The sequence below is a fragment of the Grampus griseus genome (genome assembly GCF_964374135.1).
Source record: "Grampus griseus genome assembly, chromosome: 2".
Classification (NCBI taxonomy): Eukaryota; Metazoa; Chordata; class Mammalia; order Artiodactyla; family Delphinidae; genus Grampus; species Grampus griseus.
In genome coordinates this window covers 76,261,386-76,333,303 of record NC_139018.1, presented here as the reverse complement: position 1 = coordinate 76,333,303, position 71,918 = coordinate 76,261,386, and the positions used below count along the sequence as shown (strand labels likewise).

At 43.4% G+C, this 71,918-nt stretch overlaps 2 protein-coding genes and 1 long non-coding RNA gene across 3 annotated transcripts; 1 reads left to right on the top strand and 2 right to left on the bottom strand.

Annotated features, from left to right (window-relative positions):
* The first annotated feature begins 7,388 nt into the window (after nt 1-7,388).
* Nucleotides 7,389-8,744, top strand: RNASE6 (ribonuclease A family member 6). The gene is made up of 2 exons (XM_082648748.1): nt 7,389-7,598; nt 7,984-8,744. Exon 2 carries the CDS (start codon nt 7,989-7,991, stop codon nt 8,448-8,450), a length of 462 nt encoding a protein of 153 aa, XP_082504874.1. The 5' UTR covers nt 7,389-7,598; nt 7,984-7,988; the 3' UTR covers nt 8,451-8,744.
* Nucleotides 8,745-20,315: 11,571 nt separating this feature from the next.
* On the bottom strand, nt 20,316-21,916 carry RNASE1 (ribonuclease A family member 1, pancreatic). The gene is made up of 2 exons (XM_082647610.1): nt 21,795-21,916; nt 20,316-21,066 (listed from the first exon to the last, which is right to left on the bottom strand). The coding sequence occupies exon 2, from the start codon at nt 21,034-21,036 to the stop codon at nt 20,581-20,583; it is 456 nt and encodes a 151-aa protein (XP_082503736.1). The 5' UTR covers nt 21,037-21,066; nt 21,795-21,916; the 3' UTR covers nt 20,316-20,580.
* A 5,787-nt stretch (nt 21,917-27,703) lies between these two features.
* LOC309818729 lies at nt 27,704-52,546 on the bottom strand. The gene is made up of 4 exons (XR_014296371.1): nt 52,420-52,546; nt 35,088-35,211; nt 28,976-29,097; nt 27,704-28,401 (listed from the first exon to the last, which is right to left on the bottom strand). It is a non-coding gene; the product is annotated as an uncharacterized lncRNA (long non-coding RNA).
* Between the last annotated feature and the right edge of the window lie 19,372 nt (nt 52,547-71,918).

The following is a 71,918-nucleotide window of genomic DNA, read 5'->3' as shown; positions in this document are numbered from 1 at the left end:
CCCAACGCAGCCAAAAATTAAAAAAAAAAAAAAAGAGTGGGGCTTAAGACTTGCATTTTGTTGGAGGAAAGAGGAAGTAGATTGGAGAAGGAAATGTTGAAACACAAGTAAGTAAGGTCCACAGAAATTCTGTTTGCTAAATGAGAGATAGAGATACAGAGTAAGAGAAATGTTCGCTTCGTATAATTTTGCCTGGGGCAGGTATGCGAAGGAGAGATACTGAACATTAAAGGACCCTGTGTTCTTCAGCCTCCTGCATCACTGAATGACTCAAGCCTTGAAACAATTAGAACAAAGACCAGGGTATAAACATTTTAAATTAGATGACACTTTAAATTAAGCTGCACACTATAAGGGAGCAGAATTTTCCACCCTAAAATATGTCTCTTTGGTATAAGGATTATTTTAGCCTGGTTATTTTTTAAGAATCAGCAGATATGAGAGGAGCTCTGAAAACCAAATAGAAGTCACTCTTTTGTAAGAGACATTTACAGGTAAAAGAGAAATCTCCATTTGTAAGGGTGTCTTCCTGCTGTACCAGGAAGCGGTGGGGGGGTGGGGGACGGGACTCATTCTCTAGAAACTCTTAGTGGTGGACAAGACAATGATAAGTCTGCAAAACAACATTATCTTCGGGCTTCCCTGGTGGTGCAGTAGTTGAGGGTTCGCCTGCCGATGCAGGGGATGTGGGTTCGTGCCCCGGTCCGAGAAGATCCCACATGCCGCGAAGCAGCTGGGACCGTGAGCCATGCTTGCTGGGCCTGGGCGTCCGGAGCCTGCGCTGCACAACGGGAGAGGCCCGCGTACCGCAACAACATTATCCTTGTTTCCTGTGTTTTCCTGGTCATCTCCCATAGATTTCCCTCCCCAACATCTCCTTTTGTCTTTAGCCGAAGGTGATATTTAAGGTGATGGCCCCAGCCATTTTGGCAAGTTACTCAGTTTACCTGGGTCTCCGCCATGTATTACACGTGTTATTAAACTTTTGTTTGTTTTCTCCTGTCAGTGTGTCTTATATCATTGAATTATGAGATGAGCCAAATATCCTAGAAGGGAAAAAAGGAAAAAAATTCCTCCCCAACAACACCTTCCTGGAACTCGGGCCTCAACGAGTAGCCAGTGAATCTAGATTGGTCATCGTGCTCCAAGCGTAGCTCCTCAGCTTTGCCATTTTTTCAGTGTACTTGGGAATGAGCAGATACCTGGGAGATGATGACCTATACCAACCAAATTCACAAGAGATTAGTGTTAAACAGCAGTTCTGTAAGCAGATAGGGTAGGGGGTCCCTGGAGAAAGAGAACCAGGAAGGGTTTTCTTGACATAAGAGAAGCCATTTTAGCCTAAGCCATTTTGCGGTCTAAGCCTGGCCACAGGATCTTAAGGGAAGTAAGGGAATGCAGGAACAAAGGAAAAGCAGTCAAGAAACAATAGTTCAGCAATGAAACAGAATCTTAGTTCCTCCTCAAGGAACATACATTACAATCTGATAAAGTCTTTGCGTTCTGTAGGAACTAAGGCCCCCACCCAGGTGGAGGACAGAATGATGCTGTTGACGTTCCTGACTTCAGTCAGCTAAAGCTTGGACTCTGTCAACCTTTCCCCAGTTCTATGCTGAATTCTCCTCTGCTCAAGCCCCTTCATGAATATGCATATACCCTTAGCTTAAAACTTCCCCCGTTTTGCTGTTCCAGGGAGACTGTTTTGGGAAAGATTCCCAGTGTTCTCCTTACCTGCTGCAAGTAATCATAAATCCTTCCTTCTCCTGCTCTTTGGCTTGGTTGTATCTTTTGGCTCGACATCCACCAAGAGACAAACTCAGTTTTTGGGTAATAGTTCTTCATCAACGATCATTTGACATGTGGGGAAATACTGATTGTTTTTCTCACTTGATAAATGCTGCTTCAGAATGTACTGGCATATTCTGGTCTCCTAGAGTCATATTTTAGGGTTGTCTCTTCAGCTCTCCTACAGTAAGTTTTCACGAATACCTCATTTTAAAAAACTCTTTAAAATTTGCTTTTAGGGACTTCCCTGGTGGCGCAGTGGTTAAGAATCTGCCTGCCAATTCAGGGGACACAGGTTCAAGCCCTGCTCTGGGAAGATCCCACACGCCGTGGAGCAACTAAGTCCATATGCCACAACTACTGAGCCTGCCCTCTAGAGCCCGCGAGCCACAACTACTGAGCCCACGTGCCACAACTACTGAAGCCCGCGCACCTAGAGCCCGTGTTCTGCAACAAGAGAAGCCACCGCAATGAGAAGCCCGTGCACCACAACAAAGAGTAGCCCCGCTTGCTGCAACTAGAGAAAGCTGCACGCAGCAATGAAGACCCAATGCAACCAAAAATAAATAAATTAAAATTAAAATTTAAAAAATTGCTTTTATTAAAAGGTTATAAGATGATGGTTCAAAACAGTATAGGAGGAAAATGAATTTAAGCACAATTCGTTATAAAAAATTAATAAACAGAAACCTTAATCAACTAGAGTTGGAAGACCAGAAGGAGGAGCTCTCACACCCTGTGACCATAGCTGAAGCAAACTGGAAGAAGAAAGAGTTGTCTTCTTTCCTGGCAAGGACTCAGCCAATGAAAAGCTATGCACTCTTTGTTTACTACAGCCCTCCCAATTTTCTTCTCCTCTCTGTTAAAGCAGTCTCTTTCCCTTGCTGTGCAGGGACTTGCACATGGCTTGCCATGGTTGCAGACGCCAAATTACAATTCTCTGCTGATCCTGAATAAACCTGTCTTTGCTGGAGAAATAGCTGGCAGTCTATTTGTTTCAGGTCTACATAGGATAATAGCCTTGTGTTGTTGCTTAGACGTTCTCACATCCACTTCCCCTGTTTGGAAAGAGGCATATTCATTTCCCTTAAGGAACTATCTTTCCCCTTTTTGTGTGCACATTGGTGGGGCTGTCCTTTAAGTTTCCCAATCTCCTCTACTGAGCCAAACAATAGTAATGAGACCCAAGGTAGGCTAACTGAACTGTCTCTTATAGGAGACCAGAATGTACCTTTTCAACATAGGATTATTTTGAGAAACAGTAGATAAAGGAGAAACTTTGAAAACAGAGTATAAATTACCCTTATGTAAGGGAAATTTACAATTACCAAGGAAATCTCTATTTGTAAGCATGTTTCCCTCTCTGTACAGGAAGAAAAAGATGACTCTAAATCACAAGAAACTCATCAATGGAGAAGCCACAGACTTAAATCTGCATAACAAACCCTATCCTTGTTTACTGTACTTTTCCTGGTCACCTTCCCATAATTTGCCTCCTCCACACTCTTCCTTCTTTGTTTTAGCTGAAGATGGAAAGTAAACCCAAGTTCTAGCCACCTCCTTGAGTTACTCATCCTTGAGCTTCTCCCATGTATATGTGGTATATTCATGCTAATAAACTTCTGTTTGTTTTTCTCTTGTTAATCTGTCTTTTGTTATAGAGGCCCTAGCTGAGAACTGAGAAGGAAAAAAGGAAAAGATGATATTTTTTTTCATTCTCTACACTGTCCTCAGAGCCTAAATCTCAAGTAGTGATGCAAGGATTTTTAAAAAATTTGAAGTGGATTCATGCCCATTTGGCACAGCTCTGCAGCTCACCCAAGCTTCTTGGGTTCCAGCTATTTCCAAAGACTGATCCTTCTGCTATATTTTTTCATATTGTAATCTCTCCCAGATTTTTCCAATAAATCCCCACCCTATTCCCACTACTACTGAAACAGGAGGGAAGCAGACAGGGCACAACCTCTAAAAGAATGACATAGCCCTTGAGGATATGACATAAACTGGTTAGAACCAACTAGATCCAAGAGAGTGGAAGATTTGACTTCCAGTGGACCTTGAGCCTCATTATACACTCACTGTAATACATTAGCATCTAAATGACACACCTACAGGTGCCATGACTGTTCCAAGGCTAACCATAAAATGTCAAAAAGTGGGTGGTGGTCCAGTTCCTAGAAATCTCCACCTCTTCCCCAAAATGGTTGGCATAATCCTCCCACTCATTAGCCTGTGAAATTTCCCAGCCCATAAAAACTAACCACCCCATATCTGGGGGCCTCTTGCCCTCTTCTGAGATGGCCCACACTCTGTCTGTGGAGTGTGTTTCTCCCAAGGCTGTTCTCGCCTTTTGAGACAGACCACGTTGTGTCTCTGGAATGTGTATCTCTCTAAATAGATCCACTTCTTACCCATCTCTTTTTTTTCTCACTGAATTCTTTCTGCCTTGAGTCATAAAGAACCTGAGCTTCATTAAGTCCTGAGACCAAGTGTGTGATCTCAACTAAAAGACAGTGGGTTCATGGGACTTCCCTCGTGGTCCAGTGGGGAAGACTTCATCTGTGTTCCCAATGCAGGGGGCCCGGGTTCAATCCCTGGTCGAGGACCTAGATCCTCCATGCATGCTGCAACTAAGAGTCTGCATGCCATGACAAAGATCCTACATGCCACAACTAAGACCCAGGGCAGCCAAAATAAATAAATAAAATTTTTTTTTTAAAAAAAGGCAGTGGGTTCAAGTCCCAACCTGGGTTGTGCAGTTTCACTATCACTTAAAAATTGCCCTCTCAAATTAGCTCAAATTTGTGTTGCTTGCAAACAAAATAAACCTAAAGGATAAACTCTATCTGCAACCTTTGTGATCCTCATCATGCCTTCTGCCATGCATACTAGTGCTTATCCTACAGGAAATACTCACTTTCTTTAGCCCAGCGTGTTGTCAAACCCAAGTTGTTGTGCCTGATACACTGTGATGTCAAACAACCTGAAACATCAAAGTTTGGAGCAGAGAAAGGTTTATTGCAGGGCCAAGCAAGGAGAAAGGGATGGCTCATGCTCAAAAGACCTGAAATCTCTGATGGTTTTCAGGGAGGAATTTTTAAAGGCAAAATTTGGGGTGAGGGCTGCAGGGTGTGGGACTTTCTTCTGATTGGTTGGTGGTGAGGCAACAGGGTGGTGCTCCAGAACTTGTGCTCAGCTTGAAGCTACCATCCTCCACCTGGGTGGGAGCCTTAGTTCCTGTACAAGAATTCAAAGATACGTTGTTATGTATATCCCTTGAGGAGGAAGTAGCACTCAGGAGGACCTTATCTCAGAATCAAGCCTAAGACCAGTCTTAAGAACTTGGACATTGGGTGAAAATCAATGTCAGTCAAGAAAAATGGTTCTCTACAAAGAATGGGTAACAGAATCACTGTGGAGTTAATCAAATATAGATATGCAAAGACGTCCATCCCCAAGATTCTGATTCAGTAGGCCTAGGATCTTGGCATTTTAAAACTTTTCACAGGCAATTCTGATGTGAGGCCAGGGTTAGGAGACCCCTGCTTAAGGACGTGGGTAACTCGGTATTGTTTTCCTCTGTAGTGGGTTTGGTGTACAATCAAGTTGTGGAACTGCAGAGAGAAGGAGGACTGTTCTAATACATAGGATGTAGAATAAGATATATGAGCACTAGGCAAAAAGACTTATTTTTTTACTCCTTTTTTATTAATTTTTATTGGAGTATTGTTGCTTTACAATGTTGTGAACAGACATCTTAAAAATTTTTTTTTCTTTAAGTGATGGACTTATTTGTTCAGAGCAATTTTAGATTTACAGAAAAATTGAGTAGAAAGTACAAAGAGCTCCCATATGCCTCTCTTCCCTCCCTCCTCTCCTAACCACACTGTTCACAATTTTCTTATTATTAATATCTTATTTTACTGTGGTACTTTTGTTATATTTGATGAACCAGTATTAATAAAGTCCACAATTTACACTAGGATTCGTTCTTCATGTTGTACACGTTTTGACAAGTGCATAATGTCATTGTATGGGAAGAACGTTTTCCTCAACACTCTTAGGGTCTCTGGCTGGGTCTGAAAATTCAACTGACAAAGACAGATCAATAGGAGAAAAGCATACAAATTTTATTAAATATTTACATGTACATGGGAGCATTCACAAGAGAATGAAAAATCCAAATACGTGAAAAGAGCAGGAAGCTTTTGTACCTTTTAGCCCAAGAAACAAGATATTTGTAAAGAATTGGAGACAAGACAAGACAAAGGGGTTTGGTGTATGGTTAGTAAATGGTGAAGAAGTAACTAGAAAGATAAGGGTTAGTTTCAAGATTCTTTCGCAGATTCCTCTGGTGCCCTCTCTGGGAGGTTGAGGGTCTATCTCCAGTAAAAAGAGAATTTATTTTCTGGCTTTGGACAAAAAGCGGGGAGCTTTTTCTGCACTTCATGATTCTTAATTGCCTTCAGTGCAAAATAATTTTTATGTCAAAGAGCCATTTTTGGGGGGTTACATATTCTGATTTCCTTCAGCATGAACATGGAATATCTCTCCATTTATTTAGATCTTCTTTTGATTTATTTCATCAGAGTTTTATAGTTTTCCTCATATTGATCTTGTACATATTTTATGAGATTTATACCTAAGTATTTCATTTTTATTTGGTGCTAATATAAATGTTAGTTTCTTTTTTTTTTTAATTTCAAATTCCAGTTGTTCATTGCTGGTATATAAGAAAGCAATTTTCGTATATTAACCTTGTATCTTGCAACTTTGCTATAAAAAGAAATACTTTTTATCCTAAAGATTATTGGAGCCATTAAAAGTACTGGGCAAGAGTGTTTCACTGTTATATTTATGCTCAAGAAATACTAATCTGGAAGTATTAATATGTAGAATGGATTGGAAGGAAAAGAGACTAGAGGCAGGGAGTCCATGTAGGAAACTTTTATGTGAGTCCTCTATGAGACAATAAGGTTCTGAATAAGGATATTGCAGCACCAATGGAAAGGCAAGAACAGATTTAAGAGGCAAATACCCTAAATGTGCCCTTCTTCATATGTATGGGTCTCTTCACACAGTTTCCTCTTTGGGCTGCCCTTACCATCTTCTTCACCTAATTTCTAATTAATCTTCAAAACTCAGTGCCGGTGTTGTGCCCTCCAAAAATACCTCCTCTCTACTGTATCCACACAGTTACCTGTAGTTTCCTTGATCACAGCTGTAAGTGCTATTTATATTTGTTAATATATTGTGCATTGGTCCATTTACCTGACTGTCTCTTTCATTAGATCACAAGCTCCCGAATCAGAGTAGCCCAGTATCTGGCCCAATAAACATACACATAAAGGAATAATTCATTCAAGTCTATGTTTGAAGCTCACATACCAAGTACATGGCAGTTATTATATCAGATTTTCATGTGTATTTTCTCCTAAGGAAATGAAACCATAAAACTTCAAAAAACTGAAGCTTCAAGTCAGGGAGGAAGCACCAACTCATATCAGGAAGTGATCAGTTCCTCAAAACTGTGTTTTGAGTCTCACTGTTTCTTTAAGTAAGCTTTCTCTCCCTGCATTTACAGTGTTATTGACACTCATTAAACAGCAAGTTTGAAAGTCTAAGAGTCTCATCCACACTGTCAACAAGTTCATCTTCCAAGCCCCAGTCTTCTCTTTCCTAGGGCTCAGGACCCTTCCCCTGTCACACGCAGGCAGCCTTGCACACCTGGGAGAAGAACAACAGACGAAAGCTCTGAGCCTGGGACTAACTACTGCTGTTGTTCTCAGCGGGAGCCCCAGCGCGGAGACCTGGTAAGAGCAGAAGCCCCCAGGGCTGGGGAGAGTGGCCAGTGAAGATGGCTGGGAGATCCAGGTCAGATAGATGGAGGGTAAATATTTCAGGAGGGAAGAGACAAGGTTTCTGACATGAGGACCATCAAACGCATGAGTGCAGGACAAAGAGAAGAACGAGATCTACCAGTCAGAGAAAAGATCGTCTTACCTCAAATTCCTCCTCACTGGGCTTTAGTTTCTTTAGAATTGTGAGACTCGAGTGAGAAAGAAGATGGTTAAAAACAAACAAACAAAAAAGAGCTATGAAATCTTAAAAGGCAGAATAAAAATCTAAATGGTTATGAGTGATAATTTTGCTCTTATTGTTTTTGCTACTACCATTATTTTCTCTCTCCTTACACAGAAAAGATGGGGCCAGGTCTTCTGGGATGCTTTCCTCTCCTATTGCTGCTGGGACTATGGTGGTCAGTGTGTCCACTTTGTGCTTTGCCTAAGCATCTCACCAAGGCTCGCTGGTTTGAAATTCAGCATATACAGCCAAGGCTTCTCCAGTGCAACAAGGCAATGAGCAGTGTCAATAATTATACTCAGCACTGTAAGCCTCAAAACACCTTTCTGCATAACTCCTTCCAGGACGTGGCTGCTGTCTGTGATTTGCCCCACATCGTCTGTAAGAATGGGCGGCACAACTGCCACCAGAGTCCAAAGCCTGTTAACCTGACTCAGTGCAGTCTCACTGCGGGGAAGTATCCTGACTGCCGCTACCGAGATGGCACCCAATACAAGCTCTTCATTGTTGCCTGTGACCCCCCTCAGAAGAGCGACCCTCCTTATCCTTTGGTTCCTGTACACTTAGACAAGGTTGTTTAAAGTTTCCATCATTTTCCCTCTCACTTGGCACAAATTCTCTTACAATCTCTTCTGATTTTTCTTTTCTTTTGTTGATTTTCCTGGTTCCCATAGAAGGAAAAAGGAGGGTATTGGAAAAATTAGAGTGATGAGGATAGACCAGAGTTGGGACAAAAAATATGTAGGATTCTTTTCTGCTTTGGAGCTCTAGGTTTTGAAGGAAGATAGTAGGGAAGAGGGCAAAGGAGGGTCCAGGTCTCCATATTTTCAGCCTTAGAACTTCGGCCAACTTTTGTTGTATTGTGTTCACAGAAATAAAACCATGTTCTGCTGCATTCTAATGAGTGTGTGTATAAGTGTGTTTGGAAGCGTGTTCCCTTTCACATCATTGCCAGCCTGGAGCTATCTAGGCCTGCATTTACCAGCATTCCAAGGAGAACGATTTTGGCCCTAGGCAACCTTTGAAGTTATTTGGCAACCTGGGGCCTCTGCCACTCCCTCACCCCTGTGTCTCTGGGACTTTGGAGCAAGAAAGTTCTCCATCCCTTCAAACTCTGCTCATGGCTTTACATATTTCCCTTGAAACCATTGTCTATGGTTGTTTGGAGGTGGCACTGATACTCAATGTTGATGGTATTTTCACAGATTCTAACGCTGGTAACTGAGGCATCCTAGATCTTAACTATTTGCCTCTATAATTAATCAGATAATGTTTTAAATATAAATAGTAGTAGGGATAATAATCCACTGTAGCCTTAGAGTCAATTCTCCTTTTGTCTATTGGAATGGACAAAGAGAAAGCATAGATCAAGGGGGGTAAAAAAAAAGCACTGGGACACTAAAAACATTCTTGCCCTACTCAGATAGTGAAATATCACAGAAACATTGGGGCTTTGGAACAGGTATCTGATTTAGAGATGGAAGGACTGGGATTAAGAATTTAGGTCCTATGTGTAGGGGAGGAAAAATAATTTTTCATAAACCCTTCTAGGTTTTTGGCTGAGATACCCCCTGTAATAAAAAGATAGATCAACAGGAAAAAAACAATTTTAGTTACATATGTACATATGGGAGTGCTACAAAGATATGAGACTCAAAAGACACAGGAAGCCCTGAGGAGCTTCAGGGTCCATGTTTATAATGGCATCCTGGGGCCAAGCCTGGTGCCAGGAGGATTAGCTCTGGCTTAGAGATGCCAAAGTTCCCAGGGAAAATGAGCTAAGTAGACAATTCAATACATATCTCTTACTCACAGGGTGTGGAAATAGAATTTGAGTATCAGGTTAGAGGACACTGTACTTTTTTTTTTTTTTTTTTTTGCTGTATGCGGGCCTCTCACTGCTGTGGCCTCTCCCGTTGCGGAGCACAGGCTCCGGATGCGCAGGCTCAGCGGCCATGGCTCACGGGCCCAGCCGCTCCGCGGCATGTGGGATCTTCCCGGACCGGGGCACGAACGCGTGTCCCCTGCATCGGCAGGCGGACTCTCAACCACTGCGCCACCAGGGAAGTCCGACACTGTACTTTTAAAAAACTTTATATTGACTAGAGGATGTGGAGCCAGTAAAATATTATGCCCCTCTTACTGCTTTACTTACTGCCTTAGATGGATACTTTAACTAGTTCCATTGGGGTAAAAAAGTATACAATCGAAAACTGTTTCATTGATAAATTCAATACTGTGAATATTCTTTAAGTCACCTTTTTAATTTATAACGGTTTGTGTTTTTCCTTTTTTTTTTCCTTTTTCTCTCTTTTATTATTCTTATCTTTCTTTTCCGTTTGTGTTTTTCTGTTTGGCTTTTTTGGGTTTTTTGGAAGATGCCATACTATCTAGACAGGGCTAATAGAAGCAGAAAACGTGACGTCCACGTATGAGGCAAGCCTACAGAGGAAAACCCACATATGGGGTGGCAAAAGCAAGGCCAAACAGCCTCACAGGAAGGGGGAAGCGTACGCTCATGAGGAGGGGAATTCTTCTGGAGCTCTTCACACTTTTTTTTTTTAGTTGCAGTGATCGGGGGCTACTCTTCGTTGCAGTGTGCCGGCTTCTCATTTCAGTGGCTTCTCTTGTTGTGGAGAAAGGGCTCTAGGTGGGTGGGCTTCAGTAGTTGTGGCTCACAGGCTATAGAGCCCAGGCTCAGTAGTTGTGGCACACTGGATTAGTTGCTCTGCAGTATGTGGGATCTTCCCGGACCAGGGCTCGAACCCATGTCCCTGCGTTGGCAGCCGGATTCTTAACCACTGCACCACGAGGGAAGTCCCTCTTCACACTTCTTGATGGATTTTATTTTATTTATTTACTTATTTTGACTGCACCACACAGCATGTGGGATCTCAGTTCCCTGATCAAACACTTACCCCCTGCATTGGAAACACAGAGTCTTAACCACTGGGGAAGTAACTTGATGGATTTTATAAAGTCCTTCCCTTGCCCTCTCTCATGGGCTAATTTCATTTTTAACGTGATGAATTACTTTTCAAAAATTAAACAATGTAGTTACTTCCCTGATGGCGCAGTGGCTAGGACTTTGCTCTCCCAATGCAGGCGGCCTGGGTTCGATCCCTGGTCAGGGAACTAGATCCCATGTGCATTCCGCAACTAAGAGTTTGCATGCCACAACTAAGGAGCCAGCTTGCTGAAACTAAGGAGCCCTGGAGCTGTAACTAAGGAGCACTGGAACCACAACTAAGGAGTCCGCCTACTACAACTAAGACCTGGTGCAACCAAATAAATAAATATTTTTTAAAGAATTAAACAACATAGATAAATACAAACCAATATATAGCACACAAAATAAATATTGTTTTTCGTTTACTCACTATCTAAAAAATATATATATACATAAAAACATTGGCGTCCATTTTATTCCTCTCTCCATTCCCATTCCTCTTAACTTTTCTCAGGTGAAATTATAAATTTAAAGTGTTTCCAGTCCTATTTTTATACTTATATTTCATGTATAATATCTTCATAAACAAAACATAGGGTTTCCATGTGCAATTTAAAAAGAAATTTATATAAATGCTATCATATAGTACAAATCATTCTGCAACTTGCTTTTTTTGTTCACTCAACAATGTTTTTAAGACTCATCGATGTTAAAATGTATCTTTGTTGTTCTTTTATTTTTACTGGTGTATTGTTTGTTCCTTTGTATTAATAAACCATCATTTATTTACCAGTCGTCTATTGTTGAATATTTGGGATATTCCCAAATTTCCACCCTAATAAGCAGCATTGCAATGATATCTTTGTACATTTCTCTGTACAAAGAAACTTGTCAACTTACAGAAAGACACTCAGCATAAGAATTGCGAGTTTAAGTTGTATCCATGGTCTTACTGAGGACTAGAACTTTTTATGTTTGGGAAGGTGCAAGAATCAGGGGTCTTTGAAATTATTCTTGAGATACACGTCTAACTATCTAGGAACTTGTTTTTCCAAAGCACAGAGTACCTCATCCTGTTTTTCATTCTCAGTTCCCTGCAGGGTGCCCTGTCAGTGGTGGACTGCAGTGGGTTGCGACTTAATCCTTGTATAACTGGGTAACGAGAGATGTTCTTTGTTCTTCTTTGTTCACAAACTGACTGTAGCAGATTGTATTTTTCAGAGATGTCCATATCAACATATCCCATTCTACATGCTCTTCTTATAGTGTGATATTGACTCTTCTCTATCAGAAGGGTCTATGTTCCCTTTCCTTGAGTATGGGTTAGTCTTAGAAACTCCCTTCTAATGAATAGAATGGGATGAAAGTCACACTGTATGACTTCCAAAGCCAGGTCATAAAAGGTGATACAGCTTCTGCCTGGCTTTCCCTCTCTCTTGTAGGACACCCACACTTGGACCCAATCATCATGCTGTGAGGAAGATGGTGCCACGTGGAGAGGCCTTGTATAGATATTCCAGCCAACAGGCCCAGCTAAGGTATCAGCCAACATCAACCATTCAACATGTGGGTGAATGAGCCTTCGGATGATTCCAGCTCCCAACCTCTGAGTCTTCCAGCTGCAGCCTCAGACATTGGAACAGAAACAAGCTGTCCCCACTGTGTCCTATCTGAACTTTTGACCCACTGGGAGCATAATAAATTATTGTTTTGTGCCACCAAGTTTGGGGGTAATTTGTTAGACAGATAGACTAACTGAAGCATTGATTGTATAATATTGCCAGAAACTATGGTATGTGAGTTTTTGCATCTCAATGTCCTGTCTCTGGCAAAACATGAGAGTATCATGCTCCTGCATTTTTGGCAACCTGATGAGTATGAAATAGGACAACATTGTCATGTAGGCAAAAAAAAAGATGCTATTTGCATCTTTAGATCCTTGGTTCCTAGTACAATGCCTGACACTAGTGGGTTTCTTTTTATTTTATTTTATTTATTTATTTATGGCTGTGTTGGGTCTTCGTTCCTGCGTGCAGGCTTTCTCTTGTGGCGAGCGGGGGCTACTCTTCGCAGCAGTGGGTGGGTTTCTCATTGTGGTGGCTTCTTTTGTTGCAGAGCACGGCTTCTAGGTGTGCGGGCTTCAGTAGTTGTGGCACGCGGACTCAGTACTTGTGGCTTGTGGGCTTAGTTACTCTGTGGCATGTGGGATCTTACCAGACCAGGGCTTGAACACAGTTCCCCTGCATTGGCAGGCAGATTCTTAACCATTGCATCACCAGGGAAGTCCCAGACACTCGTGGGTTTCTTTTTATTTTTTTTTTTAATCTTTTATTTATTTATTTATTTATGGCTGCGTTGGGTCTTTGTTGCTGCATGTGAGCTTTCTCTAGTTGGGGCGAGCCCCTACTCCTCTTCGTTGTGGTGCATGGGCTTCTCATTGCGGTGGCTTCTCTTGTTGCAGAGCATGGGCTCTAGGGCACACGGGCTTCAGTAGTTGTGGCACAAGAGCTCAGTAGTTCTGGCTCTCGGGCTCTAGAGTAAGGCAGTTGATGAAAGTTGACTACAGTCTGTGGATTAGATAACTGTATAGTTTCAATGCAAATTTCCTGATTTTGATAAGTATACTTATTTTAAACCCTTGTAAAAAGAATGTTCTTAGGAAATGCATAGTGAAGTATTTAGGAAAAAGGGCAACATGTCCATAACTTACTCTCACACATTCAGAAAAAAATTTATGTATCTGTACATAAATATGTGACTAATAAAGCAAATAGGAAAAATGTTAATGTTTAGAGAATATAGACAAATGATATACAGGAATTCTTTGTATCATTTTTGAAACTGTTCTGTATATCTGAAATTATTTCAAAATGAAAAGTTTAAAAATACTTTCAGGGGTTTCCTTGGTGGTGCAGTGGTTGGGAGTCCGCCTGCCAATGCAGGGGACGCGGGTTCGGGCCCCGGTCCGGGAGGATCCCACGTGCCACGGAGCAGCTGAGCCCATGCACCACGGCTGCTGAGCCTGCGCTCTAGAGCCCATGAGCCACAACTGCTGAGCCCGCGTGCCTGGAGCCCGTGCTCCGCAGCGGGAGAGGCCACCGCGGTGAGAAATGCGCGCACCGCAACGAAGACCCAAGACAGACAATAAATAAATAAATTTAAAAAAAAATTCAGCACGGTCATTTACTACTTGTGCAAATTACCTATCGTTGCAGACAATCAGTTGCCTCATTTACTAAGAAGATATTTTACCTACTCACGTTCATTTATAGAATCTACCAAACTCTACTGTGTCGGGCACCCTGCGAATCACCAGCCACAGAAAGATGAAAAAGACCGGATCACTGGTAGCTTTCAGCTGAGTGGGAAAAACAACCAAGAAAACTGGAATGTTTAACGAAGAGTGACTAGTGTTCGTTCTCAGGGTGGTTTCAAGACCTGAATGACCTAATATAGATTTAAACATACATATAAAAGGGGCTTAATGAAACTCCTGGTACCTCATCCAAGTAGTTCCATCTCCCCTTTGGATGATTACAAGCTTCAAGGAAAGTACTTTTAGTTCTCTAAAAAAGACATCCTCAGATAGCCCCCTTTCTAGCCAGCTCCCAACTTCCTGTCTTTCCCCCTGGGACGGTGATGGCAGCCCTGGTGTCTCTCTGTGTTCAAATTTCCTCTTCTTATAAGGACACCAGTCAGACTGCATTAGGGCCCACCTAAGGCCTCATTTTAACTTAATCACTTCTTTAAAGGCCTTAGCTTCAAATACATTCTGACTTACATCTTACATTTCTGAGAAGTTAAAGTTTGAACATATAAATTTTGGGAGAACACAATTCAGCTTATAACAGTGATTATAAAGAGAAGTTTCATAAGAGCCCCAAGGCCCTAAGCGATGGTGGGAGGCATCCCTACATTTAGGTCTTTAACTGTAGTTTGGCAACTTTTCCGAGGAGAGGATACAATAAGAATAAGAGCTGTTCCCTGCTCTTATGACAACGGTTATTTGGGGCCTACCAGTGGTTGTGGGGATTTCACAGACAGCAGCTTGTAAGGAAAGGTACTGAGGAAAGAACTGATGTTTTTTTATATCTCCCATTGTCCTCGTTGACTGAAGGAATTGCGAGAGTACATGGAGGCTGGAAAAGCAGTAAGTACTGGGCGTCACACTACTGAGCTTAAGTGAAATAGCAAGGCTTGCCATAGAGGGGGCCCACACCATTCCCAAAAGCCCAAGAGAAGAAGGTGGAATGCTGGGAATGCAGAGCTACATTTCCTGTGAGAAAAAAACCAAAAAGAAAAACAGATTTTCCTCCTACTCCTAAGTGACCTGATTAGTTATAACCTTCCAGGTAGTCAACAGAACCATCTATGCCAACCCTTCTGATCTTGTTTTCTCATCCCTTTCTACCTCTAAGTCTCATCCATACTTACTTCCTGACACCGTATTTGTAATCCCTCTGTCTTACTTCTATACTCCTGTGCCTTCTTCATTGCCTGTTCTGTCCCAACCTCAAGGCTCCCACCTACGCAGGGTCTGACTGAGAACAGATCCTGTTGGTGGTTCCAGGACTTAGAAGCATATCATAGGTCTCTCCACCAATACAGAGCTTCCTCTGCGGAAAAGAGAGGGCAGAGGGAGGAAGGTTTAGGGTTTTGAAGTTAGGGGGCTTTTGTTTTTGTTTGTTGTTGCACGTGGATGTTCAATCACAATTTGTTGAAAAGCTTATCCTTTCTTCCTAGAATTGCTTTGCACTTTTGTCAAAAATCATTTGACAGTATTTGTGTGGGTATGCTCTGGGCTCTCTATGCAGCTCCGTTGATCTATGTGTCTATTCTTCCACCAATGCACACAAAAATATGTACACAGATGTTTAAAGCAGCTACCTTCATAATCACCTGGAATGGAAACAATGCAAACGTCCTTCAACAGGTGAATGGATAAATAAACCATGGAACATCCACGCACTAAAATGCTACTCAACAATAAAAAGGAACGAACCACTGATCCACACAACTTGAATAAATTTCATAGGCATTATAGTGAGTAAAAGAAGCCAGTCTTGGAAGGTTACGTACTGTGCAATCCTATTTGTATGATATTTTGAAAAGACAAAACTATAGTGACAGAGACTAGATCAGTGGTTGGCAGGTGTTGGGGTGAGGGGAGTGTATGACTATAAAGAGATAGCACAAGGGGATTTGGGGGGTGGTGGAACTGTTCTGTGTCCTGGTAGTGTGCAATTCATTTACACAAGTTAAAAATTCATAGACTTGTATACCAAAAAGATCAATTTTCCCATATGATATTTTTTAAAAAAGAAAAAAATAAAAACAGAAAAAGAAGGAAAATGTGGAAGCAAGGCATAAAAGCACACACTCTGGGAGTCAGCAGACCTGGTTTTCATCATTCCATACTTGGCTTCATGCCTCAGTTTCTCTTTTTAAAAAATATTTATTTATTTATTTTATTATTTATTTTGGTTCCACCGGGTCTTAGTTGCAGCATGCAGGCTTTTAGTTGCGGCATGTGGGATCTAGTTCCCTGACCAGGGATCAAACCCCGGTCCCCTGCATTGGAAGCATAGACTCTTACCCACTGGACCACCAGGGAAGTCCCTCTTTGTTTTTAAGGTGAAAGTTTTAGAGCCAGATTACAAAAGACCTTCCCTGCCCTGATGTTCCTTAATTCCACAGATCTACAAACATGATCACATTCATATTAGGCGTGGGCACACACACTCATGGTCCCATGCAAACAGATTTTGTCTCTATGTTACAACAGCCCAAGCTCTCCTTATCCCAGAGCCTTTCCCTTAAATAATTGTCTGGCAGTATTTATGGGAGAGGAAGGGGGAGCTTGAGGGAGGTGGCGAAGAGAAGCTGCCGAACATGTTGGCCTGAAGCAGGGCCAGCTCCCAGCCTCTATGAGGAATGTTTCCAAGAAACTCAGGAAATTCCTGGTCCCACTCCCGCATTCTCTTGTTGTTGCCTTGATCTCGCCGCCACATGACTCTCTCCCGTCTGCGGATCTGAGCCAAGCTAAAAACCTCCATGGGCTCTCAGGTCCCAGGAAGCCTAACAACGCCTAGCAGAGCCTAGCTGCCAGCCTTGACTCTCAGAGGCTGCCTAAAGTTGCCTGAGAGGAAACTCTGCCCTAGAAGCATGTTTGAAGTCCACTGGGATGACCTAGACCTCTGAACATGGCTTTGCACTGAGAAGAGCTCTGAACCAAACCAGATCTCAATGATGTGACTCTTCTAGAGATGCCTACCCACAAAGAGCCAGAAACTGCATGCCAGGGCTCAGCACTCACTGCTAGACATGGATGTTCAGCTAGAAAGTCCTAAGCGCTTCCCTGGTGGTCCAGTGGTTAAGACTCTCCACTTCCACTGGAGGGGGCACGGGTTCAATCCCTGGTCGGGGAACTAACTGACACACACACACACACACACACACACACACACACACACAAAAGATAGGGAGTAGAAGGCCCTAAGCATAAGGGGACTTTGAGATAACCAAACCCAAGCTTGGGTTTTACAGATTAGACAACTGTGGCCCAGAGAGGGCTACAGAGTGCCTTAGGGGCACAGCACAGGGAGATGATAGTAGGGCAAGGACTACATTAGGTGCCCTGGCCCAATTATCCATCCAGCTGCAGACTGAGGGAAGGTGGAAAAGGAAGGAAACTGACCCTGAATACAGGCCCTGCTCAGACTTGTAGCGAGAAGAAACCAGAGGATGACATACAGTAGTGATGAACTTTAAAGTACAGTCACCACACTGGCTAGTAAAACAGGCCTACTGAGACTCTGTCCATCCAGATGAACAACTCCTTCTCTATTGTTAAGTAAGAAGACAATAAGGGAATGGGAAGGGAGATAAGCGTCGGAGGGAGGAAGCTGAGATGAAACCATCCCACCTACACTTGCTGCAAGCCACAAAGAAACCTAAAGTATATGGGAATTTACTGAATGATTTGCAGAGGTGTTTGAGATTAGTCCCCTAGAAAGTGGCTCCTGGGAGACAGTTTTGAGACGCTTCCAGGTATGCCGCGGTTTAGTCTTCAGGAGGTAACACTTTCATTCTGAAACTTCTCTGCAGGACCTCCATCATGCATCATGAATCATGCACATGGAGGGCCGCCCCACATTCGTGATCAATTTCCCAAACCAATATTGAGGCGCCTTCTGCCACGGGCAGGTAGATTCAAAGCCCTTTAGTGCTCCCACTTACTCTGTGAGGGCTGAATCAGTCTCAGGAGGCAAGAGTGGCGATTGGGAGCAGCCTTTCATTTTCCAGTTAGACAGAAAGCACAAAGTGCAAATGAGGCAGCACTTGGAAAGAAAGAACCTGACGCGATGGCCCTTTACTCTGTTCATTGAAGGTATGGGTGACCGATCTGTTTCAGGCTGGAAGACTATTGGCTGCTGGAATTGAAGGGGAATTTACCAGAGAGAGACAGGAGAAAATCAGCATGTCAGAAGAGGCAGAAGACACTCTGATTTTGTCGGTACAGGTAAAATTGCAGGAGTAAGGTGGACGCTAGGATGCATTTACCTGTCCACCGAGAATGCAGAATTCCTGAAGCTTGTTTGGTTTGAAGACTCTTCTGAAAATTAACATTATCCTTCTTAGAAGAATCACTGGATATGGTCATTTCTGTCTTTAAGCAGGTACCCATCTTCACATGTTAGCACCTCAATTTTAATATGAATCTGCCTGGGTCAGTCTCCTAGAAGAGGTTAATACTCCTTTATTTGTGGGATAGCAATAGTCGCCCCACAGAACAGAGACCTCTGATTTGTCTCCCGACGACTGATGTTTCTCTCCTTGACTCTGCCTGATGGCTCTAGGACAAGACTTGATCTTCCCCTGCCCAGAGTCCTCCTATTCAGGGCACTCTCTGCCCCACCTCACCCCCGTTTCCCTGGTTGTGCAGGTCTGCACCCGGACCATCCGCTAGCACCTATCACTTTATTCCCCGGGTGGTCCCATGGCCAGGAAGGTGCATGGAACCAGTAGCCAGAGCTGGTGATTGTGCAGAATAGATGCAGCAAAGCTCCAAGTGAGTGTTCAAAAAAGATCTCCTAAAGTGTTCTCTTAGCACTAGCAGGAGGGAAAATGAGGAGCTTTGGGTTTGGAAACAAGAGTGAGATGAACTTAAGAAAAATTCTATCTAAAGAAAACAGAACTAGAAACTTAAAGTTTCCCTTTATTCCCTCCTCCATCCTCACTGTTTGTAAGGAGTGAGATCCCCACTACCAACAAAATAGCTGGCCACCCCTCTGACCCAAAGGCCTTCTTCCTCTTACAGAGGCCCCAGAGCTAAGCACTCACTTTACCTAAAAAACACACAACCACTTCCAACATTTATAAAGGTAGTACACAAAGACAATGACAGAACTGGTCAAACTGGTTGGCAGTAGGACCTTTCTCTAGTTCTATGACCTTGTCTAGAGCTTGATGCAGGTGTAAACAGGGGGTCATATGAAATGATTAAGTGATGACAGAAGCCATGTTTAGGCTTTTCAATGGATGTAAGAAAGGGTTGCCAAGGAGTGAGCAGACTCATAGGCCAAGTGCCCCGGGAACCTGTGAGAGCCCCCAGCAAGCGGAGGCCGAGAAAGCCGTCACTCCACAGCACTCGGTGAAGGAGGGAGACTGGGGAGTTTCCTTCTTGAGGAAACTCCAACAGCAGAGAGAGCAATGACAGGGAAGCCAGGAGACCCAAGGTCTAGTCTCAGTCGGACACTAACGAGCCGTGAGCAGGTGGCTTAACCTTTCCGAGATTCAGGTTGCCCCTCTGTAAAAGGCGGGGGTTACATTAGGTCAGGGATGGCCAGTGGGTGGCACACACACCCTCACCTCTCTCGAGCCTTCGGTAGAGGCCACTGTTCCATCACTTCACCGTTTAGGTATTTTTCTACAGCATTCTAGGCAGGCACTTCCAATTAGAGTTGGTCCACAAGCTGAAATCTACTCATCCTCCCCCCACTTGACGATCGCTGAAGTCCTTCCTAGCTCCTGAATGGAGGGTTCCAACTTTGTGAGGAAGAGAGAGCCAGCTTTCTGATTGAGCAATAGCTCCCTCAAGGAAAGGAAGATGGAAATCTAGGGTCATAATTTCATGCACTTCTCCTCCCCGCCTGAGGCCGAGCAGGGTCTTCCCAGGGTCACGCTGTCCTTCCTTCTGTGCCAGAGAGTTTTGTATCTGAGCTTCACCCTCTGTCAGCTCACCCAGCATGACACTGTCCCAGACCGTAGCTCCTTTTTATCTAAAAGAGCCCACACTTGAAAACTGTATTGGGCATCAAGGAACCTACAAAGAGAGGACTTATCTCAGGTCAGTGAAAATCAAAAGTCAGAAGAGGTGGCATCTGAGGATTCCATTCACCACTCACCAAAGCTAACCAGACTCACGGTTCTCTCCCCTGTCAGGAGAGCGAGCACACAAACAGCGCCTGGATGGGGACGGCATCAGGAATTCAAATGGTTGCAACTGTGTTTTATTGAAAGAAGCAGTGAAGTGGTCAACATAGGCCCCATCTCACAACCCACTCCTCACCCCCCAAGCCACGCAGGGGCCAGCCTCAGGCCAGGGGAGCGTTGTGTATGTGTGTGTGTGTGTGTGTGCGTGCGGGGGTGCGTGCGGGGGTAGATGAGAGCCCTAACTAACTTGAGTTCTTGCCTGCAGGGCAAGGAAGCGAGAGGGGGAGAGGTGATGAGGTGGGGCATCTCTGGCTTCAGGTAGATACCTACACAGAACGATCAAAGTGGACTGGCACGTATGGGTTCCCGCCACAGGCCACGATGATGTGTTTCTTCTTCTGGCTGGTCCTGTAGGCACAGTTGGGGTACTTGGAGCTGCCTGTCTCGTGGCACTCTGTGATGTGCATGGTGGAGTTGCTCTCATAGCAGTTGGTCGTCCCATTCTTGCAGACGATCTTTTTCTGGAAGCAGACGGCCTTGACATCTGCCAGGGACTCGTGCACAAAGGTGTTCACCGGCTTGCACCGTCCCTGGGTCATTTTTCGGCGCATCATCATTTGGTTGCAGTAGTTGGAGTTGTTGCCTGGGGAGCTGCCGGAGTCCATGTGCTGCCGCTGGAACCTCATGGCTGGCGATTCCTGGCCCAGGGAAGGCTGGACCCACCCCAGCACCAGCAGCACCAGGACCAGCCATGGCAGCAGGACCAGGGACTTCCGAGCCATGGTGGTCTCACTGCCCTGGAGGAGCCGCTCCTGGAAAAGGGGGAGAGGAGGAATAACATCACCTTAGAAAGAGAACCCCAGCTCCCACCTGTAGCCTCCCTGGCTTACGGTCTCCAGGTCAACCAGAAAGATGTCCCTCTCCCTGCGAGCTTTTCCAAGTAACAAGACAATCACATATACTCTTCTCCACAAACATTTGATTCCCACTCCCTACAGAGAGGCCGTCCTCCCCTCTGGGTGGTGACCCTAGAAATGACCTAAAATCCTAGCAGCCCTGTCTTTGAATACAGAAATATTTTTGATACGAAATACCTTTGAAACATAAAACACCTCCGTACCCAGCGCTCACACGGCTCATTAGAAGATGCTTTTGAATAAACCATTAAATAAATAATCCAAATTTTGAATAAGCCAAATTGTATCCCTGAGATAACCACCGAGTATTCATCCAGGATCACGGTGGACAGAGCCCTGTTGTCCTACAACACAAGGGAAACTCAGCTCCAGTGTTTTACACTGGCATCATAAAGGGATGCCATTGTGTTCCAAAGAGAGATGCTCTCCTCCCCCAACCTGGGGGCTGCTCCTTCTCCAGCCCCATGGGCTCTCTGCAGCCTACGTTCTCCATTCCTGACCCCAGCTCTGCCTCCTGCCCACATCTGCCTGGCCCGATTCTCAGGCTAGCCTCACCCACCCTGGCTCCCCACGCTCCAACCCTCGAGCAGAAACAGCTCCTGTGTGCCTCTTGGGCTGCTTACCTGAGTCTCTAGCTTGGTCTCTGAGAGAGAAAAGGCAGTTTCTGCAATCACTCTATCCCTGGGGTGTGGACTTTATACAGATTAAAAGGAGGCTTGGCTTCCAGGAAAAGACCGGTGGGAGGAGCATCTTGGTCTCAGTCCCCAGGAAAACAAGGTCATATGAGGAAGGGGTGGGGAATTGCCCAGGCCACCCTTTTTTCAGGGCTGCTGGGGAGAGCGAGCCTTTGCCTATAAGAACCTTTCTTTCTATAAGCAGCAGAGAAAGCCACTATAGCACTGTTGCTCGAACCCCAACCAAGTCCTTCTTGTCTCTTTGCAAGCCGTTTTCACCAAATAGCCCTTGGAGGTTAGCAAAATGCACATAACATGTGATCATGGGAAGGGGAGGGAAAGGGAGGTCCTCTCTTGCCCTGGGAGTCCTGGAGCTGCTTTGGCCAGAATTCCACATCTCCCACCAGCTCCTCTGCTGGGGGAGCAGGGAGAAGTGGCCAGCTGCCCCAGCTGGAAGGCTTCCCAGATCTGGAGAAGAAGGGGGAGAGTACCTGAACACGGAGGAGTAGAAAGCAGCTTCGTTCGGTGTGACCTCACAAAGTTGTGGCCACTTCAACACTCCTGGGCTGTTGAAGGAGGGTGTGTGGCCACTCTTATCTATAGTGTTCTTATAGTGTTCTTATCTATAGGTCACTTATCTATAGTGACCTCTCATCCCATAGGCCAGAGTGGAGGAGAGGAACTAGGGATGAGCCAAAATGCAAAATCCCCTTTAGAGAAGAAATAGAGAACATCATATTTCTTAGCAGTAAAATTTCATCCTAGAAAGAGACGTGGCATTTGCTGGAAGACAATTTTATTTTTATTTATTTATTTATTTATTTTTTGCGGTATGCGGACCTCTCACTGTTGTGGCCTCTCCCGTTGTGGAGCACAGGCTCCAGACGCGCAGGCTCAGCAGCCATGGCTCATGGGCCCAGCCGCTCCGCGGCATGTGGGATCCTCCCGGACCGGGGCACGAACCCGTGTCCCCTGCATCGGCAGGCGGACTCTCAACCACTGCGCCACCAGGGAAGCCCTTTATTTATTTTTAAAGTATAGTTGATTTGCAGTATTGTGTTAGTTTTAGGTGTACAGCAAATTGATTCAGCCAGATAAAACGGAGGACAATTTTAATCCCTTTGGAGTGAGAATTATCAAAATATCTCTCCATGCTCTAGGTTTACACTACCTTAGTCCAAATTCTGGTTTAGCACCTTAAGCCCTGGGCAAGTTTCCTCATCTCTAAAATGGGGATGATAATAACATGTTCCTTTTAGATTTGCTATTAAGACAAAATAAGGTAAGATGCAGAGGGTTTAAAACAGTGCTTAAAAAGCCAATGATGGTTCATGTTGGGAGGAGGGTTAAGACCTCCCACAAGGAGTCTGTTTAAACAATACTGGGTGATCTCCGATTTGCTTTCCACAGGAGGTGGAGTCAAGTAACTGCCTGGCAAAACTTTTGTTTTGCTAAAATCCAGAGCTGAAAATAGCAGGCAGTTTCAAAGCCCTGGGGAGTAAAAGGGAAGCGGGGAGAGAGAGGAGAGGAAACTTGAGGGAAGAACAGAATTCTTTAAGGGGAGATTTTAAAATTGTTTCGCCACATGAAATCCAAGAAATTTTTGGTAAAGTCAGCATTATTTTCTAGTGTGTATAAATTTGGAAGTGGAAGTGGGGTCAAGGAGGACGTGGTGAGACATGAGCTTTTAGTCTCATGTTTTTGTAGTTTACCTACCACCCAGGTTTTCTTTGCTTCTTAGTCTTTGGATCATACTCATACCATCTTGAGTGGTGTTGGAAGGAAAACTTTTCCTCTACCCATTTATGTTCTGCTCTGGAGGCCTGTGAATTAACTGACAAAAGACAGATTAACAGAAGAATTGACCAAGTTTATTCATCTGCATATGGAGGAGCACAAAAGAAGTAGTTCCCTGAACAGCTAGGGATAAAGGTTTATACATCAACTTAATGGGGGCGGGGAGGGGAGCAAATAGGGACTCTTAAGGAAATAAATGGGTTTTTTTTTTAAAGGAAAGATAAATGAGCTTTTGGGGGAATAAATGGGACGTAAAATAATTTGTGATAATGTTTGTCTTTGCAAGTGTGAGTAGTGTGTCTTCGTCCTGGCTGCAAAACTCCCCTAAGGGGATTTATAGCAGCTTTACTCTCTGAAGACTCTGCCTTTATTCAGATGAGGGAAGCTCCAAAAAAGCTTCTTTCTGCATCTGCTGGGTTTCAAATATCTTCAGTTTAAAACAACCTTCATATTAACTCTGCAGATCTGAGACGGTACCCACAATAACAAATTTAGAATTTGTTCATTTATTCATTCAACAGTGGGAATACAGAAATAAGTTACAGAGTCTGCCCTAAAGGTACCTGATAGGATAGTTTGTATTCATCAGGTGAGTCCCACCAAGGTGTTGGGCATGGCTGCACGAAAACAGTCATTCATTTGGCACCTTTCCCGTGCCAGAAGAATTTCAGGGAGTTGGTTCAACAAGAAAATTTCAGAGTCACAGTTCAAATATGAATAAGTTTTCTGTAACCCAAATAAGTTTCTTCAATAGCCTACCCCAGAGCATCCCAAACTATAAGAAGTCATTTTTATTTGCGATACGCGGGCGTCTCACTGTTGTGGCCTCTCCCGTTGTGGAGCACAGGCTCCGGACGCGCAGGCTCAGCGGCCATGGCTCACGGGCCCAGCCGCTCCGCGGCATGTGGGATCTTCCCGGACCGGAGCACCTGCATCGGCAGGTGGACTCTCAACCACTGCACCACCAGGGAAGCCCTATAAGAAGTCATTTTGCCTGTTTGTGCATGGCAATCTGGACAAACCCTTGGGGTTGTTTTTGTTTGTTTCTTTCTTTGGGCTGTGCCGTGTGGCTTGGGGGATCCCAGTTCCCCAAGCTCACACCTGGGCCCCTCCTCCCACGCTCCCCCTGCAGTGAAAGCGTCAAGTCCTAACCACTGAACTGCCAGGGAATTCCCAGCCTTGAGGTTTTAATTCAACTTCATGGAAACAATCAAAAACCCATCCTTGCTATAGCCTTACCCTTGGCCTTCTTGCCTTAGGGCAAGAGCTACAGTTGCAAAAGTTGATGCTTCTGCTAAACTAGTTCTAGGCTCCCTGTGATTCATGGTTCCTCATGCAGTGAGACATTACCACTGACTGAGAACACACAACACTTTCCAGCCAGTCCACTAACTCCTTGTAAGATTCTATTACTCTCTCCATCTCACATACTGTTCACCACAGAAGCACCCTGAATCCTTCCATTCTCCTGCTGCTACCAGAAGAAGGGGAGCCCCATGATCATCTTACGTTGGCAGGGAACTTTCTGTATCTCACTCATTTATTATAGACTCCAGTTGACACTCCTATTCAGTGCTCTCACTGACCTAATTTTATTTGTTGATGAATCATACCTCAAAACTGAAACTGGAGGTTATCAAGTAGGATATAGTATCACTAACTAAACTCTTCAAAATAGAGCTTGTCAACTAGCCAAAGACCAGCGAGTAAACATACAGACAGCAGGTATGCTTTTGGAGTAGTATATGATTTGGGGATGCTTTAGAAACAAGCATCAAAATGGACAAGTCGTCAAGGAAATTTTAGATGCATTCCTACTTCTTAGAGAGTGGTTATTCTAAAGATTGAGGCCCACATTAAAAGAGATGATATGGAAGGTAAAGGATTGCTCTAGCAGATCATTATGCCAAAGAAACTGCTTTAACCAAGATTATGATTTTATCTAAGCCCTCAAAGAATAAATCTCTGGAAGGATTCAACAAGGTCCTTATAAAATATCAAAATTTAGCCCCTGATTTTTGAAAAAGAAGAATGAAAAAATTCTGGTTGTACTCTTCACTTAAATAATCCCTGATGCTCTCAAGACAGCTGCTTGGTGACTTTCATAGCTAGAGAGGAGAAGTCAATACCTGGCTTCAAAGCTTCAAAGGACAGGCTGACTCTTGTTAAGAGGTTAATGCAGCTGGTGACTTTAATTTGAAGCCAGTGCTCATTCCCATTCTGAAAATCTTAGGGCCCTTAAGAATTATGCTAAATCTACTCTGCCTGTGCTCTATAAATGGAGCAACAAACAAATCGGCTTACAACATGGTTTACTAAATATTTTAAGTCCACTGTTGAGATCAACTTCTCAGAAAAGAAGATTCCTTTCAAACTATTACTGGTCTTTGACAATGTACCTGGTCACCCAAGAGCTCTGATGGAGATGTACAATGAGACTCATGTTGATTTCGTGCCTGCTAACACAACATCCATTCTGCAGCCTATGGATCAAGGAGTAATTTTTAATTTCAAGTCTCATTATTCAAGAATTACATTTTGTAAGCCTATAACTGCCATAGATAGTGATTCCTCTGATGGATCTGGGCAAAGTAAATTGAAACCCTTCTGGAAATGAGCCACCATTCTAGGTGCCATTAAGAACATTTATAATTCATGGAAAGAGGTCAAAATATCAAATTAATAGGAGTTTGGAAGTTGATTCCAATCTTCATGGATGACTTTAAGGGAATCAAGACTTCAGTGAAGGGAGTCACTGCAGATGTGGTGGAAATAGCAAAAGAACAGAGGCAGGAGATAGATGGGCCCCGGCTAAGCAGCTGAAATATGTCCCCTGTGGACAGATACTCCAAGATAAAGATAATGGCAGGAAAAAGGAGGAGCGGAGTCCTGCCCAGATAAGAGATGAAGAGACCACATATTTCTCATTCTTGAGGTCCAGGAGACCTTCCCAACTACACATGTGCAGAAAGGCTCCTCAGGGGCCAAAAAGGAAGGGGGCACCACCCCATAATAGGTGGTGTCAACCTTCCCACAGTCCTCTTCGCTGGAATCCATCTTGGCTAAGAGATGCGTGCACACACAGCGGAGACTCTGAGTTATAACAAATACAAACTCAGAGCCAGGCAAAGCAAGATGATTGGCCAGAGGGAACCTGGAAGAAATGCCCCATATAAGTGATTCAAGCTACCACTGGGGCACGACTCTCTCTCTGAGCCCGCCCCTGTGTGTCTATTCACAAGTAATTTCTTTTTCCCCTTCTAATAAACACTTTACTTGTTTCACTACTTTCTGTCTCTTTGTTGAAATTCATTTCTACAAAGCAGACAAGCCAGGGCCTTGTCACTAGCCACTGACCCTCGTCATCTAATGGTTAGGATTCAGTGCTCTCACTGCTGTGGCCTGGCTTCCATCTCTGGTGAGGGAACTGAGATCTTGCTTCAAGCTGCTGCCGGGCTGAGGCCACCTGAGAGCAGAACCAGAATTAGAAGCAGAGCCTGAAGATGTAACTTAATTGTTGCAGTCTCATGAGAAAATTTTAACAAATGAGGAGTTACTTCTGATGGGTGAGCAAAGGAAGTGGTTTCTTGAGATGGAATCTACTCCTGGTGAGGGTACTGTGAAGATTATTGAAATGACAACAAAGGATTTAGACTATGACATCAACTTAGTTGATAAAGTAGCAGTTTGAGAGGATTGACTCCAATTTTGAAAGAAGTTCTACTGTGGGTAAAGTGCTATCAAACAGCATTGCATGCTAGAGAAATTGTTCGTAAAAGGACAAGTTAACTGATGCAGCAAACTTCACTGTTGTCTTATTTTAACGAACTGCCACAGCCATCCCAGCGTTCAGCAACCAGCACCCTAATCAGCTATCAACATCAAGGCAAGACCCTCCACCAGCAAGAAGATTATGACTTGCTAAAGGCTCAAATGATGGTTAGCATCTTTTAGCAATGAAGTATTTTTATTAATGTATATACATTTTTTTAGAAATAATGCTTCACACACTTAGTAGACTACAGTATAGTGTAAACATAACTCTTATGTGCACTGGGAAACAGAAAAAATTCATAGGACTGGGTTTATTGCTATGTTCACTTTATTGCAGTAATCTGGAACCAAAGCCATAATATCTTCAAGCTATGCCTGTGTACATTTTTTCTTTGTTTGCTTCATCTACTTTTAAAATTTGGTTTTAGAATAAGAGTTTGCTAAACATTTTTTCTCTTAAATATAACCAATTCAAAGCATCCATCATCTGGCCATCAGTGAGTAGGATCTTATATTCATCTCAAATAGCGACTCAAACCAATAAGCCTTTCCATGGCTTACCAAAGACATGAGTCATCTCAAAAAAGAGTATCCAGCCTTCACAAGATCCAGAAAGTTCACACCTAGCATTGGTCTAAGAAAGTTAAAGCCTTCATTGCTATACGCGGTGAAAATGGTGTCTCCAGTTTCCCAGGAAAACGTGGGATGCCTCCAGTTACAGACTCGCTGATCTGTGACACCAGGTAGGTGCTACTGGAATGGAATTTTTTTTTGTGGTACGCGGGCCTCTCACTGTTGTGGCCTCTTCCGTTGTGGAGCACAGGTTCCGGACGCGCAGGCTCAGCGGCCATGGCTCATGGGCCCAGCCACTCCGCGGCATGTGGGATCTTCCTGGACCGGGGCACAAACCCGCGTCCCCTTCATCAGCAAGCAGACGCTCAACCACTGTGCCACCAGGGAAGCCCGGAATGGAATTTTTTGAGCACTGAAAAAGCAACAAAAATTGAGATGACAAAGGCCGCTTAGGAACTGAGACTCCTTCTGACAAATTCCCCTGAGAGCTAGCTGGTTATTAGACTGGCCACCAAGTTGCACCTGGGTAAGTGCACCCTCTGGATAGCGGAGACCAAAGTGAATATTCTCGTTGGTTACAAAGCCAAGCTATCAGGATATAGAACAAGACAAAAGGAAAAACCTCATCTTATCTTTACATAGGGGACCCACAGCAAAGTTTGCCCAAACAGATGCTATTCTGGTGAGAACCATTAACTCACCAGTCTGTGAGGCCAGCTTGAACAGCAGGCTTATAGGGTCTACGCCTGTGTTCTGCCCCATAGGTTTTCCTCCGTATGACAAATGGCAAAGACAAAGAAACACAGTGCCATCTCTGAGAGGAAAAGGAGCAATACCAGAGTCACTAAGTCCAGGAAACTAATTCTGAAAATACTTTTTCCTTCTAATTTAAATTTAGAAAGAGAGAAAAGGGACTCTCACAACTTTCCCTTCCACTGAATCCTGCCGGCAGATATCCAGGAGGCTGATGTGGTAAGAAAGCTCACCTTCTGCTAGCCTATCAGATGTCCCAGGATCTCTCAGCTGCAGCAGCCTTGGGGGAAAGAGGGGTCCAGGCAGCATCATGCTAACTATGCCAACTGTTAGGGATGTCAGGGATGGGGACATCCTTAACAGGAGGAGGAAAAAACAAATTTAATTCGTATATACAGAGGTCTCACAGAAGTGGGACCTAAGAAGTATCCAAGGCAGGTAGCTTTTATACTTTTTAGACAAAGAAATAATAAATTGCTGAGGAATTGACAGAGCAAAGAAACTTAGTCTTGGGTGCTTAATCGGCGAAGAATCTAAGCAGAGTTTGGGGTTGGGGTAGTAAATTAGTAAAGAAATAACAAGGTTAGTCTATACAACCTTCCTGGCCCAGATTTCCCAATCTCTGGTGATAAGGGTGTCTCTTTCTACCTCCTAGTACAGAGAGGGTACCTTTCACATGGGAGATTTATTTACTGCTTTCAGGGAGACAAAGGGGGAGGATCAGAGCGTCCTTTTTGCACTGGCTGTTTCTTAAGTAAATTTAATTCAAAATAATCAATATGCCACTTCAGCCTATTTTGCACCGGCCTGCCCTGAGCCCTAACAGGGTCACCTATTATGAGTCAACGACACAATTCTGGAAAAATTGTAAAGGTGGGACATGGCCATGAACCAAAGCCTCAAGAGCCTCTTGGATATCTTTAGACACTTACCTAGCTTCCACCCTTCATGGAATTTAAATATGTTTTAGTTATTGTATATCAATTTTCAGGATGAGTTGTAGCATTTCTTTGCCAAAGAGCTACAGCCTTTACAGTCACTAAAAAGCTGCTGATTTAGTGTCTTCCACCTGGGGCATCCCAACTTTTATATCAAGTGATTGAGGCACACGCTTTATGGTAGCCATTATAAAAGAACTCCCTATAGCGTTACTTCTTACTCAAAAACTGCAGGCAATTAGAGCAAACAAACAAGTAACAGAAAAACAAACAAACAAACCCTCAGAAAAACAAAGGAAAGCTGTCCTTTCCACTCACAATCCTCTGGAAATGCTGAAAGGACTAATAGCATCCTTAAATTAAAATTAGCAATATTGTTGGATGGACCTAGAGATTGTCATACTGAGTGAAATAAGTCAGACAGCAAAAGACAAATATCATATGATATCGCTTATATGTGGAATCTAAAAAAGGGTACAGGGACTTCCCTGGTGGTCCAGTGGTTAAGAATCCGCCTTCCAATGCAGGGAACGCGGGTTTGATCCATGGTCAGGGAACTAAGATCCCACATGCCACGGGGCAACTAAGCCCTAGGGCCACCCACGTGGCTCAACTAGAGAGCCTGTGTGCGTCAAACTACAGAGCCCATGCTCTCTGCAGCCTGCGTACCTCAACTAGAGAGAAGCCCGCGCGGCGCAATGAAAGATCCCCCATGTCGCAACAAGACACGATGCAGCCAAAAAACAAAAGAGAAATACTTATTTATAAAACAGTAACAGACTTAGAAAACAAACATGGTTATCAGGGAGTAAGGTGGGTGACGGATAAATTGGAAGATCGGGATGACATATACACACTACTCTATATAAAATAGATAACTAATAAGGACCTACTGTATAACACAGGGAACCCTACTCAATATTCTGTAATGGCCTATATGGGAAAAGAATCTAAAAAAGAGTGGATATGTATAACTGATTCACTTTGCTGTACACCTGAAACTAACACAACATTGTAAATCAGCTCTACTCCAATAAAAATTTTTTTAAAATAAATAAATAAGGGGCTTCCCTGGTGGCGCAGTGGTTGGGGGTCCGCCTGCCGATGCAGGGGACACGGGTTCATGCCCCGGTCTGGGAAGATCCCACATGCCACGGAGCGGCTGGGCCCGTGAGCCATGGCCGCTGAGTCTGCGCGTCCGGAGCCTGTGCTCTGCAACTGGAGAGGCCACAACAGTGAGAGGCCCGCGTACTGCAAAAAATAAATAAATAAATAAAATCAGCAATATTGGGAATTCCCTGGCCGTCCAGGGGTTAGGATTCAGCGCTTTCACTGAGGTGGAGTTTGTTCAATCCCTGATTGGGGAACTGAGATCCCACAAGTGGTGTGATGCAGCCAAAAAAAAAATGAGCAATATTTTCGGAAACGCTTGAGCTCTCTTGTCACAGCTGCTCCCACCCACTATCCTATGGCTCTACAGGCCACTCTCTCAGGAATACATAGGTTATCCCCCTGTGAATTGATAACTGTAAGGCATGTGCATTTGGAATTTCACCTCCAATTCTAGACTCGTCCCGACCACACACAGACGAGACAAAATACTGCGAGGGACTCATGTGCTATACCCAGCCCTGTCACCAACAGGTTAAAGCCATCCCCGCACAACATCTTTCTAAACAATTTCTTCATCATTGTCAACCAGGGGATTTTAACTATTGGAAGAGACATCAGAGAAAACCTGTTCTTGAACCTCATTGGAAGGGACCTTATCAAAATACTGTTAACAACAAATACAGCAGTAAAACTCCAGGAAATCAATCATTGGGTTCATAGTTTACAACTGAAGAAGCAATTCAGAATTCTATGTAATTGGAAGGCTATTTCAATACAAGATCTCAAACTGAGGATTCTCAGAGATCCTTCAGAAACTGCTGATCTTCAGAAGCAGAGAGCTAGCCTAAGACCTGTGGAACAAGCAGATGATCACAGATAGTGGACTGCTTCTATCCAAGATGTTGGACCAAAACTCCTATCCATTTCTTGTTTGTTTTTTTAATCTGCTTGCTTATAATTCTTCTTCTTCTTCTTGTCTATAGACCTCTTGGTGTCATTCACCCATAATGAACCTTTTTCTCGTTTCTTCTCTCCTTATTACAGTTGTTAGGTCAGAACATACTCATTCTAAAAAGGTAAATATGTGACGTGATGCATGTTAATTCTATGGAAGGAATTCTTTCACAATGCCTGCGTATATCAAATTGTCACGTTGTAAACTTTAAATATCTTACAATTTTATTTGTCAATTATACCTCAATGAAGTTAAAAAGAAAATATCCATTCTAACGCCATTTTTAGATTATCGCAAATCTTAACCACTGTTCCCACTGACTGCTGGATATACCAACCGTCACCAGACCCCCATGATAAAACCCTCTGGGCAATTCTGATTTCGTCAAATGAGACCGCAGGCAATCACAGCCAATGGCATTTCTACCTGTACCTGCATGGAAAATTGACTCCAAAGAAGTCAACCGATGATTTTGCTAGTGTCCCTCTCTCCCAGGGGGGAAAAAAATTTATGAAAATCTATTGTTCAGACCCTAGATAATTCTAAATTTGAACTCAGGAATCTTTGTAAGGTGATGAGCCAAATTCTTAGCACCTGAAAGAGACTAGTAGAGATCCAAACACGTAAGACCTTGGTTCCAACCTCATGTCATAAACAACTCTTTTTTCATTGGATCTCTGTCTGTCTCTCCTGGATACTACTTCCTTTGTGATCAGGATACCTGGTCTTGTTTGCCTCAGACGAACATGTCAGGAACATTAGGAATAGTATTCCAAGACTTGTCTGTAATTGACCCTAATTCCATAAATCACCAAGCCTGGAATTCCAACTTAGATATGAAGTCCAGATGAGGCCATTCTGGATTATTTAGGTGCACTGCTTGGAAGAATTACTGGCTCAATTTTTATTTGACTAATCAGAGCAGTGTTCCCATCAGTGGGAATCATACAAACTGAAAAGACTTTAAGAAACCTATTACTGGGGGGAAGGATAAATTAGGAGGTTGGCATTAACGTATACACACTACCATAAATAAAATAGATAATCAACCAGTACCTACTGCATAGCATTGGGAACTATACTCAATACTCTGTAATAACCTATATGGGAAAAGAATCTGAAAAAGAATAGATATATGCATATGCATTAACGGAATCACTTTGCTGTACACCTGAAACTAACACAGCATTGTAAACCAACTATACTTTAATATAAAATAATATAAAATAAAAATTTAAAAAAAAGAAACCTATTACTAACTCTGGCAGAAGTTGTTAATGATACCACCTCTGCCCTAGATGGAATACAGATGAGTCTCAACTCAACAGCATGAGTAGTGATGGACAATCATATTGCTTTAGATTTCTTGTTGACTAGTCACAGTTCTGCCTGTGCCAGTGCTAATACTTCTTGTTGTACTTGTCAATGAAATAGGCAAGTTTAACAGGCTATCCATTGCCTTAAAGGAGAAGCTATTTGGATGTCTAAGGTTGAGCTTCATGGCCTATGGGATTTGTTCTCTGGGCCTGGGTTGGGCAACTGCCCTTCGTGGTTGCAAAGCACCTCAGAGAGGCTATTGCTCTCGTTTTAGTGATAGTGGGCATTATGCTGGTCTGTTTCAGAGTCTTAAATGCTTCTATGCAGCCTCTCTCTCATCAGATGATCACCATGATGATACAATAGAAACGTCAAGAAGATCTTGCAATACAGTTGACTATGAAGATAACTGAACCAGTTTTGAGCAATGAAGATCTGGAATTCTAGCTTTCCTTAAGTGGGTCAACCTTTTGGAAGTGAGAGAATGAACAAGAAGAGGGACTGAGACACCAAATAGACAAATAGACAACAGCCAGACTATATATAAAGATAAACTTCTGACCCCAAATCTGCAGCAATAAATCCAGGAAGCCAACCCACTATACATAGCAAACCAGTCCAGGAAGCCAAAAAACAACCCCAATAGCAAAACAGGATGGCTGTTTGCCCAAAACAGCTGTGACTTGATTAATAACTGAAAGCTTCCCTAATTTTTGTCCCCACTTCCCCAAATTAGGACCAACTGGAGAAAGCCAGATATGCGCCTCTAGCTGTAGATTGTCCTGCTTCTAGTTAGGCCACCTCCAGCTCCATGCCAACAGCCTCCAATTAGGGCACATCTGAAAACTGCCCTTTTTTCCACCATAAATCTTTCCCACTTCCCTGCTTTTGAGTCTTTGCCAAACACAACTGATAGTGGTTGACTTCCTTCTATAGTAAACTCTGAATAAATAGACTCTTCTTGTTCCCATTTGAGTGGTTTTGTTCATTTTCACATGATCTTTAAAAGAGCAAGGAAGGGGGTATGTAGAGGGTCCTCAGGGAAGGAGGGTCCACAGGGAAGGTTCAGAAAATCTCAAGGATGTTTTGCCATTAGTCTGGCTCCAAAAGCTCAGCACAGCCCCCCAAATACACACACACACACACACACACACACACACACACACACACAAATATTCCAGAGTTCCTTGTCAAACTCAGCAAGTAGCAAAGCAGAGAAAAATTAGAAGGAAAAAGTTGGAAAAGTGGAGGCAGGCAAAGAGGTGACCAGTGATTGGAAGGGGAGGGCAATGAGCAGAAAGGATGGAGGAAATACACAAAGAGACATCTGAAGCCAGTGCAGCCCCTGCACTGGCTCCGCCCTGACCCCACCCTGGTTCCCTGCAATCCAGCTGCCCACAGAGGGGAAATAGGGTCACCGCCAAGATGACATCCTTCAACTCATCTTTTTCCATCCAGAAATCCCACATGTGACTCTAAACCTAAGATGTAAGATTTTTTTTTTTAACATCTTTATTGGAGTATAATTGCTTACAGTGTCGTGTTAGTTTCTGGTGTATAACAAAGTAAATCAGCGATATGTATAGACATATTCCCATATCCCCTCCCTCTTGAGTCTCTCTCCCACCCTCCCTATCCCACCCCTCTAGGTGGTCACAAAGCGCTGAGCTGATCTCCCTGTGCTATGCGGCTGCTTCCCACTAGCTATCTATTTTACATTTGGTAGTGTATATATGTCCATGCCACTCTCTCACTTCGTCCCAACTTACCCTTCCCCCTCCCTGCGTCCTCAAGTCCATTCTCTACGTCTGTGTCTTTATTACTGTCCTGCCCCTAGTCTAAGATTCATTTTTAATGACTGATTATATGGAGAATGGAAAGGACAGTGGTGGAGGCTGAGTTAATGACCAGCACTTCTCCCACCTCTAGCTCTTCCTGTCTTGTAGAGAGCTCCATCCTGGCTGCAGGGACCTCGTCCTGACTCTCTGCATTTAGGCCACTCCCTGTCTAACAATGACTTACCACACGTCTTAGAGCAGAACCGGGCAAGAAACTGCAGGGAGGGAGGCAGAATCAGGGATCTCCATCTTCAGGTCCCTTCGTCTGGGGACTCTTCCTCTCCCATCCTTCCCTTTGGCTTCAGACACTGAAAGTGTTTGGACATAAACACTTAAGAGCTGATTCTCAAACAATCATGCCTGAGGAAGTATGCTGGGTCTGAGAATATTTGGGGGCACATGAGAGGCAGCGAGGCAACTTCGACAAAGCCGTGTTCTGTCTCCAGGTCTCAGCCTCCCTTTCTGAGCTTCCTCCCCTGCTCATCTCCTCCACACATCTGTGCAGAAGCTCCTTGCTTCTTCTCTTCTTTCATCTACCTCCTTAAGAATCCAAAATCATTTAGAACCCAGTTAAATTGAATATATACTTTAAGCCTTATTTCCAAACATAGAATAAAATTTTTATCTTCTTATCAAAGAACTTCATATGACGAGGGTGGATATAGACGCATTTTTTTGGAATAGGGGAATGCAGTACCTGACACCCCGAAATCTCACCCAAGAGACTGTGATAAGCCCGAGTGTGAAGGGGAATGGTGTGTGGAGAGGACATCCAGTTGCAGGCAAGTGAGAAACATGGGGATGGTGTCCTGAGCTCCGGAAGGTATGAATGCGACTGACATACCCAAGCCCTTAGGATCCTGAGCTTGTCCTCCTAGAGAAGGGACTGTGCAGCGTCAGGTTTCATAAGACTCTTTGCAACATCCCCCTGCTCTTCCTGTCCCCAAGCATGCCTGAGCTATCCAGGTCCCCAGCCTGCATTCTCGTGAGGGGTGGTGGGAGGACCAACTTGAATGTTCAAGGCAGGCTCCCAAGACTACATCGCATCGTGAAGATGCATCAGTGACTGGCTTGATCGGCGGCCGGGGTGGGGGGGGGGTGTAGGGTGGGGTGGGGGGGGGGTAGTGAAGGGAAGTGCGTGTTTGCCTCCTTCACAGAATGCTTGGAAATTAACCTCTGAAATCCCCTTAAATTCAAAGGCAGCCCAGGAAGGTTAGAACTATACTGCACCTGCGGGCTCCAGGCCCCAGGGAGCCTCCTTATAGACTGTGTGGCAAAGCCCACACACACCTCCCGCACTCTTTTCTCAGGTGGGGCGTCTGCCCCACTCCCAGGTTATGCAGTTTTCCTGGCTCCTTTTCAGGAGTGAGGCTCTGGACTCTGTACTGTCTGGAACCAACTCCACGGAGACAGAGGTTACTGTGGATGGCAGTAATTTGGGAGTCCCTTAGGAGTCCAACAGCGTGGCCCCTCAAGCCTGTCACAAAGCTATGCATTTATCAGCCTTAATTGAGAAACCCATCGTACAGTCTTCTCCCAATTTCCACCTCCTGCCCGTGTTGCGGATATCTCGGCTTCTCTGTGCACCGATGCCGAACAGAAATCTGCTCACGGGCAGGCGGCCCCGCAGGGCCCCTTGGCTTGATCGGAAGCTCGGGAATCCCTTTCCACGCCAGCCTCCTTCAGGAAAGCGGAGGGTCGGAGGATATCTGAGTCTAGATCGCCACCGACTCCCTGCCACAGGGCTGAGCCCGATCACACCCGGCCCGCCGACTCGGCCGCGGAACTCCGAGCCTGCGGTGGAGAACGGGGGAGAGGCTGACCTAGCAGCTGCAGAGGCTTCTTTTGCCTTGAGGACATCTCTTGCCCGCGCCGGCCTGGACTTCCACTCCGAGAAAACACTAAATATTGGAGGATCAGAAAGAGGGCATACGGAAGTCGCGACGCACCCGTCAGCACGTACGGTGAGTCTCCCGGAGTGCACTCTCTGACCTTTGACCGTCCCCGTATGGGAACTTCGGTTCCAATCTGGAGATTTCCCTACAAAGGGAAAATTCTGATGTGGAATTCTCCCTGCAAAGGGAGATTCTGACGTAAGGCGCCGCTTTGGGGCAACGGTGCAGGTCGAGTGGGACTCGGAAGTCACGTTTGGGCGGGTCTCCGCCATATGTTTCTCGTTTTCCTTTTTGAGCATCCCTTTGCTGTTTCCGTTTACGGTTTATGTTTTATGTGTGACTTCCAGCTGATGAGGTGCAGGTTTATGTTTTGACTTGAGCACGCTAACATTTAACGTCTGTTACCAACTGCTCAAGCCAAAATGGGAAGCGCTTCCTCTAAGGTTCCACCCCTACCTGGGAACGCTTAGGGAAAATTTTAAAAGACTGGTCGACCTATAGCTATGATCCAAAGACAAAAAAAAAAAAAAAAAAAAAAGGCCTGAAATGGGTCTCCTACAAGTAGATCTTTATTGCCAAAGGATGGGGAAAATGGACGTGGTTCCCTAATGTTCAGGATTTTATGCCCCTTTTATTATAATCCAGCTCTAGGTGCCTCCATAATCAAAAGTCTAAGGAATCAGGGACTTCCCTGGTGGCGCAGTGGTTAAGAATCTGCCTGCCAATGCAGGGGACCCGGGCTGGTCCGGGAAGATCCCACATGCCACGGAGCAACTAAGCCCTTGCGCCAAAACTACTGAGCCTGCGCTCTAGAGCCCATGAGCCACAACTACTGAGCCTGTGAGCCACAACTACTGAAGCCTGCGTGCCTAGAGCCCGTGCTCCTCAACAAGATAAACCACCACAATGAGAAGTCTGTGCACCACAACAAAGAGTAGCCCCTGCTCGCCACAACTAGAGAAAGCCTGCGCGCATCAACAAAGACCCAACACAGCCAAATAAATAAATAAATAAATTAATTTAAAAAAGCCTAAGGAATCAGAAAGACAAACAAAAAGCCCCACAAAAACAAAAAACTCTCCTGACATTCTTTTTTTTTAATAAATTTATTTAACATCTTTACTGGAGTATAACTGCTTTACAACGTTGTGTTAGTTTCTGCTGTATAACAAAGTGAATCAGCTATATGTATACATATATCCCCATATCTCCTCCCTCTTGCGTCTCCCTCCCAACCTCCCTATCCCACCCCTCTAGGTGGACACAAAGCACCGAGCTGATCTCCCTGTGCTATGCAGCTGCTTCCCACTAGCTATTTTACATTTGGTACTGTATATATGTCAGTGTTACTCTCTCACTTCATCCCAGCTCACCCTTCCCCCTCCCCGTGTCCTCAAGTCCATTCTCTATGTCTGCGTCTTTATTCCTGTCCTGCCCCTAGGTTCATCAGAACCATTTTTTCTTTTTTTTTTTAGGTTCCATATATATGTGTTAGTATACGGTATTTGTTTTTCTCTTTCTGACTTACTTCACTCTGTATGACAGACTCTAGGTCCATCCACCTCACTACAAATAACTCAGTTTCGTTTCTTTTTATGGCTGAGTGATATTCCATTGTATATATGTGCCACATCTTCTTTATCCATTCATCTGTCAATGGACACTTAGGTTGCTTCAGTGTCCTGGCTATTGTAAATAGTGCTGCAATGAACATTGTTGTACATGACTCTTTTTGAATTACATTTTTCTCAGGGTATATGCCCAGTAGTGTGACTGCTGTGTCATATGTTAGTTCTATTTTTAGTTCTTTAAGGAACCTCCATACTGTTCTCCATAGTGGCTGTATCAATTTACATTCCCACCAACAATGCAAGAGAGTTCCCTTTTCTCCACACTCTCTCCAGCATTTATTGTTTGTAGATATTTTGATGATGGCCATTCTGAGCGGTGTGAAGTGATACCTCACTGTAGGTTTGATTTGCATTTCTCTAATAATTAGTGATGTTAAGCATCATTTCATGTGTTTGTTGGCAGTCTGTATATCTTCTTTGGAGAAATGTGTATTTAGGTCTTCTGCCCATGTTTGTATTGGGTTGTTTGTTTTTTTGATATTGAGCTGCATGAGCTGCTTGTATACTTTGGAGATTAATCCTTTGTCACTTGCTTCGTTTGCAAATATTTTCTCCCATTCTGAGGGTTGACTTTTTGTCTTCTTTATGGTTTCCTTTGCTGTGCAAAAGCTTTTAAGTTTCATTAGGTCCCATTTGTTTATTTTTGTTTTCATTTCCATTTCTCCAGGAGGTGGATCAAAAAGGATCTTGCTGTGATTTACGTCAAAGAGTGTTCTTCCTATGTTTTCCTCTAAGAGTTTTATAGTGTCTGGCCTTACCTTTAGGTCTTTAATCCATTTTGAGCTTATTTTTGTGTATGGTGTTAGGAAGTGTTCTAATTTCATTCTTTTACATGTAGCTGTCCAGTTTTCCCAGCACCACTTACTGAAGAGGCTGTCTTTTCTCCATTGTATATTGTTGCCTCCTTTATCAAAAATAAGGTGACCATATGTGCATGGGTTTATCTCTGGGCTTTCTATCCTGTTCCATTGATCTATGTTTCTGTTTTTCTGCCATTACCATACTGTCTTGATTACTTTAGATTTGTAGTATAGTCTGAAGTCAGGGAGCCTGATACCTCCAGCTCTGTTTTTCTTTCTCAAGATTGCTTTGGCTATTCGGGGTCTTTTGTGTTTCCATACAAATTGTGAAATTTTTTGTTCTAGTTCTGTGAAAAATGCCATTGGTAGTTTGATAGGGATTGTATTTAATCTGTAGATTGCTTTGGGTAGTAGAGTCATTTTCACAATGTTGATTCTTCCAATCCAGGAACATGGTATATCTCTCCGTCTGTTTGTATCATCTTTAATTTCTTTCATCAGCCTCTTATAGTTTTCTTCATGCAGGTCTTTTGTCTCCTTAGGTAGATTTATTCCTAGATATTTTATTCTTTTTGTTGCAATGTAATGGGAGTGTTTCCTTAATTTCTCTTTCAGATTTTTCATCATTAGTGTATAGGAATGCAAGAGATTTCTGTGCATTAATTTTGTATCCTAAAAAAAATTGTATCCTGCTACTCTACCAAATTTATTGATTAGCTCTAGTAGTTTTCTGGTGGCATTCTTAGGATTTTCTATGTATATTCTAATGTCATCTGCAAACAGTGACAGTTTTACTTCTTTTCTTTTTTTTTCAGTACGTGGGCCTCTCACTGTTGTGGCCTCTCCTGTTGCAGAGCACAGGCTCCGGACGCACAGGCTCAGCGGCCATGGCTCATGGGCCCAGCCGCTCCGCGGCATGTGGGACCTTCCCGGACCAGGGCACGAACCCATGTCCCCTGCATCGGCAGGCGGACTCACAACCACTGCGCCACCAGGGAAGCCCTACTTCTTCTTTTCTGATTTGGATTCCTTTTATTTTTTTTCTTCTTTGATTGCTGTGGCTAAAACTTCCAGAACTATGTTGAATAATAGTGGTAAGAGTGGGCAACCTTCCCTTGTTCCTTACCTTAGAGGAAATGGTTTCAGTTTTTCACCATTGAGAACAATGTGGGCTGTGGATTTGTCATATATGGCCTTTATTATGTTGAGGTAAGTTTCCTCTATGCCTACTTTCTGGAGAGTTTTTATCATAAATCAGTGTTGAATTTTGTCAAGAGCTTTTTCTGCATCTATTGAGATTATCACATGGTTTTTATCCTTCAGTTTATTAATATGGTGTATCACATTGATTGATTTGCATATATTGAAAAAACCTTGCATTCCTGGGATAAACCCCACTTGATCACAGTGTATGATCCTTTTAATGTTCTGTTGGATTGTGTTTGCTAGTATTTTGTGGAGGATTTTGGATCTATGTTCATCAGTGATATTGGCTTGTAGTTTTCTTTTTGTGTGACATCTTTGTCTGGTTTTGGTATCAGGGTGATGGTGGCCTCATAGAATGAGTTTGGGAGTGTTCCTCCCTCTGCTATATTTTGGAAGCATTTGAGAAGGATAGGTGTTAGCTGTTCTCTAAATGTTTGATAGAATTCACCTGTGAAACCATCTGCTCCTGGGCTTTTGTTTGTTGGAAGATTTTTAATCACAGTTTCAATTTCAGTGCTTGTGATTGGTCTGTTTATATTTTCTATTTCTTCCTGGTTCAGTCTCCAAAGATTGTGCTTTTCTAAGAATTTGTCCATTTCTTCCAGGTTGTCCATTTTATTGGCATATAGTTGCTTGTAGTAATCTCTCATGATCCTTTGTATTTCTGCAGTGTCAGTTGTTACTTCTCCTTTTTCATTTCTAATTCTGTTGATTTGAGTCTTCTCCCTTTTTTGCTTGATGAGTCTGGCTAATGGTTTATCAATTTTGTTTATCTTCTCAAAGAACCAGCTTTTAGTTTTATTGATCTTTGCTATGGTTTCCATCATTTCTTTTCATTTATTTCTGATCTGATCTTTATGATTTCTTTCCTTCTGCTAACTTTGGGTTTTGTTCTTCTTTCTCTAATTGCTTTAGGTGTAAGGTTAGGTTGTTTATCTGAGATGTTTCTTATTTCTTGAGGTAGGATTGTATTGTTGTAAACTTCCCTCTTAGAACTGCTTTTGCTGCATCCCATAGGTTTTGCATTGTTGTGTTTTCATTGTCATTTGTTTACAGGTATTTTTTTATTTCCTCTTTGATTTCTTCAGTGACCTCTTGGTTATTTAGTAGTGTACTGTTTAGCCTCCATGTGCTTGTATTTTTTCCAGTTTTTTTTCCTAAAATTGATATCTAGTCTCATAATGTTCTTGTCGGAAAAGATACTTGATACGATCTCAGTTTTCTTAAATTTACCAAGGCTTGATTTGTGACCCAAGATATGATCGATCCTGGAGTATGTTCCATAGGAACTTGAGAAGAAAGTGTACCTGTTGTTCTTGGATGGAAGGTCCTATAGATATCAATTAAGTCCATCTTGTCTAATGTGTCATTTAAAGCTTGTGTTTCCTTATTTATTTTCATTTTTGATGATCTGTCCATTGGTGAAAGTGGGGTGTTAAAGTCACCTACTATTACTGTGTTACTGTCAATTTCTCTTTTATGGCTGTTAGCATTGCTTTATGTATTGTGGTGCTCCTACGTTGGGTGCATAAATATTTACAATTGTTATAACTTCTTTTTGGATTGATCCCTTGATCATTATGTAGTGTCCTTCTTTGTCTCTTGTAATGGTCTTTATTTTATTTATTTATTTATTTATTTATATATATTTTGTGGTACGCGGGCCTCTCACTTCTGCGGCCTCTCCCGTTGCAGAGCACAGGCTCAGGACTCGCAGGCTCAGCAGCCATGTCTCACAGGCCCAGCCACTCCGCAGCACGTGGGATCTTCCCAGACCGGGGCATGAACCCGTGTCCCCTGCATCGGCAGGCGGACCCTCAACCACTGCACCACCAGGGAAGTCCATGGTCTTTATTTTAAAGTCTATTTTGTCTGATGTGAGAATTGCTACTCCAGCTTTCTTTTGATTTCCATTTGCATGGAATGTCTTTTTCCATCCCCTCACTTCCAGTCTGTATGTGTCCCTAGGTCTGAAGTGGGTCTCTTGTAGACAGCATGTATATGGGTCTTGTTTTTGTATCCATTCAGCCAGTCTATGTCTTTTGGTTGGAGCATTTAACCCATTTACATTTAAGGTAATTATCAATATGTATGTTCCTATTACCATTTTCTTAATTGCTCTGGGTTTGTTTTTGTAGGTTTTCCTTCTCTTGTGTTTCCTGCCTAGAGAAGTTCCTTTAGCATTTGTTGTAAAGCTGGTTTGGTGGAGCTGAATTCTCTTAACTTTTGCTTGTCTGTAAAGGTTTTAATTTTTCCATCGAATCTGAATGAGATTGTTGTAGGTTTTAGGTTTTTCCCTTTCATCACTTTAAATATGTCCTGCCACTCCCTTCTGGCTTGTAGAGTTTCTGCTGAACGATCAGCTGTTAACCTTATGGGGATTCCCTTGTATGTTATTTGTTGCTTTTCCCTTGCTGCTTTTAATATGTTTTCTTTGTATTTAATTTTTGATAGTTTGATTAATATGTGTCTTGGCTTGTTTCTCCTTGGATTTATACTGTATGGGACTCTCTGCACTTCCTGGACTTGATTGGCTATTTCCTTTCCCATGTTAGGTAAGTTTTCGACTATAATCTCTTCAAATATTTTCTCAGACCCTTTTCTTTTCTCTTCTTCTTCTGGGACACATATAATTTGAATGTTGGTGTGTTTAATGTTGTCCCAGAGGTCTTCGAGACTGTCCTCAATTATTTTCATTTTTTTTTTTTATTCTGCTATTATATCTTCCAGGTCACTTATCCATTCTTCTGCCTCAGTTATTCTGCTATTGATTCCTTCTATAGAATTTTTTATTTCATTTATTGTGTTGTTCATCATTGTTTGTCTGCTCTTTAGTTCTTCTAGGTCCTTGTTAAACATTTTTGTATTTTCTCCATTCTATGTCCAAGATTTTGGATCATCTTTATTATCATTACTCTGAATTCTTTTTCAGGTAGACTGCCTACTTCCTCCTCACTTGTTTGGTCTGGTGGGTTTTTACATTGCTCCTTCATCTGCTGTATATCTCTCTGTCTTCTCATTTTGCTTATCTTACTGTGCTTGGGGTCTCCTTTTTGCAGGCTTCAGGTTCATAGTTCCCATTGTTTTTGGTGTCTGCCCCCAGTGGGTGAGGTTGGTTCAGTGGCTTGTGTATGCTTCCTGGTGGAGGGGACCTGGTGTCTGTGTTCTGGTGGCTGGAGCTAGATCTTGTCTTTCTGGTGGGCAGGGTCACATCCGGTGGTGTGTTTTGGGGTATCTGTGAACTTAGTATGATTTTGGGCAGCCTCTCTGCTGATGGATGGGGTTGTGTTCCTGTCTTGCTAGTTGTTTGGCATGGGGCGTCCAGCACTGGAACTTGCTGGCCTTTGGGTGGAGCTGGATCTCAGTGTTGAGATGGAGATCTCTGGGAGAGCTCTCGCAGACTGAGATTACGTGGGGCTGGGAGGTCTCTGGTGGACCAATGTCCTGAACTCCACGCTCCCACCTCAGAGGCTCAGGCCTGACACCAGGCTGGAGCACCAAGACCCTGTCAGCCACACAGAATTATCAAGATATTGGACACTGGCAAGTGAAACCACAAGAGAAGAGGCCCACGCTATGCCTGGTCCTACTGAGCAATTTTCAGACTTCAGCTCATTCTGGCAACAGGGCGACTGTGTCGGTGAACCGAGGCAGGATGGGGTCTGTGAGGTGGGCAGCGCTCAGCTGGTGTGCGGTCTGAGGGGCCTGGTCGAAGCCCTTGGGGAAGGCCGCCAGCGGCCGGACTCTCGCCTCCTGCGGCTGTGGTCTCTTTGGGGTCTCCCTCCTGGTGTCAAGTCGCTCTCACTCCTGCTTTGGCAGCCGTGCCTTTACCCTGAGCTTCTTCGTGAGGCTAGCGCTCCCTGAGGTGATGCGCGAAAAGTGTGGGCCTTGCTGAAGCACGAGAAATTGGGGCCTCTCCTGACATTCTAAATGATCCTCTTCTATCTCCTCCCAGCTCTTAGAGTTGGGGGGTGGTGGTGCTGGACCGAGCTAACCCCACCCCTGCAAGTTCCCTTACTCTTTCAGATTCTTCTGATCAAACTAAGACCCCACCTCCCCAGAGAGACAGTCCCTGCTGGGACAACATTTTATCAGCCAGTCTGCCCCTGTTATCAGAGCCAATTTGAGCACTACCTGGTTTAAATTTTAGCTATGAAACCATGACCACAAAAAGAGAAAGATGATTTTTAACAGTATGGCCACAATATTCTTTAGACTCTGGAGAAATTTGGTTAAAATAAAACTTTTCTTAAAATTGCAAAACCAGTTCTTTTTGCATGTGCAGTTAGAAAAAGCTTGCTTGTTAAAATACTTTTCTTCAAAATTCTGACCCTGAGAGAGAAAAATATGCCTAGGACAAAGCTTGAAGTTAACTCTTATCATGTCCTTGAGCTACAGACACAGTCCACTTTGCCTGAGACTTCAGCCTTGGGTTAATTAGTAGAATTTCAAGCCAAGAGAGAAAAAAAGAAAAAAGAGGAAAAGAGACATTTAAATCCCAAGTAGAGACTATGAGATGTCTGTCTGTCTGGATATATGTGTATGTCTCAGTATGTGTTTTTGTCTTTGGATAATATTGTTGAGGTTAATTTGTAAATGAACTCTATTTAATTGGCTTAAATGAAAAGTAAGCACTTACAATCAAACGATTCTAAATGCAAGAAAAATTAAATAAATTTCAGGTTCATGTGGACTGGGAAATATTCAGTACTAAATTAATACTTGGTATTAATGTTTAAGTTTGTTGATCTAATTAATATAGACATGTCTTTAGAGCCATCAACATTAAGTATAATGCTTTTATTGTGCCTAGGTTTAATATAAACGAAATAAGATCTTATTATACCTGTTACAAATTTGTCAGCAATGAAAATAACTCGATATGAAGAAACTTTTAAGAAAAAAAAATTGCAAGTGAGATAAGAGTTTTGGGTGAACTTTAGGAATAATTATGTTTTAGGAATATTTGCTTAAGAATGATCTCTCCAAATATTCGACAACTTGAAAAGTTAGACTGTGCTAAATTAAGTTAAAGGATGGAAGTTTATTAAATAACTAGGCCATTTCCAAATAAAATAAGGTACTGAAACATTAATTACTGAACATTGGCTTCCTTTTACAGAGAAACAAAAGGTTTAGAACTATTAAAAAATGTGTTGGTGACACACTGAGATATTTTCTATAAGAAAGCATGTTCTTCAAAAATTATTATTTGGATGTATGTTTACCAATCTACAGAGTGCTGATATAAAGGACAGTTCATGGTTGCTTAAGGAAAGTAGGACGTGTGTTTTTAGTAAAGAAGGTATGAGGAATGGAAATGCATTTTATTAAGAGAAAAGGAAGTAAGTCTGACTTAACAGGTGGCAGTTTCTGAATGGGAAAATAAAGTGATGGATACAGAAAGTGATAAAAAAGGTTTGTGGAAAGTGGACCCTGAGAAATGAGTTTTATACATGGTACAAGTTTCCTTAAGATGTTGAACTGCCTTGGATGACAGATTTTAAGCTTCTTTACCTTTTAAGTGATCAGTTCGATATTTGCCTTTAAAATCTTTTATTGTTACTTTGGCTAAGGGAATAACTATTATTTCACAGAGACATATGATCTTATCTGACTGAGTGTTCTAAACTCTTTTGATTTTTTTGATAAAACTTCCCAAATCAAAACTGTAATGAAGTTTCTCTGACCTCTAGCTAACTTTGGGGTGCTTCAAAGGGCCCCTGAAATATCCCAAAGAGAGATATTACACTAATTAAGTTCATTTCATATGTTAAAAGTACGTGGGAAATATTGTCAAACGTGTAACAAATCTTCTTAGGTTATATTATATGGTGATTTTTACTAATATAGATATTCTAGAAATTGTATAGAGTTTCAAAAAAATTCTATGTCCTGGTAAAATGTTATCAGTCATACTTCTAGTTATTATCTTAAGTGTCATATGTTACAACAGTAACCAAGTTACCTTGTTAATTACATTGTAATCAGATTTTAAACTTCCTTAAATCTTTTGTCGTTATAGATATGGTTTCACTCTGATGCCTTTGCAAAAATGCTTCCTCTTCAAGAAGTTTTATAAAAAGGACTTTTAGATAAATACAAGTTTTTGACTTTCAGACCATAATGCTAAACTGGATATAAAGAAGCTCTTCTCGGGACTTCCCTGGTGGCGCAGTGGTTAAGAATCTGCTCTGCCAAGGCAGGGGACATGGGTTCGAGCCCTGGTCTGGGGAGATCCCACAACTAAACCTGTGCACCACGGCTACTGAGCCTGTGCTGTAGAGCCTGTGAGCCACACTACTGAGCCCACATACTACAACTACTGAAGCCCGTGTGCTTTGAGCCTGTGCTCCGAAACAAGAGAAGCAACCACATTGAGAAGCCCGTGCACCACAATGAAGACTAGCCCCTGCTTGTTGCAACTAGAGAAAGCCTGCAAGCAACGATGAAGACCCAACACAGCCCCAACGCAGCCAATAAATAAATAAATAAATTTATTAAAAAAAGAAAAAAGAAGCTCTTCTCCTCAAGCTACTTATGGTTTACAACAATTTGGTAATTTACACCTATGGGTAAAATTAAAACATTTATCTTTTCTCTCTATCTGCTTGCTCCAGAGACTGGAAACTCTTGGGTCCCCAGAAGCTTTAACAGATAAATTAGGAAGGCTACCTCAGTAACAGGTACAGAAATCTCAAGGTATTTTCGGGAACTTGAAAAGGGAGGAATTCACCTAGATCTGGTATGTGAAATCTGTGACAAGCCCTTGGTGTGACTTTCCTGAGAGGTCTTTTAAAAGTTCAGTCTGAGGGCTTCCCTGGTGGCGCAGTGGTTGAGAGTCCGCCTGCCGATGCAGGGGACACGGATTCGTGCCCTGGTCCGGGAAGATCCCACATGCCGCGGAGCGGCTGGGCCCGTGAGCCTTGGCCGCTGAGCCTGCGCGTCCGGAGCCTGTGCTCCGCAGCGGGAGAGGCCACAACAGTGAAAGGCCCGCGTACAGCAACAACAACAACAAAAAAAGTTCAGTCTGAGACTCCTTAAAAAAGTTTCAGCAAGCAAAAAGCCTATATAATCAATTATAGTTATATAAATTATCAGGGCAAGTTTATTGAGACCAGATTGAAATTTGGTTCTCTCTCTCTGTTAAGAGAACAAAGTTTTCTTGGAATGCTGCTTTAATAACAGACTATGTATATTTCCTTGCCTTTAAGTGATTTTCATTTGCTTTTAAAATCTTTTGTTACTTTGGTAAAGTATTATTTCACAAAGATCTATAAAGATTATTGCACACATAGATCAAGTTCATTCTGCTTCTACAAAAATTAACCCCTCATTGTCAGACTTTTGCCATCTTGATGTCCTTAAAACATAACAACAGTCTACTCCTAAATCAGGGAATTGAAAATGGGTGAACAATCGCTGTCAATCAGACAGGGTTATGGGAAATCCAAGACAGCTGCTTGGCTTTTTCCGGTTCCCTGACAAACCTCATTTTTTATTTGATGGGATAAAGCCTTCCCTGGCTGCAGGGTTAATGCCCTCACAATAAAGAAAAAAAATTATGTTTTACTGAATATTAAATTCTAGTTTTGTTAATTAAGGTCTGTGTTTACCAAGACTCACTTCCCAGATAGTTCCTTGCTATTATCTTATATTGCTAAAAAGTTTAATTGAATTATTAAAGGACGCTCTAAGTTTGTTTCTAAAGTTTATCTCAGTAATCTGTCTTTGGATGGAGATCAGATGCCCCACGACCTACAAACAGGGGATTATACATACTGGAAAAGACATAATTTAAAGGACTATCTCCAAACTGGATGGAAGGACCCTTATCAGGTATTCTTAACTGGCTCATACACAGTAAAATTAATGAGAATTAACTCTTGGATTAATTTCCACTCACAAAGGGCCCCTGCACTGGACTGGCCTATAGAGAGGACAGCTGACCTCAAAAGCACCTTAAAACAATGCTCAAACAGAAGAGAAACTACATTCACACCAAGATGAGAAAAAGACAACATCAGAAATAGCTTACCCAAGATCCTGGACCTGACTCATATTCTCATTTAGAATGTTTTCTTGACCTCTTGGACCTTTGCATATGAATCAGATGTTTTTCTATCATAGGCACGATCCTATGCTAGTTTTAAAAATCAGTCCAGTCGTTGGGTTTGTGGCCAATTACCTATGTCTAGTACTTCTGGGTTACCTGAGTGGATTTCTCCAGTCCAAGGCTCTAATTGGTTGACTCTTAGGAAATTTATCTTAAAAGGAAAATTATAGTCATGTTCAGGCCACTATTGGTATTACTAAATGAGATCCCCTCACCTGACCGATTAATAATACCTGCTCTGACCCTGACCATAAATATGAATTTTCCTCTATTACTCAAAGTTCAATCAGAGCAACAAGCAAAATTTCAGCCAAGGAATAAAACCTCCCACAATTATGGGATGGATTTATGTAATTAACACCAGTCTATGGGAATTTAACATGAAAGGTTCCTCTATGCTGGGAACAATTAAATCATACTAATCAGTCTAGTAACACTAGGAAACTGGGCTAAGCATCTTATGGACAGTGCCAATATATAGTTTCCCTGAAGAATAGGGACTGGTACAGAACAGACTAAGTCAGATGACCTGGGATATACTGGGCTACACCTAATGGAAGATCTTGGCTTATTTCTTACTTACGATTTTATTAATACTGACAGCTATGCTATTTGTATTTTGCCTATTTCAAAAAAATGATTGTTTCTTACATTACCAAATGTGTGACTGAACCTCTGATAAAATGATGATATATAGTTCCATATGAGATCAATGATTGCAATAGTCTAACTCTAGGTGTGAGAAGCGGCAACACGAGAGAATATTGTCCTGGACCATACAAGATTAGGAAGACAGGTGGTCCAGAGACTTCTGGATACTAGTAAAGGCCTAGTCCAGCAACAGCACATGGAGTAGCTTATCAGCAAAATCTTTGCCAGACCTGGGAATGAGCATTCCTAGCTCCGTGGGACAAAATGGTCGTGAAATGCCCCAAACCATGGTTGAAATTATGACCATAAAGGGGCCCTGCTGACTGAAAACTGACACTTGCCATCTACTTCTACAAGGATTAAACCATGAGCTGCTGTAGCTATTGACTTTCAACACCCCCTACAAGGAGTTCAGGGTGGAGATCTTAAATGCCGCACTCTGTGCTCTGGGAAAAACTGACAGGACAGGCCTTCAAATAGTTAAATACTTTCAGGAGAAGATTTTATGAGCCCCAATTCTTGCATCTTCTCATACCTAGAGAAACACTAACATCATTAACAGTGACACTGTGGTGTGATTTTAGGCAAGTCTTTTTATTGCTAAGAACTTGAGTTTTCTGAGCTGTGTTAGATTTGGGATGCCACCAGCCATTCTCAAAACAATGTCTGCTGGCAGCTGGTACCTGCAACCTTACTTCTTAAAGGTCTCCTCTTGTAACTATTACACTTTTAGATGATAACATTGCTTTAGATCATATGTTAACAAAAAGAGAAAACACATATGTAGTGACCAACAGCTCCTGTTATCTATATGTTAATACCACATCAAAGGTTAAAACCTACTTTGATGAAACTAGATAACCAGCTACCTGGCTACAAGTCTCCCCAAAGCGCCAGGCCTAGACTGAGTTTCAGGCTTATTCTCCTAAAAGGAAATGAGATCTGTTTTTTCTATTAACATTTAGGTTGTCACTCCTCCAAATACTTCTAACAGAGTCTGTTACACCTACATCAATCACACTGGGCTAATAGAAGAGGACATAAAATTATATATATGACCAAATGGCTCGATTCCTTTAGACAGGGTAACCCAAGCACTGACTCTGTCTGGACCAGGATCAACTACTACCAAACGCAACATGGCTCTTAATCCTGCTTGGGCTCCCGGCTACAATAATTCTTTTTTTTCCGGTATGCGGGCCTCTCACTGTTGTGGCCTCTCCCGTTGCGGAGCACAGGCTCTGGACGCGCAGGCTCAGCGGCCATGGCTCATGGGCCCAGCCGCTCCGCGGCATGTGGGATCTTCCCAGACCGGGGCACGAACCCGTGTCCCCTGCATCGGCAGGTGGACTCTCAACCACTGCACCACCAGGGAAGCCCTACAATAATTCTTTTAATAATCTTTGGCCTCTGTTTTTTTAAACTACTTGTTAAATTCTGTCTCTACCGGATTACAATAGGTTCACATCAAGACAATGATGATGCAAAGATTCCAGCCATTTCTCAGAACGGATCCTGCCAAAACAACAGAAGTCACCCACCCTGGGGCCCTTAATAAGACAGGATGAGAGCTCCATGACCCCAACTAGGTTGGGTCTACGAGCCCCTTGCCAGCCTGAAGAAGCTATAGAGGACACACCGTCATCCCTCATCCTCCCAACAAAGACTTCTTGGGGTTCATGTCTCTTGTGGGCCGGGGTGGGTGGGATTTAAAATAGGAGATAGATGGGCCCCTGGGCCGGACAGCTGGTATTTGTCAAGTGGAGCAAAACTGAAGTTTTGTCCTCAGCCAGACAAGAACGACACCTGTTTCCCTTCCTCCCTTGATATGGAGGGAATGACTAGCAGTGGGGAATTAGTTTGCAGCAAAAATAGAAATGAAGTTTTCCCTCTCCTGAGAACAAGGAAAACAAAGGGAGCAGGCTAGAGAAGAAACATAAACCGGCCTGAAAGAGTTAATCACTCCTAGGTTTTTTTTTTTGTTTGTTTTTTAACTGTTACTAATCTGTAGTGTCTGTAACTAGATTTGTACTTCACAAAGCTAACCTATTACTCTTCAACACTATGTGAATTACATCCTGCACTCCCTTGTAGCAAATCACCCTTTGTAGCATTTGCATTTCAGAAGAAAAAGTCGCAGGCCAATAACCCAGAGACAAAAGGACCCAATTACCAGGCTGCCTGATGCCAGCTGTGACTGTTTTGAGATAATGCAGGAAGAAGAATGTAAGACCTTCACTATTTTGATCCTTATCATATACCCTGCGGGTCCCACATATAAGATCCTCTCTGATTCCCGAAGGAGGGGGGGGCACTGGTCTTGAGGCGCTAGCCTGCTGTGTCTTCCCTTCTGCCTGGCAGAAGAATAAAGCCATCTCTCTCTTCCTCCAAAATCTCTGTCTCCGTATTTCTGTTCGGCATCGGTGCACAGAGAAGCCGAGATCTCGGCAACACCCACACCACAACACTTCACCTCACGTGACAAATCAACTACAAAAGGGCAAAAAGCAGTTCAAGGCTGTGCAGGTTCCTGTTGATTATCCCCATTTTATAACACTTTCCATTTCTCCTTCTGTCCATCCCACCCACATACACCCAACGGCACACACTGGGAAAGAAAGGGGCTCCAACATCTGAGCACAGGCTGACCTTTCCCAGAGGGTGGCTCTGACCTGCGTGTGAGCCCGCCACGTGCAGTCGTCTGGACTCCAGAACACACAGAGACAGGCCCCAGTCTCCCACCTCCACCTCCCAGCCTTCCCACACTATCACAGTGTTCCTCAGCCCCAAGGACAGAGCGCCTTCTCCATATGTCCTTTCCCACCCTGATTACCAGCCCTGGGTCTTCTTAAATGGAGGCCAGATATTGCCCAGGGTGTCTGAGGAAAGACAGAGACTTGGGTGTCTGGGGTTCCTGATTGGAGAAGACCTAATTACCTAATGACCCTTCAGCCTGGGTTGGTCAGTGGTCTCTTGGTTTGAACCATTTTAGGAGAGTCCCCGCACCCCCTGCTTCCCTTCTAGAGCAAGCCCCAGTGCCCTCATCCCTCACATAAGGGATAGCCCACTTGTGCCAGCTCTTCTGATGGCTTATCACTGTGGCGTTAATTGTTGACCAGGGCTCTTGTGTGAAAGAAAACAGCTGAAAAGAGAGGAGGGCAGGGCACCCGAGGGATGTGGGAACCTCAAAACCGCAGCCTCCACTAGAGCTACATACCTTTTCTTCTCCTGAGAAGAGCTAAGCAACGAAATCAAGGACTATGTTTAAGATCCAAGTGCTGAGAATTCTCTCCAACAGAAGCAGCCTCTAGAGTTGTAACATAAACCAGACCCTGAGAAGAGCTCCAGTAGAGATGAGGGTGGAGTTATTTGGAAGCAACAAGAGGAAAGGGGTGGAGTGAGGGGGAATCAGGGAAGATTTCAGAGCAGAGATTACCTTAGGGAAGACTTTTAAGGATACAGAGTTTTGTTTTGTTTTGTTTTCCCCATTAGGGGGAGGGGAAAAGTAATTCAGACAGAAAAAAAGGCCAGAAAGTGACGTTAGACACATACGGAGGAGTACTGTGTGCTTAGAGACTAGCAAGTTTCTCCACGTGGCCGGGAGGAGGCAGGGGATGGCACAGAAATAAAATTTAGACCAGGGGAGGAGTATTTTTTTTTATGATAAAATCAAAGTTTAATGTCCTTTTCTTTTTAATTTAATTTTATTTTTTTATACGGCAGGTTCTTATTAGTTATCCATTTTATACATATTAATGTATACATGTCAATCCCAATCTCCCAATTCATCCCCACCCCGCTCAGCTTTCCATCCTTGGTGTCCATACGTTTGTTCTCTACATCTGTGTCTCTATTTCTGCCCTGCAAACCGGTTCATCTGTACCATTTTTCTAGGTTCCACATATATGCGTTAGTATACGATATTTGTTTTCAGGGGAGAAGTATCTTGAATGCCATGCAGAACACTTCAATTTGTAAAAGATACAGTTCCCTTGAACTCAAGGAGAGACCAGACACAAGCAATGCAAGGGACCTTCCTCCAGGCATCCCATTATACACCCAAGGAGACTGAGGGCCCTAGTGGACCCAAGGTCAGAGATCTGCGTCTTGGCAGCAGAAGCAGAAACCAGTGTCAGGTCCCCAACTTCCAGGGCAGCGTTCTCACTAAACTGGGCTGGCTGGTGTGCCGTGGGGCAGGGAACCCGCCCTCGGGATGGACACCCAAAGGGCTGCAATTTCTCATTGTGAAATAATCCCCTTCTTCTAGCCTTGGATTTCCCCCTTCTAGCTCTTCCTGTTGCACCCTGTGGTGGGAGAAGACAGCGGTAGATTTGCTGCTCCCCCCACCTATGGAGTTAGGGGCCTGGGGACTCATACTGGGGTACAATAAGGGGCACTTCCATTGGAGCAGCTGGAGTAAGGGGACAGGAGGCAGGGGAGCCTGTTTAGGAGGAAGAGGCCCCCCCAGGAAAACAGCTACTCCAAACAGTCCCCCTCCCTTTCTTTAAGAGGCATCACAAGCTGGTTCCACCAAGGAAGCAAGGTCTTGAGAAAAGTCATTTGCTTAGAAATTTCTTGGGTCACACATCTTCCGTCTCCTGCTTTCCTCCTGGTATTAATCATCTGGACGGTTACAACCAGCACAATGGTGCTTCTTTACCCACAGGCGGGGGATGTTAAAGATTCAGACCACGTGGATAGGGAAGTTGATTCCGGAATATCAAGTGAAAAGAGTCAGCTTTATCGAGTTTAGGGGAAAAGTCTCACATCTACTTAAGTGGAGTCTTTTATGGGGTCACTAAGTTCAGCCTCTTGGCGTGCTGGCTGACCTGCTTTGAGCTTTGAATTAAACAGTCCTGATGCCTTCCCTCATTGCGATCTGATCCGGCCTGAGTTCCCACTCCCTGAATATGGGTTTCATTTCTCCAGAAAGGCTAATCCTTAATCCCTCTCTGCTTTCCTGGTTCTGCCCCAAACTCAACTTTTTTATTTTTTTTTTGTAAGTCATTTTATCTCTCATAAAGAAACTAGCAAAGCAGACCTCAGCAGGGCTATGGTTATTTTCTATGAGCAGGAGAGGGTATCCCACACTCAGTACACACGTGTGTGAGGAAAAGTGTGGGTGCCAGACAGTCCATCCACCCCCACCAGCTGGGTCAGCGGACTTCTGTCACTGTACTGTGCAGTGACTGTGGCCAAGTCATGTGATCTCTCTGGGCCTTAGTATTGTTTTCTGAGAAATGAAAGAGTGAAGAAAGATGATCTCTAAGATCACCCTGAGTTAAAACATTGTTTTGTTTCTTTAAAAGTACTTTCTTCTTCTAAAGATCTTCCGCTCAATATTTTCCAGGAAGAAAGGCAATATAAGATCTCAATAGCAGATCTATTTTCTTAAGACTTTTATGTTTTTCACAGAGCCGAAGTTGCTTTTTTGGATCTATTCACCAATTGCCTTTGGTCTAACTGACGAGCAACTCATTCACACACCTTAGTCCAGAAACACAGATACACAGAAAGGGAGAGGAAAGTTCTCACCTATACCCGCCATCCTCCCCCAACTGAGTCCCTGTCAAAGACCAGCAAGAAACGGGGTTTGAATATTTTCACACAATACACAAATTCCTATCTTCCTATGAAAAAATTAAATGTCTTCAGTATACTCACAGATAAGGGGAGTTCAGAGAAAGTATTGTCCTGTGTTTGTCAATTCCCAAATGTCTTCAGCTCAAAATAATCCTCATGCCATTGTAACACATTCTAGAACTCTTTAGGGATTTATTAAATACATAATTATTTTAAGAAAAATCAGATCCAGGTTTGTCATTTAGGAGATGAGAGTTCCAAACGTGGAAGACAAGAAACTAGAAAGAACCTTGTGGTGTTGGATTGAAACTTGAGGGAACAGTGTCTAGTCGTGGTTTTCGATATTGATATAAAATGGAGATGTGGGGTTTCCCTGGTGGCGCAGTGGTTGAGAGTCCGCCTGCCAATGCAGGGGACACGGGTTCATGCCCCGGTCCGGGAAGATCCCACATGCCGCGGAGAAGCTGGGCCCGTGAGCCATGGCCGCTGAGCCTGCATGTCCGGAGCCTGTGCTCCGCAACGAGAGAAGCCACAACAGTGAGAGGCCTGCGTACCGCAAAAAAAAAAAAAAAAAATGGAGATGTAAATCTGTGTGTGTGAATTTACATTCATCTAGTTCCTCGATCTGTTCACTCAAAGAGCCTGAGAATAGCAACACCCCAACAGTGACAAGCACAGATAGATTTTAGCCAGAAAATGGCTTTTAAATATCATGTACTACTCTTAAAAAGAACCTTGGAGAAATGGCTCCTTGAAGAACTGGCTGATCCCAGGGCTACGACGGGGAGCATAGGAGATGATACTAGAATATCTTGTGCCAGAAAGCAAGGAAGTACCCAAAGAATGATAGGGGCATGTCAAAAGGCCACAGAAGCCACTTTAAGGGTCTCCCAATGGCCAAATCTGTGACAATGTGAGCATGAAGATAAACAATGAAAATAACAGATTATATAACCTACTAAAAAATGAGAAACCATGAGGCTACACTGATACAATAAATAAATGAATAAACTGAAAGTTTGATGAGGAACAGGATATTGACACAGTTTCAAAGTACAATCTCCCCCAATATTTATTAATCACAAAGGAGAAAACAGTAACTATACCAGAGAAGCCTGGCAGACACTACCTTAATAAATGATCAAAGTGAACAACATAAGTTAAGAGGGCAATAGTCTAAATGTCACGTGCCACCTAATAAGGTACAACAAGAAGAAAACAGCACCACTTCCCTGATATTCCTATCAAAGATGCACGAAACTTGAATTTAATCATGAGGAAACACCAGGCAAACCCAAATAGAGAGGTATGCTACAAAGTAACTGTCAAAAGTCATGAAAGTCAAGAAAATGCTGAGGAATTATTCCGAGTTGAAGAAAAAGAGACATGACAACTAAAAGCGGAAGGTGGTAATCATGTACCGATATTCATTTCCTGATTTGGGTGGCCATTGATGATCATGATTAAGTAGGAGAATGTCCTTGCTTGTACGAAATACACAGTGGTGTATTTGGCAAGGGTGGGAGGGTGGCAGAAGTGATGGGCATCATGTCTTCAATTTGATTTCTGTCTCAATTGGTTCAAGAAAAAGAAAGCTCTTGTAACTACTTGCAACTTTTATGTAAATTTGAAAATTGTTTTCAAAATTTTAAAAATAATAATAAAAGAGATGTCACAGTGGGAAAGTCCAGACAGAGGACTTCTAAATCTAAGAGGACCTGAGTCAAAATTTCTAATGCAAGCATTCTGCATCTAAATGGGAAACAAACAAATATAGGGATGTTGAGTTATTGTTACCGAAAGCTTGGCCTCTCTCTACACTGGTGCCGAATCGAATCTTGGAGACCGAGTTTTGGATGAAGTAGAAAAGGATAGCTTTATCACTTTGCCAGGCAAAGGGGGACACAGTGGGCTCCTGTCCTTGAAAACTATGTGTCCCAACCCGGGAGGATTGGAGGAGAAGTTTTACAGCAACTGTTCAAGGGTGGGGTCTCTGACAAGGTCAGGGGTGAGCAGGGCCTGCGTTCCCTTCATCTTGTCTCAGGTGGTCGGTCCCCTAATCTGGATGAGCTCCTCTGGTCCTTTAATCTGGCCTCAGGTGGTTTCTTGGCTGCCGTTCCCTTGATTAGCAACTGTTCGAATCTGCCCTTTGGAACTCAGGGAAGGTCCTGGAGGCTGGAGTCTTGCCTACAAGAAACAGGGGACGAAAACGGCCTCCGTGCTCAGGAGCCCCACAGGGCATCGCTTGGTTTCATTATGCTTCTGTTTACCTCATTGACCTCTCTTATGATAGATGTTCACTATAATTAACTTATTTGACAATTATTTATCAAGCATCTACTATGCACTAGTCCTTTTTTTTTTTTTTTTTTTTTTTTTTGCGGTACGTGGACCTCTCACTGTTGCGGACTCTCCCGCTGCGGAGCACAGGCTCCGGACGCGCAGGCTCAGCGGCCATGGCTCACGGGCCCAGCCGCTCCGCAGCATGTGGATCTTCCCAGACCAGGGCATGAACCCTGCATCGGCAGGCGGACTCTCAACCACTGTGCCACCAAGGAAGCCCCACTAGTTCTTATTGACACGCAGATAGATGAGACACAGTACCTGCCCTCAAGGGACTTAGAGTTCTATAGGAGCTACCAAACTATTTAAAAAAAAGTTTTAAATGTGCAAGGAACAAAAGGAAAGGAATAGGAATTGTTCCAAGGAAGGCTCCACAGAGTAGTTGACACTTAAATTGAGACTTGAAATGGGTGTAGCTGTTCACAGGTGGACAGGTCCCAATATGGTACACGGTTGAGAGAGGGTAGACGACCTGGGAAAGGCATAACCTCCAGGTCTGTGCCCCTGGCCTTTTGCATGAGTGCCACGAGCCTCAGGCTATACGATCCCTACGGCTGAAATGCACATGAACGGAAGGAGCAGATGGGTGACCTCAGGAGGCTGAAGCCGTTGCTGGAGACGGGAGGAGCTACAGTGGGACAGGGGCAGTTTTGGGGATTGCCACAGACAGAGAAATGAGAAGGAAGCCTTGATATTAATCAGGAACATGTAGAGGTCTGCGAGATTGATGGGGTTTAACGAACCCATCCTGAGAACAAGTCGTCAGGCACTTGGGCAGCCTGTACACAACGGCCATGCACTCAGAGAGGAGGGGCTGGGTGCTTTCTGCAGGGACAAGTTGATTAGACCACGATAAATGATACCAATAAAGGAGGAAATTAGGCCACTGAGAAAGAAGGGGGACATCAGACAGAAGTTCTTTATTCTGTCAGTGATCTTTCATTACCATGAACGCATGGGATAATTGGTTAATTTAGAGATTCATCCATCTCTTCCTCTTTTTTGGCAAAAGGAAACTATACGTAGAGAACTAATGAAGGGAGAGTCAACATTTATCCTTAGTAATCCAGTAGAGCAGCTCACAGCCCTTCTCTGCAGCTCTATAATAGTGACTCTGAATCTCTGTGTTTGCGTTTTGAATGCATTTAGTTCTTCTCTATTCTTTTTTATTGGCTGCGCCGCATGGCTTGTGAGACCTTAGCTCCCCAACCAGGAATCGACCCCGCACACCCTCGGCAATGAAAGCACAGCATCCTAACCACTGGACTGCCAGGGAGTTCCCTCTATTCTTACTACTCATGATAAATGAACATGTGTTCAGAATTTGTCATTACTTAACACAGTTTGTTGCGTGGCTGCTGATGTCAGAACTGTTAGCATGTCTCCTCCAGGGAGAGCATCATTCAACTTCTCTTTGTCTAGTGATGAGGCTCATTACATCCCTCTTTCCTCTGCAGGAGGACCTCAGAACCTCAGAGACACCCTCCTCACTTAAAGGTTCACTGTGGAGAGAGAGTTGGTCACCTGAGATTTTGCTGCTGCTGCCCCTGCTTGGGTTGGATCTTGCATAACTCCTTGTGGTGAGCTGATCCACATTTCATTCCAGGGATGGTCTGCAGTCATTGATGTCTCTTTCTTTAAGAAATTGGGGGTTTCTCTTTATCATTTTCCTGAGGCCATACCAATTCTAGGGCAGGAAATCTATTCCCTGGAGAATCCCCTGTTGACCCTGCGGCTGACTCTTCTATTATGTATGTCTTCTCTTTCTATCTCTTCATCAGCATCTCACACACACTCACTTCACCTCAGCCACACCGGGCTCTGTAGGCACCTAAAAGATGCCAAGCCTTTGCCTGCCTCTGGACTTCTGCACTTTCTGTTCTTTCTGCCTGAAATGTTCTTTTCTATGACATCAGGTTTCAGTTTAAATTTCCCTTCATCAGTGATTCTTTCCTGACCACCCTGTCTAGAGTCCTTGTCTTTGTTCCTTCAGGTTGCTACAACAAACTTCCAAAGACTTCCAAACTTACAAACAACAGAAATTCATTTCTCACCGTTCTGAAGGTTGGGAAGTCCGAGATCAAGGCACCAGCACATTTGGTGTCTGGTGAGAGCCACTTCCTGGTTCATAGATGGCTCTCTTTGTCCTCACATAGTAGAAAGGGCCAGGGAGCTCTCTGAAAGCTCTTTTATTTATTTATTTCTAATTATTAGTTAATTAGTTAATTAATATTTTGGCTGCGTTGGGTCTTTGTTGCTGCACGCAGGCTTTCTCTAGTTGCGGTGAGCAGGGGCTACTCTTCGTTGCGGTGCGCAGGCTTCTCATTGCAGTGGCTTCTCTTGTTGCAGAGCACGGGCTCTAGGCACATGGGCTTCAGTAGTTGTGGCACGCAGGCTCAGTAGTTGTGGCACACGGGCTTAGTTGCTCCGTGGCATGTGGGAATCTTCCCGGACCAGGGCTCGAACCCGTTTCCCCTGCATTGGCAGGCGGATTCTTAACCACTGTGCCATCAGGGAAGTCCCTGTAATTGGGTATTGTTAGCGGATCTTCACACATATTTGTGCTTTTGCTTAATAGACTTTCAGACTATTAGAGAATGTTAATCCAGGAGATCCTGATTTTTATTCGAGTTTCTAGACCTCTTTTTTAGAGAAATGTAGGAGCATCTGACTTCATGATCGTGCACAATTAGTGAGAGCAAAGAGATGCATCCTAAGGGTGCTCACTTTCCAAATGATTCCCAATTTTCATAGAAATATTCCATAATTTTATATAATTAGCTTACTTTCCAACTGTTAACAAAGATCTGTAGCAGAGTAACGTCTAATTTTTGTCAACAGAGTAGCTCTCAGGAGCATTGCCACTCGGTAGAAACTTCCCCATTCCCACTTCTTTGAGACTGAGGAAAACATGCTCAGTCATCATACAAACCAGCCCTTTTTCTCAGTTCACCTTCACCTGCTCCCCGTAACACACACACACACACACACACACACACACACACACACACTAAAGACCTCCTTTAATTTAGACCAGGAGAAAAAGCTGATGGTCCCAATGCATGGACCCCTCTATCTTTGCAGAAACTCTAACATTGGGATTCAAGGTGAATCTAATGTTACAACCTTCAGGATATAATAATAACTTCCTCTTCTCCCTATTCTGGTTCCTGGGGTGGGAAGAGCACAGAAATTTTCTAGTTAGAAAATTAAAGAATATACGCAAACAGGATATTTTGCTGAGACACGAATTTTTCTTTCTTTTTCTGTACGTTCCTCATTCCCCTAGTTCCAAGTAGGAGCCACACCCTTTGTATTTCCTTGGTTCAGGGATATCCGCAGAGTGGAAGGCAGGAAGTGTTTAAAGCCAAACTTAAGCTTATTGGGGTTTTTTTGCTTTTTTTTTAAGCTTGCTGTTTTTTGAGAAGCCTGAATTCAGTGAAAAGAAACAGTCTCTTAGAAAGTATGGGGACGTTGAGATTGGAGAGAGGCTTTGACATCAAAGTTGGAGGAGAGGAATGATCACATAGGGAAGGCAGCTTGGGTGAACCTAGGAAGGCTGACACCAGGCACAGGTGATCCTGACCTCCTTGAAAATCCCCATGTCCTCAAACAGAAGCAGCTCAGGTACTGTTTCTGGGTGCCCTCTGGCCAGAGGAAGGGGAGCCACAAACGGGTCCTGCTGGAAGAACAGCAACGTGGCTCAGGCCACCCCAGTGCTGGCCAGTTTTCATACTCAGGGCTAGAGAAGGAGGGATAGGCAGGAGTCTGGCATGTCCACCTCACTGAGTGCTGGCAGAGGGGGCTCTCCCCTCTGTTATTGCATTTTCTTTTTCGAGACGAGATCAAGGCCTAGTGTGCAAAACATTCTCACCAAAGATGCAAATTCAAGTGTGGTTTCTTTTCTTTTTATTTCATGCCCATCTCCCTAACTGCAGGCTATATCTCAACTCATTTTGCTAGAGGTTCTGCTCTGCATTTCTTCATTACTCTTTGATTTTATCTCTTTTTTTTTTAAATTATTTATTTATTTGGCTGTGTTGGATCTTAGTTGCGGCATGTGGGTTCTCTTAGTTGTGGCCCACAGGCTCTAGAAAGCAGGCTTAGTAGTTCCAGCACACAGGTTTAGTTGACCCGAGCCATGTGGGATCTTAGTTCCCAGACCAGGGATCGAACACACGTCTCCTGCATTGGAAGGCAGATTCTTAACCACTGTGCCACCAGGGAAGTCCCAAGGAAAGAAATTTTAAACCAAGAATTTTATTTTTAATTTGGAGGCAGTTTTACTCTTTGACATTTATTAGAAGGGTAAATAAATTACATGATCAGAGATTCTGCTTCAGAAAATAAACATACTACTTCATGGAGAACAAAACCCAGTATTTTAGAGTTATAACTCAAAACTTCCAAAACTATTTCCATGCACTATTCCCAGGAGTTTCACATACTGTCATGTAATTACAGTTTCCAATGTCCTTCATTTCTGTGTAGGTTTCTATTTCCATTTGGTGTCATTTTTCCTCTGTCTTAAGGACTTCCTTCAGGCAATGAATTCTTTTAGCTCTGTATGTCTGAAAAAGTCTTGTTTAATACGTCTAATAAAACGACAGCTCTCATAAGTTTTATCAATTTTAAAAGGTATAAATAGAATGTCAGATAGAAATAAGATGTAAAAAGAGATGCTGTAAATATTAACAAAAGAATATGAACAACTTTGTGCCAATATATTTAAGCACTTTAGATGAAATGGATAAATTCCTAGGGGGAAAAAAAACTTGCCAAAATGATCTCAAGAAGAACTAGGGATATCACTTACATGTGGAATCCAAAAAAATAATATGAATGAATGTATATGCAAAATAGAAACAGACTCACAGATATAGAAAAAAATTTGTGGTTACTAAAGGTGAAAGGGAAGGGAGTAAGGACAAATTAGGGGTATGGGATTAACAGATACCAACTACTATGTATAAAATAGGTAAGCAATAGCACAGGGAATGATAGCCATTATCTTGTAATAACCTATAATGGAGTATAATCTGCAAAACTACTGAATCACTATGCTGTACACCTGAAACTAATATAATATTGTAAATCGACTATACTTCAATTAAAAAAAAAGAACTAGAAAACTCAGCATCTCTATAACCATTAAAGAAATTGAAATAGAAGTTAAAAATAGTCTCAGAAAATATCAGGGCCAGACAGCCTTACAGATGAGTTCTGTAAATAATAAAAGAACATATAATTCCAATTACAGAAAATAAAGAGGGAATATTCCTCAACTCATTTATGAAGGCTAACATAGAATCTGGATACCAAAATCAAACAAGATATTTCCAAAAACAAATTTCAGACCAATTTCATTCATGAACATAAATGCAAAAAACAAAAAAAGACAAAAAACCCCTTAAATATTAGCAAGCTAAATTCAGTGATTAAAAAAAGAAAATTTAGCATAACCAAAATGAGTTTATCCCAAAGTTGGTTTAATATTCTAAAATCAATTAATGCAATTCACTGATTCAGAGAGAAATACTATATGATTTTATCATTAGATGAAGACAAATCTTCAATAAAATTCACAGTCCATTCAAGAGTGGAAACTAGGAGTAGAAGGGAAGGAAACTTTCCCAACCTGAAAGTGAAAGTCTACAGATCTCCACAGCACCAACAGGATCTACCACAATGGCCCTTTAACATTTTACTGAAAACATTTTTATAGCAAGCATTAAGTGTGGAAGGTCACAAACGACTGTAACACAACTACAGCTCCTGGCTTCAGAGGAGAAGATGAAAATAAGAGTATCAAGTTCTGTCACCATTATTCCAGGAGGGTAAAATCCCCAGTTTACTCCATGAGCACCAGCCAATCAGTCCATGGATGGCTGCCCTAGAGTCAGGTGCCCTCTTGGATTCAAAGCCCCGTCACCATTTTGATGGAGTCTCAGAAAACATGGTCATTTATGGCTGCTCCTTCTTGTGGGTAGAAAAACTTCCTTCAGAGGAGGATTGTATATATATATGTATATATATATATTATTTTTTTTTAAACACGCACACACACACATATATATGTATATATATATATGTATATATATAATGGATTCCAAGAAAGAAATAGGCTCTTTTTTTTCCAGTGCAGCCAAACTGCAAAGCTTATAACATAAGTAGGTGCTCTGTACAGATCTTATTTCCTCTATACCTGCGGTGCTAGAATGTAAATCTGTAGGCAAGTTAAATACTAAAGAGTACGAGAGCGTGAAAGTTATGGTAAACTCAGAAATCTGTTTTTTTGAAAGTTAGGCTGTATTTACGCTGGCTGAATTTTCTGTTTAATCACCTGTTATCCTCCATTCCCGTGTCGGTAACCAAGAAACTTCCCACCCATCTCTCCCTGTCTTGAGAGGAACCCGGAAAGCAGCTCTGGTCTCTGTTTGGCCCGGGGGGGCGGGGCTCAGGTGGCGCAGCGGCCCCTGCGGGCCAGTTGAGGCGGCGCCGGCGAGAGACGCCGAAGGGACCGTGTGGCGTGGTAGTCGCCCGGCTCCGTGGCACCTCTCCTCCAGGTAGCGGCTCTTTCCCGTGCTGTGTCCCCCCGCATCAGGGGTCTGTTTCTATAAAGGAAGCGGGTTTCCCTCACGGGAGTCGTCCCAAATCCCCTCCGCAGGAGCCCACTGGGGAGAAGGGAGCCGAAGGTCCCGCAGGAGGACCCTGCGAGGCGGGCCACTCGGGGCTGAACAGGGCCAGCGCCATCGGGAGTTCTTATTAGAGCAGCTCGTGGGCAAATCAGCCCAGCCAGCACGGCTTGTGTAGCCGCTCCGGGGGAGCAAGGCTTTTCCAGAGGTAGATTCCCTTTGCGAGGTAGCAGGGCTTTCTCCCCAACTCCCCAGCCCCATCTTGTCCTACACCCCAAAAACCGACTCCATGGCAGGAGTGTGGGGTGGCGTGTGGAGTTAGGGTCGGGGGAGAAGCTGTGAGAGAGATGCTCGTGACTGGGAACAATGAGGGATCCAGATGCAAGAGAAGAAGCGTTTCCAGGGAAGACTTCGGCAGGGCTTCAAAGATCTGGAGGTGTAGGGTGCAAGTCACTCGGCTTCCCACGTCGGGGCTGGGAGAAGACTAGCCGTCCAGGTGAACAGGGGCCCCCTCCTCACAGCCCACGCGGATGGGCCTGGTGGAGTCCTTCTTATGGCAGTGGCAGTGCGGGGGCCGGGTCCCTGCTTTGGCAAAGCAGTCAGTGACGCTGACATTGTGAGTACCGTTGTGGCAGCTTTGCAAGGAGCGGCTGCTGGTACAGGGCACAGATGGAGCTCTGCAGAAATCTGCTCTGGTGGCCAAATCCTCGTGAATGAAGGGGTTGATCTGCTTGCATCCGCCCCTCCGGATCAGCCACCGTCGCCTCATCATCACGTCACAGTATCGGTGGTGTCCTCCAGGGACTCATGACCTGGGGTTGTCTGTACGCCGTCTTGAGAAGGGCAGGCCTGGAGTGAAGACACTTGGCCCCAGGAGGAGGAGGAGAAGAAGGGTCCACATCAGATTCATGTTCCCTGTGAAAGCAGGTCGAGGAAGAATGGGGTCAGGGAGCAGGCTGTGGTCCCTTGCCCGCAAGATACCTATTGTATTTCTAAGAACTCTCGGCCCAAACACTTCTTGTCCCCACTGGCCCCTATCTACACTTCTTGTACTCACAGCAACTACTGTTCTCACATTCTCCTTCCACCTCACACCCCTTCTTTTCGGGTAAGAAGTGGGAAGAGAAGAGAAGGACTTGGGAAGAAAGGAGGTGCCTACCACCCACTCACCCCTTTACAGGCCTGACACACAAAGGTATTTTCAAACTCCGAAGTGATTTTTGCTCCTCACTTGAGTAGTTAAACGAAAAAAGTGTTTGCATCTATCAGCCACCTGATTCCACAGCCTATGAATGAAGCAGGTGTCCCTGCCAAACCTTTTCTACAGTGGGTGAGCTCACTACAAATCTATATGCCTTGCATCTTAGAAAATATTTCCACGTCCTTAAATACCTATGCCTGTTTTAAATGCTGTTAGAAAGAAAATGGAAGCATTTCAGTTCTAAGGGAGTAGACTTCATGTTTCTCCCACAGATTCCTCTGCCTCAGAATAAACATTCCTAGCTCCTCAGGGCTTCCCTGATGGCGCAGTGGTTAAGACACTGTGCTCCCAATGCAGGGGGCCCAGGTTTGATCCCTGGTCAGGGAACTAGATCCCATATGCCACAATTAAGGAACCTGCATGCTGCAGTAAGACCCAGCATCTTACTTATAAATAAATAAGTACTCTGAAAAAAATTCTTGGCTCTTCTATGTATAGGGCCTGTCGTCATGAAACTTCCCAACTAGTGCCCAGGGAGTCTGAGTAAAGACTGAGTGTATATTCTGACTCTTTTACTGAATAACTGGGAGTCCCAGGGCAGGGTTTTTGCAGAGCAGATGACATCCACAGAGATACATATGTCCCTTTCAGTGGTGGATACTCCTAGCAGAAATGGAACCTCCGTTGCCTTCCCTCCTTCCTCTAATCCTATAGGAATTACATTGTGGATATTTTCTTCCCAGACCTTAAGGGGCAGGCCATATGGAAAACTCTCAGGTCTGTCAATGATCTTAAACAGATTGCCTAGTAGGACTAATTTCATGTTTACTATTTCACACCCACAGTCTTTACCAGCATCACACAGAGTACCTATGACATCACCACACATATGAAGAAAAAAACCTGCAGTTTGGCGACTGTCAGTAGCTTGCTATTGTTGGAGGCGGGCAAATCACCTCATCCTTATACTCTAAAGTGAAGGTTATAGACTAAAGAGCTTTTTCACCTCAATCATTCTCTTTCACTCCCTAACTAAGCATTACTTGTGTGTATGAGTCCATGTGTGATTTTCTGTGTGTACATATTGTTTTGGACATGTTCAGGTAAGCAGAAATATTTTGTTTGCAAGTTGGGTTTCCATCTGAGAACTGTTAATCCAATTAAATCTAATTTTTCTTTTAAAAAGTTGTTGATGAATCTAGGCAAAAAAAAAAATCAATCACTTTTATGTAAAGATTATATTCTTTCTGTCTTCACAATTTAAACTGTGAATGTTCTTATTATGGGAGAAGCTGCCTGAGACTTGGGTCTGCATTTCAGTAAGGGAAGGGAAGAAATCAGTACATATGCCTTTCCAGAGCTCCAAAATCAGTTATGTTAGGGGCCCTGCTAATGAAGGTGGTAGCAGGGGCACATACAGTCAATCAACAAGTTGTAATAGAAGTAGATTTCATAGGTCTTATCTTGATAGGTCTCCCTGGCAGATAGGCCTCAAAAGCCTTTTGTCTGATTAGGCAACAGAGCAAAAGCTGACTGACAGTGGGCAGGAAACTAAGTTGAGATCTAATAACTAGATCTCAATATCCTTTATAATTGGCCAAGAAAAGAGGAACTGCCTTTTTTGGAACTTCACTCTGCTTAGCTCTTCTTGTTTAATTCACACAGTAGTTCTAACAAGCGTATGTGTCATTATTTATAGGTTTCACAATTTCGTGTGTTCATGGCCCTGCATAACTGGCCATTGGGCTTAAAGTATCCGACCCTTTGGCCAAGTGGTACATATAGGGTCTCACTTCTCAGAATTAGAAGAGCTCGGATTCAAATCAAGGTCCTTTATCTGACCTTAACTTTTTGAAGAGGGTATGTGGCAGGCCGCAGGACAAGCAAAGATTTAGAAATGTATTCAACATGAAAAAAACTTCTCTTTCTATTGAGGGAAAAGTTATCTTTATAGTGAGAGACTAACCTAGTCGTCTGAAAACAACCAAGAGGAAAAAGCACATTACCTAAAATTATTAGTTGTGATTAGTGGCAGTTACTGAATGACATGTAGATTAGCCAACAAAAATTTCTATGAAGAGATTTAGTGTAAGGTAAATATGCATAGAGGAAAGCTATGTACGAACCGATCAGGAAAAGCATAGAAGGTGTGCTCCGAATACAATTTTAAAGGTGGAGCATGGTTGCAGATTGGGCGTGACATTGGGTGAGTCTCTTCTCAGGACGCTTGTGATAAGCGTGACGGGCAGTATCTGAGTGAACAGACAGGATGTGATCAGTAGGTAGGAGTAGAGTGCGTGAAAACCCCTGAACTATTGCCACCTTCAACAGAGGAGGGAACTACTCAGCTCTAGTTGATCCCTTGTGGTAATGGAGACAGTGCACCGACAACATCTCCCGATTTTTAAAGATAAGACAGGAATGCAAATTTTTATGTGAACTCTCCCAATTTGAAGTGTTAATATTCCAAAACCCAATGTTAAAAGTAAAACTATATGCTGATCAAGAACAGGTTTTTGAGCCAGATGCACTCCCTGTGACTGCAGTGTATGATTTTTAGTTCATATTATAGACACTTGAGTACAGATCCTTCTACCCAGTGTGGCTGTCGGTATCACAGAAGGGCTAAACTACACCTAATTCATTTTTACATCCTCATCTCTCTTGAAAATGCTTTCCACAAAATATACGTGAAAAAAAAAAGACAACTTACTTCATGGTAAAAGATATTAATGCCTTTTAGGTAGAACAGGATTTCAGGCAGAATCCTATTAGCACTGCACTGAGTCCTATCCAGGTCACCATTATGTCCATGTTTACATAACGACATCAGTGGTAAAATAATTGCATTTCCACATGACAGAAATATAAAAAGGTGGTTTAAAAAATGTGCATTAATTTTCTTGGAGGGTTGTACAGTACCATTTGAGGACCTAATCCAGTTTTCTTTTTCTTAATTTTATTTATTTGTTTGTTTGTTTGTTTATTGGCTGCATCAGGTCTTCGTTGCTGTACGCGGGCTTTCTCTAGTTGCAGCGAGAGTGCGCCACTGCGCCATCAGGGAAGCCCCAGTTTTCTAACTGAGAGGTTAGACCAGGGATTTAATATCTCTTATCTGGAGGCCTTTCCTACCTTGATACACTTTCCCTGTCTGTACAATGTGCCACACCATCTTCTTAGCCTAGAATGCTCATTTATTCCCTAAGTCCCTAAACTCTGCTTATCCTTTATGGGCCAGCTCAAATGGACATTTCTTTTGGAAGCCTTTCTTATCCCATGAGGCCAAGTAAGACCCTTCATCCTCAGCACCCCCATAAAACCATCTTCACACAGTGTTATTACCTCTATCACATTGTAATCAAATTATAGGCCTACAGTTATTTTCCTCTGCTTCTCTGAGAACCAAGAGTATGTTTCATGCATCAAGTTACATACTATGACTTCCATAATTTCAGAAATACAGTGTCCTATCCACTGAGGCTCATTTTACAAATTAAATTTTTTTTTCCTGTTAACATCAAGAAATGAAATGTAAAAAAAAAAAGAAATGAAATGTACTAGTAAGATAAATGACAACTCTAGGACAGACTGTTTTGTAGAAAATAGCACAGATTGAAAAGAACACAGGAATTCAAGCTCTAGCTTGGAATCCCTTACATGACACCAAATGTTCATTCTCTGGCAGATTTTACAGACTTTCCTCAGGGTGTTTTTAGGTCATGCTATTTCACAGGAAGTGAAGGCAAAAACCGGGCCAGGGTAAAAACAAGAGAAAGTGAATTCAATGCATAGGAAGCAGAAAAAAAAAAAAAAAGACAACAGCAATTACAAAAAAAATCATAGATTCGTCACAAACTAATTACTGATAGGATTTTGAGCAGTGAGAAATTCAGAGCTCAAGTTTCCAGCACAGGGAAGTGAGGAGATAGAACATTTGGGTGAGAAGGAACCAGGGTGATTACTAAAATGAAAGGGGGGCCTGGGTTCCTCTGGTGCAAACAAGCCTCCTGGCTCTATTTGTTCTGAGTACCATCCACCCCAGATATCAGCATCAGTCCTCATCTCACCAGCCTCCAGGTCCCTTTAAGCTTTGCTCAGCTGAAGCTCCTTGTGCACGCGCAGTAAACTTTGCAGAATTACCTACAAGGCTCCATGTGTCTGTTTGTGCTCTTCTGTCATGTAGTTACATTCTCGTCTAGAGGCTTTGCCCCTTCTTCTAATCTGAGATTTGTGGGAAATAGATGTGAGGGTAAGAGGCTCCTTGTGTCATGAAGTTGTGCAGACTTTTCCTTCTCTCTGCTTTAGGCCAGGAAGCTGCGGCTTCCACTCACAGCGGCCTATTTCATTACCAGGAGGCAAAGAGCCCCCAGTAAGTAGAAACAAATGTATTTGATTCTGATTTAAGAACCATGCATTTTATGATAGAAGAGAACGATACGGTGTAAAAACAAAAAGAAAGGGGAAAATGCCGTAATTGTGATAAGACCAAAAGAAAGAAGCAAATTTTAGCCGCATAGATTTGTTTTTAAATAAGCATATCAAATCTTCAGATATTAATGGTTATCCTAGGGGTGGATCCAGAGTTTGAGTCTAATGTGGAACGAGACAAATTGTTCAGGTAGTATATGGACAGATTCCAGTACTACCTGGAGAAGAGGTGAAACTCTTTCCTGGCGATTTCTGTGTCCTGGAGAAGGGAGCAGCTGGTCATCTGGTAGCAGAAGGTAAGGAAGGAGACATGGAATTGGGATCTCTCCCAAGGATGAATCAGTGGCTTGTTCACATTCAGGTCAGGAAGGGGCACAGGTTCCAGGATTACAGAAATGTAGACAGACAGAAAAGGGGGCGGATAATGAAAGCCCCTACTCTGCCTCCATCACAAGGCTGCACTCAGGAATCAGTGAGGAACAGGAAGGGAAAGCTCTTTGTAAACTGTGGTCAGATGCAGCATTCAAGTGATTGTTCGGGGGACAGGTCAGGTCTTTTGTAGCACCTGACTCAGAACAGAAGGCAGGTAGCATGTCATTAAATCTGTACCTCTGTCCTTGAGTCTGGGATTCCTGACCTCCTATTTTTCAGCTCCTCTTCCAGGCCCAGATACATGGCAATTTCCATTCCTCCCCCCCTCCATATGGTCAGTCATTCTTGCTCTTGGTAGTACTATATACGGCGTCTGCACTTGAGCATCTTCTCTGGAGAAGCCACTGGAGGATTTGTTCTTCCAGGCAGGTCTGTTGACTCAAGCTATTGCATGGAGATACTAGGTTTGGAAAATTCCAGGGCTCAACAGAATCCACCGACTTTATTTTTTTTATTATTTTTTTTTTAAGCCAAGGGTTTTTATTTATTTATTTATTTTTAAGATGTTGGGGGTAGGAGTTTATTAATTAATTAATTTATTTTTGCTGTGTTGGGTCTTCGTTTCTGCGCGAGGGCCTTCTCCAGTTGCGGCAAGCGGGGGCCACTCTTCATCGCGGTGCGCGGGCCTCTCACTATCACGGCCTCTCTTGTTGTGGAGCACAGGCTCCAGACGCGCAGGCTCAGTAGTTGTGGCTCACGGGCCTAGTTGCTCCGCGGCATGTGGGATCTTCCCAGACCAGGGCTCGAACCCGTGTCCCCTGCATTAGCAGGCAGACTCTCAACCACTGCACCACCAGGGAAGCCCCGAATCCACTGACTTGAGATTAATACAGAGTGGCATGAAATGAGCTTACCCTTCCAACAGGCTTGGAGTAACAGAAGGAGAAGGTGGGATACCGCAAGGCTGGAGTCACATTTGCCATGAGGCAGTGAACCTTCCTTGTCTCAGCAGATCACATGTCACTTCCCAGCCATGGACACAGCATCTCTAACACCGTATGGTAGAGGGATTAGCCAACTCAGCTGCCCCATCTCTCTCTGCCTTGTGTCGTCATCCCCTCTCCCACCATTCGTTCATGCATTCATTCGTCATTCATTAATGCAGTAGTTAACCCATGTGCAGATGTGCTCTAGGCAGATTTCTGAGGTCGTGAGGGTGCAGTGTAAACAAAGACGCATTTCTGCCCTAGGGTGCCTATTCTACTGGGAAGAAAATGCAAAATTATTTTCCCAGGTGATAAGTGTCAGGGGGAAAACTGCACTGAGGGAAACAATGTACAGTCATCTCTCAGTAGCTTCAGGGGATTGGTTCCAGGAGACTCCGCAGATATCAAAATCCACAGATGCTCAGGTCCCTTATATAAAAGGGGCTCATACCGTTGGCCCTCCACATCCGTGGGTTTCACATCCACACAGAGGGCCATCTGTAGTGGGTCTCGATGAGTCCATAGAAGTGAATCTGAAGTGTGGTTGGTAGGGGCCCAATGAAGGAATGAATTCCGAACAATATGAGAAGCAGCTGGTCATGCAGAAACTAAGGGGATAGTCTTCCCGAGAGAGACAGAGACAGAGAGACAGAGAGAGAACATTCAAAGGGCCCGACATGAATGTAGATCAGTCATGTTACAAAAATGAAAGTTAGTCTAGCAGGACAAGAGCATTTTAACCATGAGCATTAATGATAGAGGTTATTGAGGCTCAGAGGCTTCATACCTATGGAGATGAAAATAAAGAGTAAATTTCCTATGGGGTACAAATGGAGCATGTTAGATAATAATGTGACCTGAAGATCACTCTGGCAGCTGTGCAGGGACTGTGGGGACAGTCAGGAACTCGTGGTATCCAGGCCAAATCCCAGAGGCATGGGATAAGGTAATAGCAATAGGGCAGAAGAAAAAGTGCAGGTTTAGGATTATGTTTCCAAGTTCGAATCATCAGGCTTTAGTGAAGGATTGGAAGCGGAGGGAGAGGGGAACAGAAGAGACTTCCTCATGTCAGTAAAATGCACCTTCATCCTCTCACTCAGTAGCACCATGCTGTTCCCCCTCCCTGAGGCCATGCTTCCCCACTCTCTTCCTGCTTTTCCTCTGTTCC

Coding starts and splice junctions, on each gene's coding strand:
- RNASE6 (XM_082648748.1), top strand. CDS start 7,989: ATGGGGCCAGGTCTTCTGGGATGCTTTCCTCTCCTATTGCTGCTGGGA.
- RNASE1 (XM_082647610.1), bottom strand. CDS start 21,036: ATGGCTCGGAAGTCCCTGGTCCTGCTGCCATGGCTGGTCCTGGTGCTG.